Source organism: Sminthopsis crassicaudata, chromosome 1, assembly GCF_048593235.1.
Source record: "Sminthopsis crassicaudata isolate SCR6 chromosome 1, ASM4859323v1, whole genome shotgun sequence".
NCBI classification, from domain to species: domain Eukaryota; kingdom Metazoa; phylum Chordata; class Mammalia; order Dasyuromorphia; family Dasyuridae; genus Sminthopsis; species Sminthopsis crassicaudata.
The window spans coordinates 495,100,524-495,172,612 of NC_133617.1; the positions used below are offsets into that span (position 1 = coordinate 495,100,524).

The 72,089-nt window shown below is 32.2% G+C and overlaps 1 protein-coding gene across 2 annotated transcripts; it reads left to right on the plus strand.

Annotated features, from left to right (window-relative positions):
• The first annotated feature begins 10,654 nt into the window (after positions 1–10,654).
• On the plus strand, positions 10,655–53,093 carry LOC141550611 (aldehyde dehydrogenase 1A1-like). Of its 2 annotated transcripts, none has more exons than XM_074281431.1 (14): positions 10,655–10,689; positions 14,151–14,250; positions 20,362–20,466; positions 23,623–23,763; positions 28,945–29,074; positions 33,054–33,115; positions 34,103–34,231; positions 36,161–36,274; positions 38,544–38,646; positions 40,198–40,382; positions 43,889–44,053; positions 47,768–47,925; positions 50,560–50,634; positions 52,538–53,093. In XM_074281431.1, the coding sequence occupies exons 1-14, from the start codon at positions 10,670–10,672 to the stop codon at positions 52,608–52,610; spliced, it is 1,560 nt and encodes a 519-aa protein (XP_074137532.1). In that variant the 5' UTR covers positions 10,655–10,669; the 3' UTR covers positions 52,611–53,093. The 2 variants fall into 2 exon arrangements, with proteins under 2 accessions (XP_074137532.1, XP_074137533.1); XM_074281432.1 differs by lacking the exon at positions 10,655–10,689 and adding an exon at positions 11,033–11,165.
• Positions 53,094–72,089: the final 18,996 nt, after the last annotated feature.

A 72,089-nucleotide genomic window follows, 5' to 3' on the forward strand; every position in this document is an offset into this window, starting at 1 on the left:
CCAACCAGGTGACTTGCTGGGATGTAGTCATTTTCTATTTGCTTCTGATGATATTATAAATAACATTATAACATATAAATTATATAATGTATAAATAAATTACATGATAGATAACATTACATGTAAATGAAGTATAATAATAGATAAAATTTATAGGTTTCATAACAGGTCTCCCACAAGGAAAAACCTTACTACCAATACAGATTAGTACCTGCTCAGCAACTTAGAGACTTCTCTTAGAGATACAGAGTTGCCTGGGGTACTTAGAGGTAAGTAACTTATCTGGGGTCACACAGCCAGTATGTATAAAAAAGGTAAGAACTGAATCTGATTTTCTTGGTTATATTTAGAATCATGTTGGCTAGTGGGTTCCTTGGTTGATTGTTAACATTCATTCTTGAAGAGGATCCAAGTGACATTATGTGAGAGTAAAGTTTCATTATGTCTGATTATAGCTGATCAGATCAATACAAGCTTGATCACAGGTCAAGGACAAATAGTCCATGTGAACATTTGAGGTGGACTCTAAATTTGGACATTTCTTGCTTCCTTTGAGCTACTTCAATTCTGCTTTACTCAGAGAGTATAACACATTCTCCAATGAGGGCCATGTAATTTAGAGCTTAAGGAGACTTGGGGTTCAATTAATTGGATACCCTAAATGTGATAGACAAGAAACTTGAGTTACAGAAAAGGTAAATGGCATACTGAAGTCACAGAAAAAGAACAGAACCAGAATATCAACTGTAGTCTCCTGACTCTAAATTCAGTTTTTTTCCCCCTAGTTCAGTACTTCAGTGTGATTAATGTCTTTGTTCTATTTCTTATAGGATTAGCCTGTTCTCAGATTAACAGCTATGTAAAAATTTTTCATTACACAACAAAGATGTTATATATTTCCCCCCCTCCTTCTACCTAATCCCATTCTAAAGATGGTTACCATTAGACACAAATATAGATTCTGTATGTATATGCGTGTATATGTACATATATTTTTCTAATGAATAATGATACAGAACATGTATAAATTGTTTTGATTTCTTCATTGGGAAACTGCCTATTCATACCTTTGACTTTTTATCAATTGAAGAATTCTTATAGATTTAGAAAAAGTTCTTTATATATTTGAGATATGAAACTTTTATTTAAGCAACTGTCTATAAAAACTTTTCTTCCTATTTTCTACTTTTCTTCTTAGCTTGACTATATTGATTTTATTTGGTTTTTTTCCCATTGGTTTTATTTGTACAAAAATTTTTAATTTAATGTATCAAAATTATCCAGTTTATATTTTACAATTTTATCTCTTGTTTGTTCATAAATTATTTGCCTATCCATAAATCTCATAGATAATATGTTCTCTGTTCTTCAAATTTTCTTATATCTCCCTTTAAATCTAGAGGTCATGTATTTATTTTGACTTTTTATTGGTATATAGTGTAAACTATTGGTTTATGCCCAATTTCTGCCAGACTGCTTTCCAGTTTTCCCAACAACTTTTACCAAATAATGAATTCTTGTTCCCAAAAATTTAAATATTTACTCTTGTCAAATACTAGGTTACCATATTCATTTGTTGCTATAAGTTTTATGTCTTCTTTGTCCTACTGATATACCTTTCTATTTCTTAATCAATATTAGACAGTTTTTATAATTACTGCTTTATACTATAGTTTAAGATCTAAACTTCCTTCCTTTACAGTTTTTCTCATCAGTTCCTTTGAAATTCTTGGCCTTTTTGTTCTTCAAAAAAAAAAAACTTTATTATTTTTTCTAGCTCAATAAAAATAATTTTTAGTAATTTAGTTGGGATAGCATTAAATATATAGATTATGTAAATTAAACATAGATATAGATATTTAGCATATCTATATCTATATATATATGTATATATATACATATATATATATATATATATTTGTTTTATTAAGGTCAAGTTATTTTAACCTCTCTGAGCCATACTTGACTCAACTATAAATTGAGGTATTGTACTACATGAAATTTAATGGCCCTTAAATTGCTAAAAATGATGATCCTAGTGTCAAATGTCTCAAATAATTTCTCTGACAAAAGTTGATATATGTTTTCTGTATCTAGAAGAGGGTCCTTAAAGGAAAATCTCATGAGCATGTTGTTACTTTTTAACACCTTTACATATCCTACACATGAACATTTCTTAATTTCTTAGCTGACTAAATTAACTTGACTCCAACATATTTTGTATGGTCACATTTTCCCCTTTTACTAATGAGAACAAACACAAAATGATAGTTGATGATAAAAAAGACAGATTGTATGCCTATCAGATGAAGCAATGTGACATGAATTATCAACTGTATCAATTTCTTAAGTGTCTTATCAGATAAGTTAATAGTATCAAAAAGTTACTATGTCACATTTATTTATCCTTTATGCTTTCCTGAATTTATGCTTTACTGAAAAGAGTAACTATTTTGGTATTTTCAAGAAAACTTTTTCTTTCTCCATCTTTTCTCAACAGTAGTTTATTTTAACAAATAACATGTAAATCTAGTTTTCAACATTCATTTTTGTAAGATTTTGTGTTCCAAATTTTTCCTCCTGTCCTCCCTTACTCCCCTCCTCCCCAAGATAGCAAGCAATCTGATATAGGTTTTATATATATACATATATATATATATAATATTTTAAACATATTTCCAAATCAGCTAACTAATTAATGTCCTGAGAAATTTAGAACTGTAAATTGCAGAGAAGATTTGCTTCAGCAAAACAAAGCTTTGTACTGGGCATTCCCTATCCCAATGAAATCACAGATCTAATGTATAAATCAAATGAGATAATATTTGGACAACTTTTAGAATACAATGCTTGGTTCATTGTGAGCCCTTGATAATAAATTAGTAACTCTAAAATAAATATTCGCTTTTCTTCCCTCTTTTTCCTTCCAAAAAAATTAAGTCAAATACACCTCATACATAGTAGACACTAAACAAATACTGATTTAATTAAATTGAAACGATAGTATAAAATACTCTTATCTTTGCTGAGTGAATTGCAGTGTTTCTGTTTCTCTTCTACCCTCCTTTTTTTCAACATGTCTGGAAATGGACAAGAAATGGTAAGTAATGGTAGCATTGTTGATGTTTGTTATTTAAGATGAAGATTTATCTTCATAATACTAATGGATGTATGCTCAGCAATAAATTCAGAGTTTCTATTCCTTCCTCTTTCCTAGGAACCTATAAACCTAAAACATTGCCTAACTTTGTGGACCTTAGAAAAAAATTTTAATTAATCCTTTTTTACAAAATGACTAATATGGAAATATTATATATGATTGCACATGTATAAACTATATTGAATTGCTTAATTAATATCAAGGAGAGAGGAAGGGAAAGAGGGAAGAAAGGATAGAATTTTGGATTCAAAACTTTAAAAAAAATTTAAAATAGTTTTCAGCATGTAATTGGAGAGGAAATAAAATGATACTATCATTTGGAATATATTGTCTTTTTTTTCTTTTGTTTTTATACTCTTAGACAGACATTTGAAAAATAAGAAATGCAATCTGGGCATTGCCTTCTATCTTTTAATTAACTTTTAAAATTTATCTCAAACTAGAAAAAGAGACAAAATAGAAAAAGAAAAAAAACCAACAGAAACAAAAATAATTGCCATGTACATAGCAGAATATGACAGGATTCAAAATATAAAACAATAAATTTCCAGTTTGAGAGCCTATATAATAATATAATAAATATAATATTTATTACATACATAAAATAATAATAATAAATAAATTAAATAATAAATACAACACAAAGAAGACCTAGGCAAGGTTTGAAGATTGCATGCCCCCATCCCAATTTAAATATTGTACCTGCTGTATGTGATTATACACTGAAGAGTTTGACTTTTCATTTTAACAGTGAATTTGAATTATCCCCAAATCACAAAATAAATAACTATTCTTCACCAGAAGCTGGGTTTTCCTGATATTAAAAAAATAAACATTTGTAAAAATTGCTTTTGAGTATGTCTGTCTCTATTTCCCTTCTCCCACCACATGCCTCTCTTCTACATTACTACTCCCAGTCTTGGCTTTTCATTTAGATATTACTGCCAAACTATTGCCCTATAACCTTCAAATTAGACATTTGTATTTACTGGTTAATCAAAAATAACTGAGTTATATAGATTGTTTTTACATTTTAGTTTCTACATCTAGAAATAAAGGGATTGAACTAGATAAATTTTAATGGTCCTCTCTAGTTCTAAAATGCCATGATTCTAATCTCATCACACATGAGAAATCTGGAAATACTGAAGTCAAATGGTAAATTAGACCAAGGAAATAAATATTAGGATATGATAAAATAATCATTTCAGAAATATACAGTTATACCATTTAGCTAATTCATAATGCCAAGGTACAATGAAATCAAATAACAGATTAAAAAGTACAAAACATTCCAACCCCTAGAACAGCAAGGTCTTTATAAACTAAAAAGTAACATTCAGTAAGTTCTCTCAGAAAGAAAAATCAGAGAGAAAGAAGTTTCAAATGAGATTTTAGGTCAGTGTGCAACACTGTCAACTAAGTTCCTATAAGAGCCAAGTTTGAGAAGTTTAATTGGCAAATTATTTGTGGGAGAATATCGAAAAAGAACGAGATAAATTCATGGCGCTCACACTGGAAAAAAAAAAAAAAAGAACAATTAGTTGGTTCAGACTTCAGACCTAAATTATTTACATATAGTGTTGGGGGAAAAAATCCTACTCTATTTCAACCCACATTTATTGGTTTCATTATTTAATATCTCATCAAAAAAAAGTATAGGAATATTATGAAAAGACTCAAATAGAGTTGTGAACAGGCAAATTAGCACTTTTAAGGGAACAAAATCCCACTTGGAACAATAGACTTTGAGCTAAGTATATTAAGAACACATTTATCTAAAAACAACAAACTTTTCTTAAATGTACTAGAAAGAACCTAGTAGGAAATTGTCCTAATAAATATAAGTCTCTCTTAGGAACCCAATCATTCTATCAACAAATATTTACTATTCATCTGTTAAGCACTGTGCCCTTAGGATGCAAGTACATAGAAGGAAGCTATGTAAATATTTATACAATACACACACACACACACACACACACACACACACACACACACACATTAAATACAAGATAGCTTAAGAAAGGACTCCCAAGGAAGGATTCCATGTAAAAAGTACTTGAAAAGAAAGAGAACTGCTTTCAGAGATACAGGAAAGAAGAGATTGCATTCCAGGCAAATGGAACAACCAGTGGAAAGCTAAGGAAATCAAAGATAGAGAATTGGAAAAAGATCTGTTGGACTAGTTTGAAGAGTAAAGAATAGGGAATGATGTCCAAAGGATTATTTATTCTTATTCCTTTATTAATCTGAACAAGAAAAATAAGTGTCCAGGGCAGTTATAAAGTCTTAGTGAGCCATTAGAGGGGATTGTTTCAGACCAACTTTGATGATTTGGGTGGAGGGGGAATTAAAGATGTTTCTATACAAAGTATTTTTAAGTATGTCTAAGAGGGAGGTAGAAGTATCTGGGAAGGGAGACTTAATTCAGTTCCAGAGAAAAAGCTGGAGTTTTTGTTTGTTCATTTTTAAAAATACTTTGTATAAGACATAACATATAATAAGGTGATTTGTTTGATTTCATAGTATGTTATATATTTGGATATGTAGACATACTCCAAAGTTTAGAGGTAAGCATATATCCTTTAATTTCACCTCAGACAAAAGGATAAACACATTATGGAATATTGTTGACTGATAATAATGTTTAAGCACTTAATTCTTCTTTAATACTTTTCTACTATTTGCTTATTTAGAAGTATTCTTACTTCTTCTGTTCCTCCTACTTTTTCTTCCCTTACCTTATGTGTCTCTCTCCACTTAATGCACAATACTATTATATTATAATGTGGGTATATAATTTTGTTCATTTGTATTTTACAAGATATTTGGGGTTTGGGTGTCAGATTTTTTCAATTTTATTTATTTCAATTTTTTCCAAAAAGCTGAGACAATTTACTTTTTGTCCTATGTAGTTCTCATTAATGATTTCTTGAAATACAGCTTAAAAATAGGCTTTTAAAAAGCTCATTGTAAAAAAAAAAAATTCATCAAAAGGATGCCCATCAATTGGGGAATCCTTAAACATGTTGTGGTTTATGATTGTGATGGAAATGACAGGCAGAGTGATTTAAGAAAACTGTGAAATACTTATATGAACTGATGCAAAGTGGTGTGAACAGAATCAGACACAGTAACAGCAACATTGTTTAATGAAGAACTTTGAATGATTTAGCTATTCTCAGCAATACAATAATCTAAAATAATTCCAAAGAATTAATGATGAAGCATCCTATCCACCTCCAGAGAAAGATAGTATTTGAATAAATAATAAAGCATACTATTTTTCACTTCTTAATTTTTTCATTCTTTTATTTAAAATTATTTATTTTATATATGTCTTCTTGTACAAAATGACTAATGTGGAAATGTTTTATGTGATGCACATGTATAAACCATATCAGATTATATGCCATTTTATAAAGGAAGGGTGTGGGAAACAGAGGGAAGAAGGGATTGAATATGTAATTTAAAACTTTGTTTTAATGTTTGAAAATTGTTTTAACATGTAATTAGGGTTAAAATTAAAATATATTTTTTTAAAAAAAAATTAATCTCACTATTTCAAAATGGAGCTACTTGACTTTAAACCCAAATAACTCTGGCTTTTATTGACTGACCAATAATATCTTCAGTCCAAATATTTATGGCTCATAGCTTTAGGTGACTAGGAATGAGAGTAAATTGCAATTGTTTTCAGTTCTGATCAAAAACCGTGAGCCCAACAAGATATTAGCACTAAGTCTATTAAAGTAATACCTACACCATATGAACAAAACTTTCAAAACTTGCAGTTCCTAAAACAACATGGCTGGAAATGCAAAAAGATCATAACATTTTACATAATTTTATAGAAGAATAATTAGTACATAAAGTACCTTTAATAGTTAATATGATTATTCTTGAAGTTTCTAAAAAGATAAAAAGTTTATGAGGGCATTAATCCTAAGCTTTTGTGGAAGGTCCATAGAAGGAATTTTGTGATTATGGGGAATTCCCCAGGTAAAAAAATACCTACTACTGATACAGATCAGCAAGTAATATTTAATATATTTTCTTTCATATTTGAGACCCTTAAATATTGTCAATTAATGTCTTACCCATGGTGTCACAGATAGCATGAGTCAGAGGAAGAACTTGAATCTTGGTCTTCCTGATTCTAAAACTTCTCCTCTGACCATTATACTAGTCTGTCTTATATCTGTTAATGAATAGCATCAAATTCATACTGAGACATTGACTATTGTATATAGATAATGACTTTTCAAATACAATTTTGGATTTTTCCCTTCTAGAGGAGAATATGATACCTATGAATATATTAAAGTTAAAACTCTCAAAACAAAATTTCTGACAACTCCTAAGAACACCACAGCTTAGCATTTCTTGTCTTAATCCAACATTATTTTTTTCTGATTAGTTACCTTACCAACTAGAATAATAAAGTCTAAAATATGCTTTGTGCTTCTTACTGTCATGTAATCATGGTGAATTTTATTCATATGGGGAGAGAAATTAACCCTAGATCTCTCAAGCAAGAAAAAAAAAAAGAAAGAAAGAAAGAAAAGATCAGTTGTTACTTTACTTTTTGCTTCTGTTAATGGCTAATTAAAACTTACTGTGCATGTTATCTTATCAAATAGATATACTTTGGTCAAAGATGCTATTAAGTTTTCTTCGCTTTTGAAAACAATTCTTCATTTTGGAAATAATGACTGTTTAGTTAGTAATAAGTACTCTGCTTTACTGTAATTTTAACATCAAATTCATTGAAACAATCTTATATAGTACTTGTTGACATTTTAAGAACAGATTTTCATGGTGGAGGTTGTAATTTCATATAGTGTAAGAGATATTTGGTATTGAATTAGCCAGGAATTTTATTTTTTTTTAATCTAAAACATACATTGCTGAGTTTCCTCATGAAGGGCGAGTATGTTGTGTCTTTTTCTTTTTTCTTTTAAATTTCAGTTAAGCCTTTAATTTCACTTAAGCCACATTGAAGAATGTGGGAAGGATAAATATTAAAAAGTGACTGAATTTTTTTTTGATTAGTTATACATCTTCCCTATCTTATCCTATCATCATGATATACCCTTTCTCATGAATCAATGATATCAGTGCCTTCATCCTTAAAACATAAAGATCAAAACATAATAACAAAAGATTTTAAGTAATTGTTTAAATCATTTTTGATGTCTTCAAAAGGATAGGGAGAAATTAGTGTCTTTGGTGGGAAGAAGTCCTAAATTTGAGACCCAGAATAATAATGCAGCCAGGTAGCACAATAGGTAGCATGTCAATCCTGGAGTCAAAAGGAAAAGAGTTCAAATCTGTTCCCAGACACTTACTATGTGACTTCAGACTTCAATTAATCTCTGTTAGCTTTAGTTTAGTGAAACATTAGGGAACAATAGCACCTACCTTCTAGAGTTGTTATGAAAATAAAATGAGATATACACACACATATGGTATACACACATATATAGCATATATATATACATATATACATACACATATATATTTATATAGCAATTAATAGAGTGCCTAGCACAATGTTAGCTGGTATTTATTATTATTGTTATAGCTGGAATTTATATAGAATTTTCAGGTTTGGAAAGTACTTTATATATGTTATCTTTTGAAGAAGAAAAAAAAACCATATGAATTAGGAACTATTATTATATCCATAAAAAATTATAATAATGAAACTAAGAAATGCAAAAAAGAAGTTTAAAAAAGAGAATTAAATGATTTGTCTTAAGTCATATACTAATAAGAATTTGAAATCAAATTTGGCTCATCAGTACTTTGAAAATAAATTTCATTACCAATAATTTGAAAGTAATTATCTCTTTGAATGAGTTTGATGAATGAAAAAGCCCAGAGATTAAGCTTCAATAAACATTTAAAAATATAATAATAATAATACTTTACAAACTGGCAAGGAAAAAAATTCAAGTGCAGAATTTTAAATTTGAGGATTATTCCCTCCCCTCTTACCAAACACAAACCAAACTAGTCTCATTCTCTTGGCAAATGTTTTGAATGATGTATAAAATACATGATTTATTAGTGGGACAAAATAATATCACTAGATTCAATCAGAATTCCCCTCCAAATAATAAAAATAAAAAATAAAACAAAAGACTGACAAAATTAAAACTATTAAACATTTAAAAATAAAAATTTCATATATGAATAAGACACTAAATGATTAATACAGAAAATCTCTCTTTTACATTTACTTCTATTAAACCTGTAGACATGTTTTTGGTCATATGATGCCAAATTTTGCAATTGTGATTAATTCAAGTAGCTGAAATTTAGTACTTTCCAGAAGCTTTGATTTCCAATTTTAGATAAAAATTCTGAAAGAATCTTTTTTGTCCAAATCCACCTATTTGTCTTTTTCCCCACTACCCTTATTGTGATAAGTAGGCTATTAGGATAAAAGATTTATTATTGAAAGGGACTTTCCAGATTCTATAAACTAACTATCTCATTATACAAATGGTAAAACTGAGTCTAAAGAGTTTCACTAAATTGCCCAAGGACTCCCCAATTAGAGAAATATTAATTGCTCGTGAATAAACAAAGTCAGTATAATAAAAATGATAATAAGTCATAAAAATGGGATTTTAATTCAGGTGCTCTCTCCAAATCCAAAATTGTTTCCACTGAGTCACAATGATTCTCCTAATTGTGTCCCTTTTATTTAGATTAATATTAACATTAATAATTTAAAATAACCATCAGAGATTTCTGCAAATTAGTAATAATAAAAAATGTGAAATGAAACTACTCTGAAGTTATTACACCTAGGAAACTGGCAAAGATGACAAAAATAAAGTGAGAATAATCACTCTTACAAGCATTATAAAAAGAAAGGCACAGTAATGGATTATTGATGTAATTGTAAACTAGTCCAACAATTTTGGAAAGCTACTTGCATTCATACTAAGAGCTCATTTCTCAGAAGATAGCATTCGTGGAAGATAAAATTAGAAGGTCACAGAGAAATAAAAATATTTTCTGTTACAACATTTTTGTTACAACATAGACTTACTGATAGAGAAATGTCTTAAATTATGACACATGAATATAAAGAAATATTACTGTTCAAGAAATGCTGTATATGATTAATTGAAATATAGGGACTTATATGAATTATGCAAAGTAATGAAAGTAAATCCAGGAAGACAATATGCACAATGATCATGGAAACAATTACAAAAACATAATAAAAGCTGAACAATGTGTCATTGATTATACTAAACAAGCTTAACTACAAAGAAGAAATATGGTGTGAAAATAAATTTGATAAATTCTTGGCAAAGGCTAGATTTTCTGAATTGCTTTTATCCCCATCATTTGATAAAAATTATATACAGACCACTGTTCTGCTCCTGACATAATATTAACTATTCCTCCTCCCTTTCTGAAACTATTTTCCAGGTGAAGGATCAGCCTATTAAGGAGATTCTGGAAAGAATCCTACCAGCAATGACTGAGAGATTCCTACTGTGAGTGTTGCAAGACAACCTTTGACTTCTGAATAGTTAACATACACCATAGATCTGTGTGTGTGTGTGTGTGTGTGTGTGTGTGTGTGTGTGTGTGTGTTTTGACTGCTATGATAAATAGTCAGGGTTAAGTTAGATGAAGCAGACAAATTTAGGATACCTTTTTTAACACTTTTCTCACTCCAGGAGGTAAACAATGCAATCCTATAAAAAGGTTGTTCAAGAAGGTTTTGCAAAAGTCAGTGTTGAAACATTACCCTTGCATATGTTTTGTAAATAAAAAGCTTTAATAAAAAAAAAATAAAATAAAAAGGTTGTTCAGACATCCAGGGAGCTACTGAATCCCACAGCTACTTCAGTCCAGCGAGCAGATAACTCTGTACTCTGGGCCACCTGTGTACAGAGTTGTGACTATAGCTCCCAAAGTGACTCGTCCTTGCAGCTTTGATATTTACCCATTGCCACAAGATTTCAAGGTATGTAAAAATGATAAAAAGTTATGTGTTATGTTTTTGACTCACACATAAATTAAACTTTAGATATGCAGAGTTGCACCTGGGTATATGAATTAGTAAGGGGAGACATAGCTATTTCTATCCCAAACATGTGAAAGCTTCAACAGTGGAATAGGGAAATGTGAATAATTTATTTTATCAGGCCATGACAGTGATGGAAGTTCTATAGAGTGCTTAGAGCTTGGTTGGATGTCAAAGATGCTAGTATTGTCCACTGTATCCCAAGCCATTGTTTGGTCTTGATTTTTGTCACTACTGGATTCCAATGAAGAATGAGACCAACATGGCCCTGAATACCTCATGCTTAAATTACCTAAATAGCTTTCTGGTCCAAATCCATTACATGTCTCTTCTTATTAAAATCTGACCTCTATTCTGATCAAATAAATCTTTCTAAAGAACTAGTTTGACCTTGTCCCTTCTCTTCAATAATTTCCAGTGACTCCTTGTCTTTCTGAGGATCAAAGATCATATATCCTCTGCTGCTAAAAACCAAGACTCTGTCACTTAGCACAATGCCTGGCATATAGTAGGGGCTTAGTAAATGCTTCTTGATTGACTGCTTTGCCAGCCCTCTTATACTTTAATCATCCACAAATTGGTTGGTTTGCTGATGTCCTTTGTTCTCGAAAAGGACCAAAATGATATCACTGTGTTAGAATTAAATCGATCCTGATTAGACCAATATGAGCTCAGAATGTTCTACCACAAGTTGGGTACAAATAGTCCACATAAATATTTGGGGTGGTCCCTCCAACTGTATATCTCAGGGTTTTTTTGAACTACTGAAATTGTGATTTGCTCATAGAGCATAGCACCTTCTCTGATGAAGGCACAATTTCTCCCAAGTCATGCAATCACTTCTAAAGTTCTTAAGAGAGACCTTGAGAATGTCTTTGTATCATTTTATTCTGAACTACCTCATGAGTGCTTTCCCTGTATGAGTTCTCCATAATATAGGCTTTTTGCCAAGTTGACACTCAAGCAATATAGCCAGCCCAGTAGAGTTTGGATGTTTGGCAGTTTAGTTCAGCGATGGACCTCAGTGTCTGATATTTTGCCAGGTGATTGTCAGAATCTTCTTAAGACAATTCAAAAACAATCAGTTAAGTTTCCTGGCATAGCACTGGTATACTGTCCATATTTCACAGGTGTACAACAATAAGATCAGCTCAATAAGACTCTGTAGACCTTCAGTTTGGTAGTCAGTCTGATAACTCTTCTCTCCCACGGTTTCATTCAGAGTCTCTCAAACACTGAGCTAGTTCTGACAATGCGTATGTCAGCCTCATTATCAGTGTGAACATCCCTGGAACATACACTGCCAAGGTAAGAGAACTTATCCACAGCAATGGTTCCACCAATAGATAATGTGGTGCTAGCTGATGGAGCACCTGTGTTTTCTTGGTATTAATTGCTGGACCAAAATTAGCACAAGCAGCAGAGAATCGATCCATACTTTATTGCATATCAGCTCCAGAGACTGCAAACAAAAAAATCAACACTCCCTCCGTTTTAGTCTTGGCTTGTAGCTTTGTGGCAGCTGGCCTTGATGCCCATGTTTGTCCTCATTGGAGGCATCATGACAAGATGGCTAAAAAAAAATCATGCTAAAAAGCATAAGGGCAAGCACATAGCCTTGTTTCACTCTACTGGTAGTTAGGAAAGCACAAGAGAAGATTGTTCATTATCCAGAACCCAAGCATGCATGCTGTCACAAGATTGACATATAATACTGACATACCTTTTAGGGCAACCAAATTTTAATATAATTTCCTATAATCCCTCATGACTGATAATATCAAAATCCTTGATCAGATTTACAAACATGTACAGACTTCTGTTCTACTCTTGGTATTTCTCCTGGAGCTATGGATCAGCAAACATTAGTGACTGTTCCTCGGCCCCTTCAAGTACCAGTTAAAATCCCATATATTACAGAAAACTTTTATTCATTGCTTAATACTTAAGACTTCCCCCTCTACTGGTTCATCTCTGTGATCCATACACAAAATGTCCCATAAGGGTTAGTTCAGTTAAAGTTATTAAAGTAAAAATTCACCCATTATTTAAAACCACAGTAAACTTACTCTTCCTTCAAAAACGCTTAGTCACAATGAGTAAGGTAGGAAAGAATCATAACTTGTACAATTCTCTCTTGCTCAAAAAAACTAACACATCAGAGATAACAAAACTCTCATGATAGCCAGAGACAATAAAAATCAAGGAGCCCTCAGGTTGAACACTTCAGATACTGTGACCTTAGACAAATCACCAAGCCTCAGTTTTCTTATCTTTAAAATAGGGGTAGCAATAACATTTCCCCCAGAGTTGTTATAAGACTCAGATAAGGAATATGTAAACTATGCTATTAAATAGTCCTTCAACTGAAAAAAAAAAAAAAAAAAAAAGAACACAGATCTCTTCCCCCTCAAATCTCCCAGATATGGGAATACACAAAAACTATACTGCCTTGTTCCCTTTGTTGGCAACTGTCAGAGAAATTAGTTCACACAGTAGTATGAAAACAAAAGGGGTTGGGGGAATGGGGGTGGGGTAGGAGAGATGATCTCAACCTCGATACTCAAAGTAACTATTATTCTTGTCAAAGGTTTCAGTTTATTAAATAAAGAATTCATTTGCATGTAATAAACTATGTTTCCTGACTTGCTACAAGTTTGCAAAATGTTTTCTTTTAAAAATTTAAGTTTAAATCAGGGTCTTTTCTTACCAAAAAAAAAAAAAAAAAAAAAAAAAAAGAGAGAGAGAGAGAGAGAGAGAGACTTTCACTTTCTACCATGTTCTGAATTGGTTTATCCAATCACATTCCAGTATGTAAATGCTCCTCAATCACTTCATATTAAAAGGAACAAATAAAGGGAAGGATTCAGTCAGGATAAGATTGCAGAGCCTGTCAGCTATTTAATTTTCCTTTTGTGTCTCTAGTACCAGTCCAGAAATGTCATCTAAAGAAAAGACCCCAGCCAATTTAGGAGAGGGGAACATACCTGCTCCACTCAACAACTGCAAAATCCAATATACTAAGGTTAGTAGATTCAAACAGCATGTCTGTTACCTAACTTTAAGGAAGTTATTTGAAAAGTGAGAAGGTTCATTTGAGGTAGCTTTATTTAAAGTACACCTTATGAATAAATAATAGCTATGCATGATAGGTATTTGGGTGAAAAATCTTACTAATGCTTATTATTAATAGTATTAATTACTTATAATTAATTACTTGCTAATATTTATTAGCTGGGGTAAATAATCTAATACAAATTTGTTTGGATTCTAATAGTCAACTGTATTAGAAAATCTCATAAGAGCTTGCATAAGTCACTTAAGGAGCATAATTAATACTGTAATTTCTTATATTTGAAGGTGAAGGAGTAGGGAATATTTAAAGATGATTATTTCAGTAAGCATATTTGAGGGGAAAGCAGATGGAAACCCAGAATATTGTATTGTGCATTATGAATATATTAATTTATCTCACTAGGTAAGATTACTGCTATAGAAACAGATGCCTAGTAGCAGAATAGTCAATATTAATAGGAATATAGAATCAATGCAGGTCTCCAGCCTTTCATCTAAGGAGTGAAGGATAAAGTGAAACTAAATTAATTAAATTCCTGCTTGATAAGTCTAAAAATGTTCCTGTGATGTGGACCTGTCCCAAATTGTTATATAAAACCTGAAAACAAATTGCAGGATATATGAAGAAAGACTTTTTGTCCCAGTCAACTCACTTAAGTTATGTTTTGTTATATAATTTGAAACTGACTTTAGCTATACAGCAGAAAATGAGAATGTTTATATCTGAACTTTATAAAAAGCCAATTTTTCATTCTGAGCAAACCAATTCTAATAATAGAGAAAATGAAAGAAGAAAAAAATACTTATTTGCAGCCTTGGAGATCTTAAACATTTTAAAGTTTATCATATTTCTCTGTGTGTGCGTATGGGTATGTGTATGTGTGTACCACATGACATTTTTACAAAAGTAGAGCATGTATTAGAATCCATAAAATTTACAAATAAATATAAAAAGCAGAAATGTTAAACATATCCTTTAGAGACCACATAAATAGTATTGAAGTAAGTCAATTAAGGAATTAAGATAGTACAAGAAAACTATGAAAACCTAAATGGAAATTTAAGAATGAAATCCTAAATAATTATTGGTTAAAGAACAAATTATATTTTTTTAAAATGAGAACTAGATGAACAGCAGTGATAATTACAAATCAAACTACCAGAATTTCTGAAATGTTGCTAAAGAAATCCTGGGAAGAATTGTTACACATTAATAAAAAGAATTTTTCATGAAAAATCATGTAACAAAATTAGAAAGTCAAGAAAATCAAAAAATAAACCAAAAATAAATGCAGAAATATCAAAAATTAGAAAAGGATTAAATAAAACACAGTAGAAGAGAAAAATAAAACTAAATGCCCACTTTAAAAAAAAGACTAATGGGGCAGGTAGGTGGCGCAGTGGCTAGAGCACCAGCTTTGAATTCAGGAGGACCCAAGTTCAAATCTAGTCTCAGACACTTAACACTTCCTAGCTATGTGACCCTGGACAAGTCACTTAACTCCAGCCTGGGGGGTGGGGGGGAAAGACTAATAATTAAGATCCTGAATTCTTAGCAAGAAGTATGATGCATTTTTCCCTGAGTCAATAATTCCTAAGTATATAATCTTATTTATGCAAAAGCTTTTTTTAATGTTATAAGACCAGATTTGTTTATCTCATATTTTTAAATTGGCACCATCCCATTTTTGGTAACAAATTAAATCTCTCTACTTAGCCATGAAAGATATATGATTTTCTTTACTTCAAGTAAGTATTTTTATAGTACATAGGTAGAGGAAATTATTTATACTTATTTTGATGGTATTCTATTGACTTTATTTTTATTTTCATGTTGAACCCTTAGTAGAAACATAATTGTTTCCTTTTTTATTCCTTGTTATTTCCTCCTTTATTCCATATAATTTTCTTTGAGTCTTGTTGCTTGCTTCTCTGGATTTTTCTGGTAGATTTGCTCTCCATAAGAGGAAATGAGTGATAGTAGCAAAAAACAATGGTCATACGAATATTGATTTAAAGTTAAAAGGGCCTCTAGAAGTAATTGTGCATGTCTCTGTGTGTGTGTGTGTGTGTGTGTGTGTATCAGAAGCAAAATCTGAGCATAAGTACTTTGACATATTATGTTGACTTTAGATTCTTCTCTGATAAACAAAAATTTTAATTTGCTTAGTGAGATACAATTGGAATCAAGGGACTTGGGTCCAAATACTGGCTATGTCATTTAATACATATAGGACCTTAAAAAAATAAATTTCTTTCTCTGAATCTCAGTGCTTCATTTCCACAATAAAGGACCCAGGTTAGATGACTTCTAAAGTGCTGTCCAGAACTTAATCTATGATATATAAAGTATGAAAGTTACTAATCATCTAACCTTGCTTTCCTGCATTGTTGATAATGATGTTAACATTAATGATACTTGCTATAATGCTTAATAGTTTATAAAGTGTTTTTGTCACAATAGCGCTGAATAGGGCATTGCACTAAAGCTCCTCTCTAAATCTGTATCTATAAAGTGAGAATGATCATAATATACCCTTCTTGCAATACTAACACATTAAATATAGTGATTATTAATTTGCAAAGTGTTTTCTTCACTATAGTCCTCATAGGGGTGTTAGACTACAAGGCCCCTAAGGATCTTCTCTTCCAGCTCTATCTATAATTCTATACATGCCTGCTGATGTGTTGAGAAGTGAACATCAGAGGTAGGATAATGTAACTGCTCCCTTTGCAAAGTCTGATAATTGTACTCCATCTCTGAAATTGTGCTTCCAAGAGACTTAGACCCTTCCCCATAACAAATACAACCAAACTGAATATGTTTAGCCCTATCTGATAGGAGGTGAGATTTGCTGGTGAGGAGGTGGAGAGAAAGGAGAGAAAAATGGATATATTTTTAAAATCTACTATAAGTTTCTATTCTCCTCCACTCCTTTTGGTTTGGTTTTGCAAGGCAATTGGGTTAAGTGACTTGCCCAAGATCACATAGCTAGTACGTGTTAAATGTCTAAGGTAAAATTTGAACCCAGGTCCTCCTGATTCCAGGGCCAGTGATTTATCCATTGCACCATCTAGCTGCCCCAAAAGTGACATTTATAGAGTTTTCTTAGCTTTAAAAACCATATTACCTGCATTGTCTCTTTCAAACTCTACAATAAACTTTCATGATAGGTGTTTTCATCATAGATACTACAGGTACTATAATTAACTATTTCACAAAGAAGCAAATAGAGATTTAAAGTAAGAGACTTGCTTCTGTGGTATGGCTAAAAATGGAAGAGATCAGATTCCAAGAGGGACTTTCCTGACTCTAAGGTCTAGATTGTTTTTCCCTTATTGCACTTGTCTAAGTTATTGCCTTGCCAGCCTATACCTGCAGAAGTAGAGAGGGCATTGCTTCTGCAATCAATCATCCTGAATTTGAGAACTAGAGACAGGAATACATACATACATAATATATATTTGTATATATACATATATGTATATGTGTTTTGTGTGCATAGTCATTAACTTTGCTACTGAAGAAAAATGTGTAATATGAAAGGGGATAACGAGAGTTTTCTCACCATATGTATATACATATACATATATATATATATATATACATACATATACACAGAGAGAATTTTTTATCTCTCTTTCTCTCTTCCCTCCCCCCTTCTCTCTCTCTCTCTCCCTCTCTCTCCTTCTCTCTCTGTCTCTCTGTCTCTCTGTCTCTTCTCTCTCTCTCTCTCTCTCTCTCTCTCTCTCTCTCTCTCTCTCTCTATATATATATATATATATATATATATATATGTATATATATACACACATATATATTTATATTTATGCATACATATTTATATATATATAAATCTCATCTCTGTCTATAATCCTATGCTATATACATTAAGCTGAATTTAAAACTTCTATATATACCTGTTGATATGTTGAGAGGTGAACATCAAATTTGAGACAAGGTAACTGTACTCCCTTTGCAAAATCTAAGTGCAAGTGAGAATATGTGTGAATGCCTATATATTCTTATATATATACATATGCAAACATACAAACACATACACACACATTTGCCACTGATTGAACATAAGAACAAACTGATTAAATTTGGGTATCATCTGGCATTGTCAGTAGACAAGTTCTGGCTTTCAGAGCTTCAATCAAGTGTATAGTTCATATAATATTCCAACAAAGTATAAGGACTAATACAGTGAAGACAGATACCCATTTTGCCATATCCATAGAATCTTTAAAGGTTAAAGTACAGTTTTTAAAGGATTTGGCAGTCAATAATATAAATATATTAAGAACCATATCCCTATCACTAAATTTCTTTTGTGCATATATAATTTAGAAGACAAAAACAGAAGTATAAAAAATTCAAAGTTTTTGGAAATTAGTGGATAGATAAATGTGAAAAAAAAAACCTAATCCCCTGCCTTCTACACTCACCAAAGCTGCCTTATATTGTAATTTTTGGGCTAGCTTTCTGGAATTAAAGAGTGCAGAAGGCATGAGAGCCACCAGGAGGATGGTCAAAATTGGAATGTCTCATTTCCAGTCCTCTCAGCCCTTAAATACTCTATTACAGCATACTGAATATGTGTAAACTAGAGAACCATTATATCTATCACCTTGCTAAATACTAAGTATATGTATACTAAAGAACCATCATCTCAATAATTCCACTGAGTTAACACATTGTTGTAATTATCTTTGTTTCAAGTATAATGCTCCAGAGTTCCAGCCCTCTACATTATATAGATCAAAGCAAGCTTTTTTTTTCTCCATATATATTTTAGCCTGGAAAATGTGAGCATTATTCTATACTAAGAAAGTGATGGTCAAAAGACCAAGTGTATTTGCCAGCAGAAGTTTGGGTATGTGAACTATATGAACCTTTTTACAATGAATCAACCTTCCTGGCCTCAGATGTAAGTAGAAGACTAAAAAAATCAGATGTTTGGGAATAATATAGCTCCAAAAGCAAGGAAGTTTTGCTAACGATCTCAAGTTCCAGTCATTAAAGGCACTATTCTACAAACAATGGCATATGTACAATGGAATATTAGAGTGGACTACAGTGATTCCCCTAATGGTACCAGAAAACAGATGATTCTACCCAAAGCATATTACTCTGTACCTATAAGTTTCACATTATAACTGAATATATGGGTCAAGAGAGAATCAATAGTCTAGTAAGAAATCATTTTTACTAGTGAGACCTTTCCCATACTATCTTGCTCCTAGAGTGGAGATGAAAACTTGTAGCACTATCATAAGGTTCAGGGAATCAGTAGGAGGACAGATTGTCAGTGGAGATCAAAAACATCCTGAAGATGCTTTGAGGTAAGATGTCTCAGACAGCATAAATTAATAAGGAAGAGAGATTTTTCAGTTGAGAGAAATACCCTAAAGTGAATCAAAAAACTCTTAATATAGTAGAATAAATTTGAAAGCCAAAAATCCATGAACAGAGATATATTATCATCTATGTGCATATATGTATATATAAGATTTTTTTGAATTTTTAAATTATTCAGCAAAGTACCCAGGGCTCTCGTCTAAGATATCCTTCAACCCACTACTACTACCTGCTCACAAACACATGCATATATGTTCATTTATATGTATATGTGAGGACATCTATCTTGTGTTCCTATTCCCAGTATTCTAAAAGCACTCATTCTATGATTAAGAAGACAAAATAAAGTATAATAATATCCAACTATCCATATGACTAAAACTATATAACCTAATCTATGAGAACTGAGTGAAGTCAACATTTTGAGGAACTTCATCATTATTAATCTTGTCTTTATTTTTAAATGATATTTTAAAAAATTATTCTATGGTTCACATTTCTTTGTGCCCAAAATAAACTAACGGGGGAAATGGGAATTGCAAAATTTCACCATCTTTGAGTTAAAAGAGTAAAAAATAGTGCCATTGAGACATGAAAAAAGATGTTTTGAGTATTTCCGGTTCAATCACTGTGGGAAACTTTCTGAGGCTAATGCACTATGATATAATATTGATTGTCTTTTGTATTTCCCAATAGATATTTATAAACAATGAATGGCATGATTCAGTAAGTGGCAAGAAATTCCCAGTCATTAACCCTGCTACTGAAGAAAAAATTTGTGATGTGGAAGAAGGAGATAAAGTAAGTTTTTTCAATATGAGAATTATTAGGAAAATTTGCTTTCTTTCTTTAGTCCAAGTTTCTTGCCAACAAAAAGATAAGGTGAGTTTTCTCATATGATACTTATTAGGAAGCCTTATTTTCTCTCATTCTCTTTTTTAAAAACTATTAATTTATTTTTAATATTTTTTTATTTTGAGATTTTTATTTCTTTCTTTCTATTCAGTCCTATACTAATTATTTGAGAAAGTAAATTATATGACATCATTTGCACATGTAAAATCATGCAAAACATATTTCCATATTAGCCATGTTGCAAAAAAATAAAGTGAAAAATAATACTTCAATTTGTATTCTGAGTTTAGCAGTTCTTTGGAGGTGAATAGTATTTTTCATGATAAGTCCTTCAGAATTGTCTTAAAACATCGTATTAATGAAAGTATCTGTGACTTTCACAGTTGTGTGAAAAAAAGCAATATCTAAACATAAAAATTTGTGATTAAGATATATCTTCATATCATTAATCTTGACTTCAATTTTTAAAAATATCTCTTTATATGTATTAAATTATACTTTGCTATAAATACCAATTGTCCTGCAAAATTTTAGGCAGTTAGATAAGGCTGTTTAATGTTTTATATTTTCTGTGAAAATCTTATCATGGAATCAGCCTCAATTAAATGAACAATTCAATGAAACAATTATTAAGCATCTATTACTTTCAAGTCACTTTGGTAGGCTAGGAATATAAAGTACAGTGCCTGGCATATAGCAAAAACAATAAGTGCTGAGAAAGAAAAACTGTCTGTCCTAGAAACTAGCATTCCAGGGGGTGGGGATGAGGGGGAAATACTTGCCAGGCCTTAAGGGAACAGGCTCTCTTAATGGGTAACGAACATAGTAACAGACAAGAGCAGTGACAATGCATTTCCTTAGATCACACCATCTTGGAAGCACCAATAACTTTTAAAATCCCAGAAATAGGTATAAAAACAGTAGCAAGAAAAACCCTGAAGCTTGAGATAATCCAAGCAGAGCTCCATAAAGTTCAAAGCCAAGAAATATTGTAGAATAATGAGAGAACAACAAAAAAGCATTCTGATTATAAAAAGCTACTATGATAACAGATAAAACAAGAAACAAATTTAGGAGAAAACAAAGTGAAAATAGCTACAAGCAAAGTCTCAAAGACAAATATATTTGGGACACTAGCTCAAAAAAATTTCCTTGAAAAGCTTTTTAAAAAAATTGTAAATCAGAGTAATAAGGAAAAAAAAGTAAGAAATATATATTATATGTAATATAATATATTTAATGTGTATATAGATATATAGACATATATCTAAATAAATACACAAATTTAGAATTAGAATCTATTTAAATTAATGTATTTATTCAGTGCCATACCAATCAAACTACCAAAAAGTTATTTTATAAAGCTAGAAAAAACAGTAACAAAATCCAGAAATTTGTCTTAACAAATACATAGTAATTATAACTAAGAATATGAATGGGATGAACTCACTCATAGAACTGAAGGATGGCAGAATGGATTAGAAACTAGAATTCAATACTGTGGTGGTTACAAGAAATACTCAAAACAGAAAAATAAACATTGAATTAAAATAAGAGTTTGGAGTAGGATCTATAGCTGAGTTTTAAAAAAACAGGGGTAGCAATTATGACCTCAGACAAAGCAAAGGCAAAAAAAAAAAAAAAAGATATAATTAAAAGAAATAATCAGAGAAACTATATTTTGTTTAAAAGATACCAAAGACAATGAAGTCATATCACTACTAAATATATATGAACCAAATGACATAGCATGCAGATTCTTTACAGAAAAGTTGAATGAGGAACAGAAGCTGTACTTCAACATATTAGACAACAAAGATGCACTAATGGAAGACTTCAAATTTCTCTTCTCAGGAGTATATAAACTTAACCATGAAGTAAATAAGAAAAAAAAAGTTATGCAGATGAATAGAATTTTAGAAAAATTAGATATGATAGATATCTAGAGAAAATTGACTGAGAAGTAAAGAATGTACCTTTTTTCCCAGCTGCACATGTGCAGCTACAAGTAGTTTCACAAAAACTGATCATATATTGGGGCATAAAAATCTTACAAACAAATGAAAAAAATGACAGAAATACTAAATGAATTCTTTTCAGACCATAATATAATAAAAATTATATTCAATAAATGACCTTAAAATCATAAATCAAAAATTAATTGAAAACTAAATAATCTAAACCTAAAGAATGAGACAAAGAACACAATATAGAAACAATCAATAATTTCATTAAAGATAATGACAACAGGGGACAGCTAGGTGGTACAGTGGATAGAGCACCAGCCCTGAAGTCAGGAGGACCTGAGTTCAAATCTGATCTCAGACACTTCTCACTTCCTAGCTGTGTGACCCTGGGCAAGTCACTTAACCTCAATTGCCTCAGCAAACAAACAAACAAAAAGAGATAATGACAACAATAAAATCATATACCAAAATGTGTGGAATGCAGCCAACGTGAATCATGTTCCAGTGTTAAAGGAAACTTTGGTGTTCTATTTTATGTAAATAGTAGTTCTGTGGGGGAGAAATTTCAATGCTAAAAACCTTTTGCCCCTAAAATATTAAATATAAAATTATATTTACAAAGAAAAGGTTTTCAAGGGAGGGGTAAATAATGAATATGGCATAAAATAGGAGCTGCATTTGAAATCAGAAAACTTGGATCTAAACCCCAGATGTCCCTTTGTGTGATGTTGGCAAATCCCTTCAGTTCTCTAGACTCCACATTTCTTTCTGATGAGATAAGGAAGTTGGGCTAGCTACTCTTTAAATTCCATTTCAGATTTGTAACATATGAACTTTAGGACACTGACAAATTTTTCATATAAATATAAGCTCAAGATGTTAAAAATTCCATCCCAGCTCAAATTCTATGATTCTCTAGATTGAAAGTATGTAAATCATATGAAAATCAGTGAAAATAGACCTAATGTTTGCTCTTTTTCTATGAAATTTTCTCTAATGCTCTCTTGTCTGAGTGGTGTTCATATTTAACCATCATATAAATTCTATCACTATATGTTGTTCCACAGCTAATTTATATTGGGAAATAATTAAAGTATTATTATACCACTAAACTTAACTTTCTTTATATTTTTAGGAGGATGTGGACAAGGCAGTGAAAGCAGCAAGGAAGGCTTTTCAGATTGGGTCTCCATGGCGGACAATGGATGCTTCAGAGAGGGGACGACTCCTGAACAAACTGGCTGATTTAATGGAAAGGGACTATCTGCTTTTGGCTGTAAGTATGCACCAGATAAAAGAAAGAGTTGGTAGAGTTCTCAATTATGTTCATTATCATGTGCTGGTTTTGTCTGCAATTAATCTTGCATATATAAATATACATTTATATATGTGCATATATATGTCATTTTCTAGATTATAAGGAATGCCTTTTGAGAATGTATTTTTCTTATCTCCCTCTGTTGAAAGAAATATTATTGACAGTTCCTTTAGAGGGAGTAGTACTACAGGTACTAGTACTAGTAGTAGTAGTAGTAGTAGTAGTAGTAGTAGTAGTAGTAGTAGTGCTGATGGTGGTAATGTAACAGTGATCATGATGGTAATGATAGTACTAATAATAGTATTAGTACTAATCTAGTAATTAATAATAACTCAACATTTATATGATACCTTTAAAAGGTTACAAAGCACCTAAACCCAGAAGTGGAATAAATCTGGAGAGTGTTTAGTTTAACTCTTCCACAACTTACCAAAAAAAAAATGTCATCTAGCTTTTGCTAGAAGACCTCCAGTAAGGGGGAAATCGCTACTTACAAGGCAGTCCATTCCATACTTGGCTAACTTTAATTTCCCAAGGAAGATTACATCTTTATATGAAATCTAAAATTGCCTTATTGAAACTTCTGCTGAAACATCCTACTGAAAGGTTACAGATCTTGTTCAAAAGAACCAATGTCTAACTCTTTTAATCTCTTCATACCTTTTATCTGTGAAGCTGATTCTTTGAATCATTGTCTACAACAACATTGTTTCTGTTTCTGCTTGATATAGGAGTATTCGCTTAGTAAGCAGTTTTATCCCTCCTTTCTTTTCAATCATAAAAAAAACTTGATTACATATGCAAGATTACAGGAAAACTCATTTTTACCAACCCTTTTTGTGTATATGCCCTATTTAGCCAACCCCTTCTATATTGTCATTTCTATTTGTAGAAATATTGCCTATATTGTATATTTTTATATTGTCATGATCCAGATATATATTTACTTAATCCAGGGGTTTTTTTGTTTGTTTGTTTTTTGGTGGGTGGGGGAAATTTCAACAAATTGTTTACTTACCTTCCAATGAACATGTGAGGTTGGTATTAATTTAAATCAGTGGACCCCAAACTTTTTAAATAGGGGGCCAGTTCACTGTCCCTCAGACTGTTGGAGGGCCAGACTATAGTAAAAACAAAAACTCACACTCTGTCTCCGCCCCTCAGCCCATTTGCCATAACCCATCAGGCCACATAAACGTCCTCAGAGGGCCGCATCTGGCCTGCGGGCCATAGTTTAAGAACCCCTGAAAATTATCCACATTTTGTGGATGAAGATACTCGGGTTCAATGAGATTGTGACATGTCTAAAGTATATAGCATTATCATATTTTAATACTGGAAAGAATATTAGCAATTGTATAGGCCCAAGCATCCTTACCTTACACATAAAATGACTTAAAAATAGCTTGTCTAAGTTCACCTAGATGGAAGTACTATAGGCAGAATTCAATGCAGGTGTCCCAACTCTAACACTAGGATTCTTTAAACACAGAGGTATCCAACACCCATTCCTATTAAAAACACTAGAGAGTATAGGAATAAATGGACTTTTCCTTAAAATAGTCAGTAGCATCTATTTACAACCATCAATAAGCAACATATGTAATGGGGATAAACTGGAACCTTTCCCAGTAAGATCAGGAGTAAAACAAGATTGCCCACTATCACCATTACTATTTAATATTGTATTAGAAATGCTAACTCCAGCAATAAGAGGTGAAAAGAGATTAAAGGAATTAGAGTAGGTAATGAGGAAACCAAATTATCACTCTGCAGATCATAGGATAGTATACTTAGAGAACCCCAGAGAATCACCTAAAAAGCTATTAGAAATAATCCACAACTTTAGCAAAGTTGTAGGATATAAAATAAATCCACATAAATCATCAGCATTTGTATACATCATTAACAAAATCCAACAGCAAGAGATTCCATTTAAAATAACTGTTGATAGTATAAAATATTTGGGAATCTATCTGCTAAGGGAAAGTCAGGAACAATATGAGCAAAATTACAAAACACTTTCCACACAAATAAAGTCAGAGCTAAACAATTGGGAAAATATCAAGTGCTCTTGTGGATAGATTGAGCAAATATAATGAATATAATAAAGATGACAATACTACCTAACTAATCTATTTATTTAGTGCTATACCAAACTCCCAAGAAACTATTTTAGTGACCTAGAAAAAATAACAACAAAATTCATCTGGAAGAACAAAGGTCAAGGTAACTAATGAAAAAAAAATCAAATGAAAGTGGCCTAGCTGTACCAGATCTAAAAACCATATTATAAAGTAGCAGTCATCAAAACCATTTGGTACTGGCTAAGAAAGAGAGTAATCAATCATTGGAATAAGTTAGATCGACAGGACAAAATAATCAATAATTATAGCAATCTAGTGTTTTACAAACTCAAAGACCCAGTGTTTGGGATAAGAATTCACTATTTGACAAAAAGTGCTGGAAAAATTGGAAACTAGTATGGCAGAAACTAGGCATTGGCCCACACTTAACACCATATACCAAGATAAAACCAAAATGGGTTCAAGATCTAGACATAAAGAATTATATTATAAATAAATGAAAGAACATAGGATAGTTTACCTTTCAGATCTGTGGAGGAGGAAGGAATTTCTGACCAAAGAAGAACTAGAGATCATTAGAGATCACAAAATAGATAATTTTGATTATATTAAGTTAAAAAGTTTTCGTACAAACAAAACTAATGCAGACAAGATTAGAAGGGAAGAATAAACCGGGAAAACATTTTTACATTCAAAGGTTCTGATAAAGGCCTCATTTCCCAAAGTGGTCAAAGGATATGAACAGACAATTTTCAGACAAAGAAATTTCTACTCATATGAAAGGGTGTTCCAAATCACTATTGATCAGAGAAATACAAATTAAGACAACTCTGAGATACCACTACACAGCTTTCAGATTGGCTAAGATGACAGGAAATGATAATGACCAATGTTGGAGGGGATGTGGGAAAACTGGGACACTGATCCATTGTTGGTGGAATTGTGAATGGATCCAACCATTCTGGAGAGTAGTTTGGAACTATGCTCAAAAAGTTATCAAACTGTGCATACCCTTTGATCCAGCAGTATTCCTACTGGGCTTATATCCCAAAGAGATCTTAAAGGAGGGAAAGAGACCTGTATGTGAAAAAATGTTTATGGAAGCCCTTTTTGTAGTGGCTAGAAACTAGAAACTTAGGGTATGCCCATCAATTAGAGAATGGCTGAATAAATTGTGGTATATGGTTGTTATGGAGTATTATTGTTCTATAAGAAATGACCAACAGGATGATTTCAGAGAAGCCGGAAAAGATTTACATGAATTGATGCTAAGTGGAATGAGCAGAACCAGGAGATCATTATACATGGCAACAATAAGATTGTGTGATGATCAATTCTGATGGACGTGGCTCTCTTCAACAATAAGATGATTCAAACTGGTTCCATTTGTTCAGTAATGAACAGAGTCATCTATACCCAGAGAGAGAACTATCTGAGTGTGGATCACAACATAGCATTTTCACTCTTTCTGTTATTGTTTGCTTGCATTTTTCTTTTCCTTCTCAGGTTTTTTTTCTTTCTAAATCCGATTTTTCTTGTGTAGCAAGATAAGTGTATAAATATGTATACATATATTGGAGTTAACATACATATTAACATATTTAACATGTATTGAATTACCTGTCATCTAGGGGAAAGGGTGGGGGGAAAGGGGAAAATTTGGAACAGAAGGTTTTGCAAGGATCAAAGTTGAAAAAAATACCCATGCATATGTTTTATAAATAAAAAGCTATAATAATTTTTTAAAATAAACACAGAGTAATAAAAGTCGGGTCATATTATATTTATTTAATCAAAGCAGCATATAATTTATCAGATTTCTGGCAAATTCTTCTACACCTAGACTGGCAAAGTGTACTGTTCCTAAAGGTAATAAGAAAAAGAAATAGATAGCATATATGTGTGTGTGTGTGTGTGTGTGTGTGTGTGTGTGTATAAATTCGTTATGTGAGTATAAGTTTTAATGCTTATATCATTCTTACATCTATTGTATCTCTTGGAATACACTGAACATTTTAGTAATTTATATGGCAGTTCATCAGTTAGGGGATATGATCCCCAAAAGCCAAATTCATGAAAGTCCTAGAAACTTAGATCTGAAAATTATCTAGAAGACATATAATTAATAAAGGAATTAATAAGCTAAAAAGTCTTTTGTAAATAATATCAGTATTATTCACATCGTCCACAAGAATGACTGGCCACAAAGAGCTGAGCCCAACATTTTACATAAAATTGCAAAGCTAGCTAGGTTTAAAACATCATCATTTAGAAAATTATGAATCTTCAGAATATAAATTTTTGATTCTATTATGTGATATATTGTCAGCGTATTACTGATTAGTGTCTATTAAGTCCAAAGCAAGCTTGGTAGGAGAAAAATACAATAATATTATAATTAAGACATGGTTCCTTTTATATTAAGTTTCTAGTTCCCTACTAGAAGTTGGGTAGGTAGGGGAGGAATATGCCATATATATTAATCTTCCTTACAGAGAGATCTGTTCATGTTCATTAAATTCCTTACTGATTCCTATTGCTCACCAATTACCCTTAGCCTCGAATTCTGAGATCCCACAAAGTGGTCCCACCCCAACCTCCATCACAGTCCAATACTGTTCTGTTCTAAGAATTCTCCTTTCAATCTCTGAAGAGTAAAAGATTACCTGAGGATACTTTAGCAGTAATGTCTCTCTCAAAACATGAGCTAAACCTAAAGTTACATTTTCAGGAGTAATCACAACAAAATATGTGATTTCTTCGATGGGAGGAGCTTCTGGTTTGCTAACTCCTAATATCCTACATAAAGTAACTTATTTTGGAGATAGGCCTTAGGGTGTTGCCATAAGCACATAGAGCTTAGTGATATGGCCAGGGTTACCTTATTAGTAGGTATCAAAATAAACAGTGAAGCCTGAGTACAAACTTACCTATTACTTTTCCCTTCTTCGTTATAACAAGATTGTTGTCTGAAATACAATTAATCTAATACTTACTTTTAATAGTAGTTGAAACTCAATGTGGGGCCTGACCTTTTTTTTTTTTTTTTCAGACAATAGAATCAATGAATGGTGGAAAAGTCTTTTGCCATGCCTATCAACTAGATTTAAGTTTCTCTGTGAAAACTCTTCGCTACTGTGCAAGCTGGGCTGATAAGATTCAAGGTCGTACAATCCCAATTGGTAAGTAAGTTTGAGAAGCACTTTTTAAAAGTGCATATTAGCACTTGGTGCTAGAATTATTTTTAATATTCTCTACCGCTTTTTCCTCCTTTCTCCTAGTCTTTCTTCCTTTGCTTTAGTCTCTGACAGACTTCAGAATCTCCTTGCCAAGGCCAACTCTTCCTCTTATACATAAGATCCTATTCCCTCCTATCATCTCCAATAGATTGCATTCTACAATTATCCCACCTCTATCTTGAATCTTTGTTTTTAAAAAAGCTCTAATCTCCTTTATCTTTAATACACTCACATCCTACCATCCCCTCAAGTTATTACCCTTACTCTCTCAACTTTTCAGCCAAAGTCTTGGAAAAATAAAACTTCATGTTACTTCCCTCAAATTGTTCCCCTTTTCCTTCTCAGCCATTTGCAATCTTTTTACCCTCTTCATTAAACTGCTAATTTCTAATTGACAAATCTGATGTTCTTTCCTCAGCCTAATCCTTCTCAACTCATTTGCTGAGTTTCACATCATTAAACATCTTTTCCTCCTGGATACTTTCTCCCCTCTAAGTTTTTTCTGACACTACTCTTTCCTGCTTTGATTCCCATCCAATTAATTTTATTTTTCTTATTTTTTATTTTTTAATTTAAATTATTTTCTTCTTTTTAATGTAAATTAGTATTTTATTTTTCCAAATACATATAAAGATAATTTTCAACATTCATGTTTAAGAGGAATTTGAATTCCAAATTTCCTCCATCCCTCCATTTTTTTTCATACTCCCCAAGACAGCAAGCAATATTATATATATATATATATATATATATATATATATATATATATATATATATATATATATATATATATATATATATATATATATATATATATATATATATATATATATATATATATATATATATATATATATATATACACACACACACACATATATATATATATATATACATATATAAATATATATATATATATACACATATATAGGTTACATGTGTGCAATGATGAAAAACATAATTCCATATAATGATTGTTTTTTCTCAGTCTTCTTTGCTAATTTATCCAATGTCACATTTTCTAATCCTTAAGGTTCTTTCAAATGCTTCTCTTCTTCTGCATTCCCTTTTAGTAACTTTATCAGCTTCTATGGGTTACATCCTGTCTCTAAAAAGATAATCCCCCCTTTCACATATCTAACCATAATCTATATTTTGAACTTCAATTTCACATTCTTGATTATGTGGACATTTCACAATGTTATTTGTGGATATTTCAAACTATATATTATAGATATTTGATTTATATTATATTTTATTATATATTTTATTATATATTTATTATATATTTTATTTATATTATAAAGATATCTAAAAATCAACTTGTCTAAAATTGAACTTAATCTTTGTCACTAAACTTTTTCATTTCCAGATTTCAGTGTACCATCCTCCTTCCATTACATCATATTAACTTAAATTCCTCACCCCACATACCTTATCTGGGTAAAATATTGCCATATCTATTTTCATAACAACCTTCCCATCCAACACCTTCTTTCCATTCATACAAATACTGACTTAGTTTAGACTCTCATCACCTCTTGGCAAGATTATGAAAACAGTCTTTTAATTGGTCTCTCTCTCCAATATTTTCTCCAATCTATGCTATCCATTACTGCCAAAGTGATTTTCTTTAAGTACAAATCTGACCATGTAACTCCTCCATTCAACTAGTTCCAATGGCTTACTAGTGCATTAAGGATCAAATATAAATTCGCCAATTTAACATTTAAAGTCACAGGTTAAACATATCTTTCCAATTACATTGGACACTAATACCCCTCCTATATTCTTTATTACAAATGAATTGGTCTCTCTTACTCACACATGACAGTCTATACCCCTCTCCATGCCTTTATAATGACTGTCTCCTATTGCTGTAATTCACTCCCTTATCTTTTTTTCCTACAGAAAATACAGTTCTTTTAAATACAGTTCAAACTTCTATATGAAGCCTTTCTTAGGCTCCCCAATTTTGTGTTTTGCCCTCCAAATTTATCTTTTATTTAACTATTTTATATACATCTTTATTATTATATATCAAATATGATACATAATAAAAAATTTGTGATGATTGGTTGATTAATAAATAATTAATAATTTCTGTTGCAAAAGTTTATTAATACTTATTATATGTCTTTGAAGAACTCAGCAAAATTATGTCATTAACAGACTTGGAAATATTTTAAAATTAAATATAATATGAAATATACTAACGTACAATAATTATTGAAAAGAATAAAATTTAAAACATACAACCCATTTATAGGGTCTGACTTTTCAAAACCTACATTAGTGTATGTCTCATTTTTTTTGGCTTAGTTTGATTTTAATCAGCAATGAGATGTTTTTCTCATACATCAAGCAGTAGTCATCTGGCACATTTTCCATAATTTGATAACATATAGACACAACCATTTGCCCTTAACCTTGCTTTGTACTACTGATGTCAAATTCTGCTTAAGTTGACTCATAAAAAGATAAAAATGAGTGTGTAACCTCAAGTCTCAGATTGGAGATGTGAAAGAATGCATATTTTGGTTTGTTCCGGGGTTTTTTGTTGTTTGGGGGCAGTGCAGTTAATGTTATGGAATGATAAATAGATATCTAGAAGCAAGAATTATTAGTATAATTCAGCTCAATTAGAATTCAGAAAAGTTGAAATAACATACTTGTCTAAAATTACTCACTAAGTGAAGGAGAGGCAGAGTTTGAACATAAAGATTGGGAGATCAGCTGAATGTTAGTCTAAAACCTGCTTCTAAAGAACAAATGGAAAAAGTTGTCCTCAAGACATGCTCTACTTCCAGCATACAGAACTAACTTCACTCTTCAGTTTAATGAGCCTGATAGTTGAAGATTTGATGGAAATTATCTTTAAGTTTCCCTAAGGATTTAAAATAACCTAGCAACACTGAAACTACCTAAAAACTAATAAAGAAGATCAACCAAGGTGAACCACAGATAAGAGATGGGGATTGGGCAGGTCAGAGGCAGTGAAACGCAGAATAAGAATGACAAAAAAGTAAGGAAATAGTACTATACAGACATAGGCTTATTTGGTGGGTCTAGTTCCTAATTTGTATGAAGTGTGAGAATAAAATGTATAAATACATTGAAAAGCCACAAATGTTTATTAAACACTAACTATGTTACAACCTTTGTTAGGTTCTTGGGAAATATAAACAGGAATTTTTTTTTATTAGCAGAAAGGACAAAATTGGATATTATTCAAGTGGAAAAAAGTCAGATTCAGATTCAGATCAGAAGGTTTTGGACAGGGAAAAGAGAGAAAAAGAGGAGGGAATGTTTGTGGCTTCTGTTTTCATTATTTAAATCATTTAGGGCAGGCCATTGATGGAGAATTTATCACCAACAAAGGAAATAAAGCATGAATATTTTAGGAATCCTGAATTCTCTTTTGTTGATAAATCATCTATCTATATATGTTACAATTCCAGAATGGCATTATGCTCTGCTCTCTGTCTACCCACCGTTTCCATATACATGCCATTCTCTGTTATTTTCCCATTGATTTTCTGGAAACCTTTATAAATATGTTTCAGAATGTTTGAGAGATTGGATTATACCACCTTCTGAATCCCTTCTAACAACTATCTTTGTACAGCCAACTCTGTATGATTTGAGTCAGATCAAATGTCATACTATATAATAAAGGTCACTTAAATTAAAAAAAAATACACACACATTTGTAGTAGTAATAAGAATTTAAATGTTCTATTGATAAAATATAATATATTTATATACATTTGTTTATATACATATATATGTGATAATATCATACATTAGTATATAATGCAATATTATAAAATCCCTTCTTCTACATAGAAAATATTTGCTTTGGCTATTTCAGAAACATATTTGTCTAATAATAATTTAAGGATTTGTTTGTTTATTTCAGATGGAAAGTTTTTCTCATATACAAGACATGAACCTATTGGTGTTTGTGGCCAAATCATTCCTGTAAGTTGCTTCCACATATAAGACTTTGAAAACTTTTTGAAAAAAAAATACATTTTTAAAAATTCCTTTAAGCCAAGAGTCATCCTTGTTAAGATTTCCTTTAAAGCCAAAGAAAGGTTATCTGGATCTTAAAAGATTTGTACTTTCTAGTATGTTATTTAGATAGATGAAAGATAGATAAATAGATAGATAGATAGATAGATAGATAGATAGATAGATAGATAGATGAATAATGAATGGATGAATAAATACAGATTAATATAATGCCATATATACTTTTCTGAGCTTTATATCTCCAACAAACTAGTTGATCTGCAAGATGGTTTCAAATATTAGATCACTAAATCATCAATATGATAATTTGAAAAAAATTAAAAATGGCTAAGAGAATAAGATGCATTTCAGTTTTTAATTGTCCAATTGAGCATATGGTTCCTACTCCATGAAACTTTGCTCTGTGGGAAGAAAATCATTCATAAGGACTCAAATTAAAGGGCTAAACTTGCCACTCCTTCCCTACACACACATAGCAATTATTATTTCTAAAAATTCTTTTTAAAATATATGGGAGTTGCCATCAAACCTGTAATCATTAAAATTTAAAAGATCACAAGTTGAGTTGGTACTACTACAATTATTATTTAATGTTTGGTAAATGTTGAATGTAGGGGAAATTGTGAGTGAGATTCAGTTCATTATTTAAATACTACAATTTGTTATTTCTATTATTTAATTAACGTGAGTTCTCCTAAGAGTTGGTAGCCATTCTTCTGATTAGCCTCTCCAAAAATAACTATTTTGGTCTTCAGATGACATAATTTATCACTTCCTCTAAAATTAAAAGGCTGTTACCTCAATAACACCTTTTAGAATTTTCATTCCACTGCTCAGTCACCCCATACCACCATGAGACATCAGGGTATGGTTTTGATGGAAAATACAAGTCAGTATTGATGAAGAACTCAATGTTTGTCTGTTGCTTTATAGTGGAATTTCCCCCTGGTTTCGCTAGTTTGGAAAATTGGACCTGCCCTTTGCTGTGGAAACACTGTGGTTGTTAAACCAGCAGAGCAGACTCCACTCACTGCTCTTTATGTAGCATCACTAATCAAAGAGGTAAGTTTGCTAAGTCACAATATGCTCTCTAACAATCTACTACATGAAAAACTGGAGTGCTGTCCTCACTAAAGCATCCTGATGACCCATTTTTTTCACTTTGTATTATGTAAAACTACTTCTTTACCTAACTGCAGTTAGAAAGTCCAATGGACCCTATCTAAACATGAGGAAACTTTAAAATCTTTGACACTGACTTTAGAAAATCCACATAAATATATCCCACCGTATAAATATTTGCAAAAAATTATGTAGTATGAGGTGAGTAGAACCAAGAGATCATTATGTATAGTAACAGCGATATTGTTTTTAAAATGACTTTGAACAACTAAGTTATTTGGACTACTATAAAATAACTCAAATTAAAAATGAAGACTATATGAAGAAAGATACCATCTGCATCTAGAGATAGATATATAGAATAATTTTATAGATGTATGTGTACTGTGTAACAGTAGCTACCTCTAGAACAGAAGGAAGAGAAAAAGGGGGAAAAAAAGGAAATTTATGGGATAATTGTGGCATGTGGGGGGATAACTAGCTGTACATGGTAGATTTTCAATTTCTTATGCATTCATCTTTTTTATTATGTTGTGCTATGAAAATTTTTATTTTGTTCCATGAATTGAAAATAAAATAAATTTGTTATACAAATATATACATATGTGTATAAATATATCTATAGATATATGCACAGATGTGTATATGCATATACATATATACCTCTCTATGTGCATGTGTGTGTGTATGTATCCCAGAATAAGGAAGGGTCAAAAACAAAGTTGTCTATGCTTAAATGCCTTTGAAATATATATTTAATTCCTTGTGCTGCTTATTTTCCTGTTTAAAAAAATTAGGTATATTATCAATTTAACATTATCAATACACTTTATGTTTTCAGTTTGTTTAGATTACATGTGGTTTTGAATAACCCTCAATGGTTATCATCATCCCCAAACATAGACCCTATTATATTATTCTGCAACATTTCAAGAATGTGATTTTCTTGGTGTATATGCTCTCTCCACTGATGTATGCATACAACACAAATTAGTTGAAGGTTTTGAGAGTTGCTGTGGCTGAAAATTATGATACTCTATAACCCAAAAGTCCAACTTAGGCTGATTCTTAGATAGTAGATACAGATTTTATTAGTGATCTGATTTCAAAGCTATCTCAGTAGGATGGATCTTCCAGGTCTTGTCCTGTGAGCTCAATAATAAAACTCAGGGTCTCCTCTAAAGTCATACTCTAGTACCTCAACATGGGAATGTTTCTTTCTCCTAAAAATTCTTAAGATTTGAATCTGACTCTCCAATGGCCATTCTTAATGTTGTAATCTAAAAGGATTATAGGAATTAAATGTTGCATCATAATGAGTCATTAAGAAAAAAACCAAGGGGAAATATTGGTAGTTAGATAGACAGAAGGAATATGTACATACCATTCATAAGTCCTAATTCATTCTAGCATGGTTACTACTATCTTAACTCTGTCCCTTCCTGGTAAAGGGAAGTGAAGAAACATAAAACATTTTATCAAGAATATCTTCAGAATACACCAACAACATATTCCTGTTATGAATAAATGAAATGAAACCATGCCAGGACAAAGAGTGATTTTTTTTTAACTTTCTGATCTTCTTCCTCTAGAAACATTCCTCTTTCCTCAAGAAACATTAATCTCCAGAAATGTATTTCATTCCTAGATCAACATAAAGGTTCTTTTTGAAAGATATTTATTTACTATTGAAAGATAAAACAAATAATAAAAATTAACAAATGAAAGAAGATTTCCTAATTTGTATAGTAATCTTCTAACTAGATTCTGAAGTTCCTGATAATTATGATAATAAGAAAGGCATTCTATTCATTGTAGTTTTAGAGCTTTGTTTTCTCTGGGATTAATTTATGACTCTCTATTCTTTAGGCAGGATTTCCTCCAGGAGTAGTGAATATTGTGCCTGGTTATGGACCCACAGCTGGAGCAGCCATTTCTTCTCACATGGATGTAGATAAAGTGTCTTTCACAGGGTCCACAGAGGTAAAATAAGTTTAAAATTAAGGTATTACCAATGATTAGTTTGTGTAGCCATTTTGGGGTCAAGTTCCATTTAAATTACATTTTTATCTAATGTCTTCAAACATGGTTGATAGGGAAAAAAATTAGGGAGAGAAGAGTCTCCAATTTAATTCAACCAGTATTCATTCTTTAAGTACCTTCTATTTGCAAGACACTGTGTTAGGTCTGAGAAATATAAGCCTCCCTAAAAGAATTCTCTCTCTTTTGCTTTTTTTATGGTATGTAGCAGAAACATTAGCAAAGAGTAAACATTTAATTAAAACTGCCTGATTGATGGAAGCACTACTACTTCCACTCCCAGAATTCATCAGAGTGATCTTCCTTCTTATGTTTGTCACACATAGAAAGGCATCCTAATAAACCTGAATTCTGTGCACACACAAGAGCTAACAGGAAGGAAGGCCAAGATGGGTCCCATTGATGAGTCACAAGTAGATGTATAAGAATTGATAAGCAAGACTAGGTCATGGACATGAAATCAGTATTTACATGTAGGGGTTACAATGAATGTAGTGATGGATATGTGAAAGAAACACAAACAAAGCCTTTGTGATTTTAAATGACTACTCTTTATTTAAGGTATTATTTCATAGGATCAATGCTAAATGGTATGGTAGGGTTACTAAGGTCCTACATGCCTATGTGCTTTAGAGAGATTACAAAGTACTTTTTTTTTTTTAATCACAGCCCTGTGAAGAACAGCAAAAACCTTGAAATCAGAAATTTTGGATCTGAGATTTTGTCATTAAATAACTGTACATATTCAACAAATCACAACTTCCTCTGTATAATAAAAGGGTTGGATTAGATAAACTTTAAAGCCCCTTCCAATTCTAATAGTTTATGAGCTGGGTAGGAAAAGTTGAGGGAGAAAGAAAGGGAAAGATCAAAATCTATACATAAATACATATGTTAAGAAAAAGATATCACAAATATATACCATATCCATTTATATTCACCACAATAATGTATCTTTCTAAATGGTTTTTAATTATAATAACTATCTAGATAGGCTTCACACCAGAAAATTTTTTTCTAGATTCCTTGAAGATAGTCGAATTAAAATAAACCAGTTTTAATATAACTTAAAAACATACAAGGAGATTTAAATACTACATGGTAATCTATGGTAGCAATCAGCAAGTTATACACTTTCATTGATCCATTATTTTATTAGTATTAGTGATTCCTTGGTTAATACAATACATAACTGCTCTGTGCCTTCTCATTCTATACAATTCTTATCCATTTTTCTCATTGAAGATGTTCAAAAAGTACTGGAGGACTGTCATTTATTAATTTAGTATCTTCTGGGTACATATATGAAAGGGACATTTTAGCTATCATTTCTAATTTTTGTTACTATCACCTCCTTTTCTGATTATACATAATCTCAGTTTAATCTTTCATATCTCTGAGAGATAGTCATTGATGTTCTACAGCACACTTACATAACTTAATGTCTTTTTACTGTTCTTTGTATTATTTGTAATTATAATTCTTTTGAGAGTATTGGTAATCAACAGATTATTTCAGGAGCAACATATTTGGGGTTGCCAAGAGCACTATGTATTTTTCCAATTACAACCTAGCCTTATTTTTCCTACTATTCAATTCTATGATTAATCCATTGTCCATTTACAGTGATTACTAAAGTTATAATGGTCAGACTTATTTGATAGACTATTCATCCAACTGTATGACATCACTTGGTCAACATACTTTTTTCATTCACTTTGGTTTTCTTAGTATTAATGTAGGAATAATTATGCAAAATAAAAACTAAGAGTTTATATTATCAACTGGCATTTTAGGAATTCTCTTTATTTTCCAAAGTTTAGTTTGGAAAACTAAATATTGATAAATATTAGGTATAATAAGGGACATTGATTTGCTGGATTGTTTTACAGTAAAATAAAACACATCGCCATATCCAAATACAAGCAAAAGTCATCTCCAAATGCTTCCTTCCAATTTTCTTTTCTATTAATGTGTTAAGTCAAAAGGTGATTGAGAGAGTGAATACAGAAGATTATAGAATCATATAATTTTCAAATTGGAAATGATAAAATTATTTCTTTCAGTTTTCCATCTGAGTAAATACAAATCAAACAAACAATATAAATGAGGAAACATGAGAAATTCAGGACATAAAAATCCAAGAGCCATGGATGTCAGCCCATCAACTTTCATTATTAGGAAACAACTTCCTCATTTTGTTCTCTTTCAGGTTGGCCTGTTAATCAAACAGGCTGCTGGGAAAAGCAACCTGAAGAGGGTTACACTGGAACTGGGAGGAAAGAGTCCTTGTATTGTATTTGCTGATGCTGACTGTTAGTATAATTTACACTTTGTCTCTTACTTTTATCATGTTAGAGAGCAATAGGATGAGGCATTTTTAAATCAACAATTACTCTTCTAAGCCTTTTCTGTTTGAAAAGCACTTTGTTCCCTTCTAGAGATAGAAAAGACAAAAACCAAAACAATAGTTCCCTTCCAGGTGCTCACATTTTACTTGATTTTGTTTTAGAATAAAACAAACAAATTACCTCGTTGTCTTTATTTTTGGAAGATGATCCATAAACTAAAAAGCCCTGAATTATACTTCACTGTCTTTTATTCCAGTCTTTTCAAACCAGCAGGAGGGCTAAGCTCTGGTGTATAAAGGACATAATGTATCTCTGATGTGTATTGTACCATCTACTTCCTGAAATTTTAACTGCATAGTTTTTTAGATACTGTCCTTGCATTTTTTGTACCACCTTGAAAGATGCTTCCTTTTAAAAGCCTTTGTTAATCACAAGGTAGTTCAAAAGGATTTTAAGACAGGGAGAAAATTTCATCATGTTAATGGAACTGAGTATGTAGGTTGTTTTAATTAAGATGATAATGACAAAAATAACAATAAAACCTAGCATATATATATATATACATATATATATAAACATACATATATGTAGAAAAATGATTTACAAATAAATTATTTCACTTGACTGTCACAATAATTCTGGGAAATAGATGCCATTATTAATCCCTTTTTACACTTGAGGAAATTGAGTTTAACTGAACTGCCCAAGGTCACACAGTGTTAGAGGCTAAATTTGAACTCAAGTTTTCTTGATTTTTAGCCTAATACTTTACCCACTGTGACTTTTATTTTTATTTATTTATTTGTTTTGCTGAGGCAATTGGGGTTAAGTGACTTGTCCAAGATCACACAGCTAGGAAGTATTAAGCATCTGAGATCACATTTGAACTCAGGTCTTCCTCACTTCAGGGCTGGTGCTCTATCCACTGTGCCACCTAGCTGCCTCTCCACTGTGACTGTTAGTGGATTCTGACTTAACAAAGGGTAATATAGAAAGGTTCCTAAATTGATTGAATTAACCTTTCAGCCAAGAAATAAATTGATCTTGACAATATGCAAAGTTTAAAAAAATTATACATAATTCCCAAGCTAAGCTTCTGGGATATTATTACATTAAAATGATGATAATTTCTTCTAATATAGGCTTAACTGCAAAACAACAACCCACAAACAAAAAAAAAACAAAAACTTTTAGCTATATTCCAGGGATACTTTTTACCAAAACTAGAGAGTAATTAGTCTTTTTAAAGTAGTATTTTAATGCAATTGAGCACAAAAGATTTATACAATCATTTCAAGTTTTCCCCATTATCCAGTTTTATTGCAGTTTCCATTCACAAATATTCAGTGACAATGAAGTTCAAAGAGTCATAGAACATATATTCAAAGTCACTTCTCTGGACATGTGCGCATGTACGTGTGCATAACTATATGTGTATACATGTATATGTGTCATCTTTTGGAAATGTGTTTTTGACTTTGGATAACCTATGGATTGATGATGTTTCTTTTACAGTGGATAATGCTGTGGAATTTGCACACCAGGGTGTGTTCTTCCACCAGGGCCAGTGCTGCATCGCTGCTTCAAGGCTTTTTGTGGAAGAGTCTATCTACGATGAGTTTGTGAAGAGGAGTGTAGAACGTGCCAAGAAATACACACTGGGGAATCCTCTGCACCCAGGAGTACAGCAAGGCCCTCAGGTTGGTAATAAAGGAATACACACCATAGGAAACAGATCAATAGAGGGGAGGAAGTTTGGCTCTATTTTCTTTCTCTTGATCCAGAATGAAATGAGGGTGATGCTGACCTTGCTTGTTTTCCTAAGATAGAATAGATTGAAAAGATGTGTAGTCAGGATTTCCCAACTTGGAACAGGGAACAAAACTTCCTCAGACTGGAATCAGGAAGAACTAAGTTGAAATCTCCCCAGACACTAACCTATGTGACCAAGGGCAAGGCTCTTATCCTGCTCCCTCATCTGTAAAATGGAAATAACATTAGCACATACCTTATAGAAGTTTAAATGAGAAAATATACAAATAGTACTAGGTAAACTTCAAAGTAATATATAAATGCTATTATTATTAATCATTATTTTTTAAAAATTAAGCACAGCCCTATTTTCTTCCTCTGTAACCAGGGAGTAAATTATCATATAGCTATCCTCACATGTCCTCTTGCCTGGTATAGAAAAGAGGAATCTTGTGTCCCTCAAATGAAGGACAGACTAATTCCTTTGACTAAAATTGGTATTTTTTACACCTTTTCACTAATTCATAGGGGATGCAAGACCTAGAAATGAATGGAGTGAGGGCTTACATCTCAATATAAAATTCAAACTTTCATTTTATTGCTTCCCTGAATTCAAAACTCAAAATAAGGTCACAGAAAGTTGAACAAAACTGAAAACAGCTGAACAATGACAAAGCATATGAGATTGAAACCTCATCCTATTCAAATCCCTCACTTTATTTATTAGGAAACAGAAGAATAGGTAAAGTACCTTACCCAGAATTAAAGAAACATGATAAAATTTAAACTTAGATCCTTTGACTCCAAATCAATGTTCTTTTCTACTTCTTGTCCTAGGAACTCAAGGAACTCTATCTATTTCAGTAAAGGGAGCAATAATAGGATGGTTAATAGCTCTATTCATATTATAAGAGAGATGATAAATGGTATTTATCGTGTGCACATTAGCAAAGAGATGGTACATTTTTGGGGTGTAATAAGAAATCGTCAGGTAGGATGAGATCTAATTAGAAATGGATTTGAAAGCCAAGACATAGACTTGATGAAGTAGATTTCAAAGATAATGAAAATGGTATTTTATAAAGATGAGGTTTAAAAGTTTCTTATTTTCAGAATGGATCAGAAAGGAGAGCACTGAAATCAGAACCATAGGTAGGCCACTGCATAATATTAGTAGCAGAGAGGGAAAAAAACATTTTAAAAGATGATAATAACAGATGTGAAATGGAATATAGGGGGGGGGGAGAAAAGTCAAAGATGTCCCAAATGTTTCTAGCTTGGCAACCTAAAAGTATAATGACAGCGAAATTGGGAAGAAAAAGGGCAGCTAGGTGGCGCAGTGGATAGAGTACCAGCCCTGAAGTCAGGAGGACCTAAGTTCAAGTCTGGCCTCAGACACTTAACACTGCCTAGCTGTGTGACCCTGAGCAAGTCACTTAACCCCAATTGCCTCAGGAAAAAAAAGGGGGGAGGGGGGAAGGAGAATCAGTCTAGGAAATGGAGGAAGAGAAAAATAATGGCAGTTTAAAAGGTCAATATATAGTTTGTAGGGATCAGTTTCTATTTGAGTTTGATGGCACTGGAGAACTCCCTAGTGAGGAAACTCCCTCTTATCAATACAGATCAGCACCTTCTCTGTAATTTAAAGAATTGCCTAAACTGACCACTGATATTTTAAATCACTTAGCGTCACCAAGCCTACACAGACAGGTCTAGAACCCAGGTCTTTTTTAAATTTCCTTTTATCCTCAATAATATTTTATTATTCCAGATGCATTTAAAGATAGTTTTCAACATTCATTTTTGTAAGATTTTGTGTTCCAATTTTCTTTCACTCCTCTCTTATCTTCCCCTTCCCCAAGATAACAAACAATTTGATATAGGCTAAATGTGTATTATCTTTTTAAACATTTTCCCATATTTGTCATGTTGTGTAAAAAAAAAAAAAAATCAGATTAAAAGAGGAAAAAACACTACAAAGAAAAAAACACAATTTTTTTAAAAAGATGAAAATAGTATGATTCAATCCATATTCAATCTCCATAATTCTATCTCTGGATACAAATGGCATTTTCTTTCCCAAGTCAATTGGAATTGTCTTCAATCACTGCATTGTTGGGAAGAGCCAAGTTCATTTCAGTTGATCATCACATAGTCTTGCTATTACTGTGTACTATATAGAAAACAGAACTTCTTGACTTAAACTATTATGCTAAACTATTAGTGACATATAGTAAGTGCTTGTTGATATATAGATTGATTGATGTGATAAGGTGGCCCCCTTGGAAATTTTCAATATCTCATTTATGTAATACTTTGGAACTTAAAAGCACTTTTCTAATAACAGCCCTTTGAGCTAAGCAATGCAAATGTTGTTATCCCATTTTAAGGATGAGGAAATTAAGACTCATTAAGGTTGAGTCATCTTACAATCACTTAATTGAGTATTAGAGCTAGAATTTTGCCTGAGTTTTCTGACTCCAAATCCAATCTTCTTTCTCCTACACCATACTTTCTTTTCTTTGTCAGCCTTCTCCTCCTCAAAAAATATATATATGAGGAATTAGAAACTTTAAAACCACTCTCTTCCTTTGATAATTTTTTATGTTTTTTTCTTTGCATAATAATAAATGTTAAAATACTTAACAAAGAAACTGAGTATCTACTAAATTTTTCTTACTTAGGATAACCTCAATGGCATTCAATAGTGCCAAGAGATAGTTACCATGAGAAAATGCTAATAGGCAGTAATTATGTGTGTATTGTGCTGTTCATTACTAAGTAACTGGCTTGGAAATGCTAGCCTCCCAGTTTAAGCTACCATTTTAAACATCTCTTGATGAGTTTTGCCATAAGCTTTATTGATTTCAGGGGAGAGTGTGAACTCATTGGGAACAAATATCCCTTCTAAATCGTAGGCCCAGTTCTTAATGACTCTAATTATTTTTATGAAAAAAAGGTAAACTAAGATTAACTGGAATATATTTTCTTGATTTTAAAATCCTATTAGAAGTGGACTTTGATTGAATTATAATTAAACAAAATTTTATTCTTTCATTTTTCCAAGGATCTTAATACAAGATGATTCTAAATCTGTAACTTTACATTGAGACCTTCTGGAATAATTTAAGAGCAGGCATTTAAAAGTGATTCTTTTCCCCTTTCTTTTAGCCACATGTCAAAAGCTCAATTAGCTAGCCATAAAATATCTCAACACACATTTTTAAGACTAACAATAGTCTTAATTTGCACTTAGATAATACTTTACCAAAAAAAAGATTAAAAAAAAACAACTAATTTGCAGGCCAGAAAAGCAATTTAGATATATCTGCAACATTTAACCATTTTCTCTTTTTTCTTAATTACAAGTTCAAAGAATCACTGTCATTCTAAGTTTATTTTTTTGGTCCTTTTTGTTATCCTTACCTCTCCTGCCCCTCATATTTTCATGTAGATTGATAAAGAGCAGTACAACAAAATACTTGACCTCATTAAGAGTGGGATAAAGCAAGGAGCTCAACTGGAATGTGGAGGAGGACCATGGGGAGACAAAGGTTACTTCATCCAACCCACAGTTTTCTCCAATGTTACTGATGAGATGCGCATTGCCAAAGAAGAGGTAAAGGATGTCATTCCATACTGTTTCTTCAGTTACTTTCTTTTTTGTTTATATACTTTTATACAAAGTATCCATTTTCAATATACACCTGGTTGAATAACTTATTCAGTAGAATCTAATCTTCCTCTCTATTTTACCTTAGTTGCCTTGTCTTATTTATTGATTGAATTATAGCTATTGTCATCTAGATGAGGAAACATTGAACTAACAAAAAATACTAAATATCATATGGCAGCTTCAAGCTATATTATACTTATATTACTTTACAGATAACTAAACTACCCAGAACAAATATTGTAACTACTTCTAGAGAGATAAAGACTTCATTGTATCTACTAATATTCTCATTACTACATGAAGTTTTTTCACTCCTATTCAATTCAACTTTTGGCTTCCCTTTTCATCTAATTCCTTTATCCCTTTAAATAACAACAGTAATGATAAATGTTAACTTTTAGATAGCATTCCAAAGATTACCGAGCATCTTATAAATATTATTTAATAACAAAGTTTGTGAAATTTTAAAAGTTAGAGAAACATAATTTCCGGGTAGTTAGTCATTAATTAATTATTATTAATTAATTAATAATGATAGCATATTACCAGTAAAATGAATCAGCAACTCTTAATTATGATAATCTTGGAGTTACTCCTTAATCTTCTCTTTTTCACATCAAGCACATTCCTTTTACATCTCCTTATTCCAACAGACCTATTGTTTCATCTACTTTAATAATGGAAATCATACTTTTAGTATCATAATCTTATAGAAAGGGCTAGAAGAGACCTCAGAAGACTTTAACACTCCTTTATTTACCAGATTAAAAAAAAAAAAACTGAAGCTTTGGTAGAGTAAATCACACAAGATCACACAAAATAGTCAGCATTCGATGGAGATGTGAACCCATATCCTTTGATTCCAAAGTCAATGAATGCCATTTCATCTGAACTGCTCTGACCCCTCTCCAGTTCCTTAATATCTTTATATATGGCAGAGATCAAAAGGAAAAAAAAGTCACTATATCTGAACATGAGAATCTCATTAAAAGATAATGTATTTTTTAAAATATTGCTCTTCAGCCACAGAATAGCGTTTTTGATAGTAGTGTCTTTCAGGGTATGCTCTGAGCTGTTCTACTCCAACATCAAATTTTACAAATTAAGATGTGATTTGTTATTTTGTTGGCTTACTAGATTTGAGAAAGTAATGAAGGAAATGTTAATAATGTAGATCAAAAGTAAATCTGAATTCTCATTTTTGAACAGCCGATTGTAAACATTTCCTAGAATACCCATGTGTACTATTCTCATTTGTTGTTGTTGCGGCTATTGTTTAGTTATTTCAATCATGCCCAACACTTAATGACTCCATTTGAAGTTTTTGTGGCAAAGACATTGAAGTAGTTTCCCATTTCCTTCTCCAGTTCATTTCATAGATAAGGAAACTGAGGTAAACATAGTTAAGTGATTTCCCGAGGGTCACACAGCTTTCCTCTTAATACCTATTTAACTTTTCAGATAGTGCTAGAATTTCTGATCTCATTGTCATTACATTGTTACTCACACATAAAGATAACAATATTATGAATAGCTCTTAGGCTCCTAATTGTACTAGTTTTGAATCTTGCTTCTGACACAATACCCATGTGGACATATCACTTAACATCCTAGTGATTTAGCCACTCCTCAGGACTTACCTACTAATTCATAATGTGATGATGCCCTGATTTTGTCGAAGGGAATTCCCAACTCCCATAAAAATCAAAGATCCTTTACATATTTAATTACTTCACTCCCTGGTAGTATTGTCCTTTTGACAGGTAAGATAACTGAGGCTTAATGATAGCAAAATGACTTGCTTCAAAAGTATGGGAACAGTATTCCAGTTCTCCTTTATTTTTATCTGCAAAGTTATTTATTTTGTGGATCATTAGTCTAGTCTTTTCATAATGCTTGTTGGTCAGACCTGAACTTAAATGGAAAGTTTATAGCATAAAATTAATACCTAAGAACATAATATCTTACATTGTTTATCCACATTTGATATTTTTTAAAAACTTATCAATGCTTTTTTTTAATAACACAGATATTGCCCAATAAACTCTTTTTTCCATTGACTCTCCATTATTAAAAAAAAAAAAAAAAATCAGGTAGAACTGATTGACAATGTGAACAAGTATATAGCGTATGCAATATTCTGCTTCTGTAGTCCCATTTTTTTTTTAACAAAAAGAAAAGTGCCTGGGGCTTAGATATTTTACAACTTCTGTCAATCCTCGGAAAAAAAAAATCAAATACCTGGCCATTGATTTGGATATCATAAGTATAGATATTGTTTTTATACTTGGATGGGATCTTTGGTGTCATTTAATATAACTCCCTCCTTTTAACCATAAGAAAAATAAGGTAATCAAAAAAAATAAATTGATTTGCCTAAGGTGCAAGAGTTACATTACATTTTTTTTCATCAGCAGCAAAGTAGCAATTTCAAAACACAATGGGTAGTCAAAATAAGTGTAAGGTTTAAAAATACAGTTAATTCATAAAAGGCAATTATTTCCAGAAGACATTTTCTGTGTGGAAGAGCAAATTTAAAATTGATGATGTCTTAGATTCTATACTTTTGTCAACTAGAGGATTAACTTCTATTTCAAATCAGAGATTTTCCTTATTCCAATCTCTGAGTTATTCCCTGATAGCTAAATAGATATATTGACCTTTTAAGACCATTTAAAGTGGCATGTAATTCTTTACAATAGGAATATGTGTGTGTGCAATAAGAATAGGATACATGTATATCATGTATATATGTGTGCATATATACACAAATGTATATGTATGGGGCATGGGGTTCAGAGCAAATAAATAATATCTTTTGTTCAGTGTTAGTTCAGAAAAGAAAAGCAAGCTCTTGTTATCCATCCCCTTTCATAACAAACTAGAGAAAGTAAACAGAAAAACATACTCAAGGTTGGGAGATAAAGTTATGGAAAACATGCCAACCCAAATGGAAGGCATTACAAAAAGGAGCATTATTTGAAGTTCACAAATATTTGAAAAGCTTTCTATTTCTTTTTCAATGAAATGGTCCCATTTCTTGGCTCCAGTAGGACAGAAGTGGGAAATAGATATGTTATTTCAGAATTGCTATAGTATGTCTGGAAGAAAAATATCAAGGAAAACCCAAAATCTGCAGTTGATTACAAATATTTAAATACTTCTTCTGCCCATTGCCAGAATAAATGACTTTTTAGTTCTAAGAGACAGGTTGGAATCATTTCTTCAAACATTTGAAAGTCACAAAGAATTTTTGATTAACATTTATTGATTGCATTTGCTAATGTTAACATCTACTATGTGCAAGGTACTATGCTAGTCACTGGGAATACAAAAACAAATCTAAAGCCAATTTCTGATTTTGAGGAACTTGTGGTTTATTTTATAAAAAATTATTTGCCATGGATATAGTTCTAACCCAAGTATGGTGACGATTAACCCCAAAATGATTGCATGTCATTTTAGGAAAACCTCCACAAAAGCTTGTTGTACTGAAATTCATGTCCCAAACCAAAAAACAAACAATAACAAGTTGTCCGTATAACAAAAAACTAGTCAGTTTGATTTGATTCATATTTGTGTACTTTTCCCCTCTCACCTTTTTTTCCTCTCTCTCATTCCTTCTACTTCTTTTTCTCTCTCCTTTCTCTGGAGCAGATTTTTGGGCCAGTCCAACAAATCATGAAGTTTAAAACTATTGATGAAGTGATCAAGAGGGCCAATAATACCCACTATGGCTTAGCAGCAGGCATTTTTACCAAAGATCTTGATAAAGCGTTAACAATTTCCTCTGCCCTTCAAGCTGGAACAGTCTGGTAAGTCAAACATTATCAATGAGGTCTTTTTAGGAAATTTCATCACATCTCAAAATCATTAAAAGAAAAACCTTGAGCGATTGTACAAGTATATAGGATTTCTTGCTGTCTTGGGGAAGGAGGGAAAGGGAGAGAGGGGAAAAAAAGTTTGAAATTCTAAATCTTACAAAAATAAATGTTAAAGACTATCTTTGTGTGTAATTGGAAAAATCAAATATTATTGAGAAAAACTTAGGGATCTACTCAACACAGCAGTAATTCTTATTCCTCCACAATGGTTACCTATGTTCCCAACTCTCATGATGAAGGGATACACAATCCTGATTGTGGTACCACTTCCAACATGGGAAAATGAAACAACAAAAATCTTCCAACATGGGAAAATGAAACAACAAAAATCTTCCAACATGGGAAAATGAAGATCATTGTTAATAGCAAGGAGCTCAACAAGAATATCAATCCTGATGATAAGCTGTTGCTTATTGTGCAGCTTTCCATAGTGATAAATCTGAAAATGTGTAGGACTTGCTGCTATTTCCTTGAAATTGAAACTGCTGGTGGAGTTATGACAGTTATAAACAAACATAAAAGCACCTTCCCCACCAAGCTGACCAGATCTTTACTAATAATTTGGACAACTTGCTGGGCTCATTTGCCTTGTGGGTTCTCGTCATAAGTTGCCTTACTCCATCAAGGGAAATAATAGTAGATAATAGTAGAAACTGTGCCGGTGAAATTGCAGGTTCATGCTTAGCACTGCACTGATTGATATAGAAGACACAGTGTTGTATGTTTACATTATATATTCTTAATTAGGGCTATGATATCATTTAGACCTGTGATGTCATTAGGTTAGGGATCTCCCTGTGAGGAAAACTCCCCTACCAATACAAATTAGCACCTGCTCTGAAGAATACACACACACACACACACACACACACACACACACACACACACACACACACACACAAATTGCACTTGACATAAGCAGTTCAGATAGATTCCCTTCCTCTTTAGAGTTCTAACTTTCAGTCCAAGAAGTACTACTATTCTAAGGAATTCTTGGAACCAAAAATTTTTTCTCACCTTAATAATTTGCCAATAGTTCCATTAAGTGCTCTGTAGGAAGTTCTAAGCATTTTCTATGGTTTTATCTTTAAAAATATGTTTTATTGGTAGTTCCCAGGACAAAAAGATGACACTAGCTATAGGCCTAGGTTACGAATTACCTAAAGAATTACCTAACTCATGCTCTCTAGACAGGTTTTTATAAGTGTATGCCTCTGCCCCACTAAGTGTTTTGTGAAATATTATGAAATAACTAGTTCAGTAGATAGAGCACTGAGCCTGTAATCACAAAAACCTGATTTTAAATGTAGCCTTATATATTGCTAGCTGTGTGATACTGGACAAATCACTTAATCCATATTTGCCTCAGTTTCCTCTTCTATGAAATAGGTATAATAGTGCCTACTTCTTACAGTTATTATGGGGCTATTTGATCAAATAATGATTATAAAGTGCTTAGCACAGTACTTGGCACATGGTGTTATATAAATATTAGTTATAATTATTATTATTTGTAGATTATAATCTGTTGTATTATTTAGCACTTGCTTCAATACATCATTATCAGCAATGTTGTTAGTTTCTTTCTTTTTTTCTTTTTGCCTTATCATTAAGTAAATAATTTCATTTAACATCTGATTATGAGTGGCTGGTTTACAAAAATGGAAATATATAAGTTGGTACTCAAGAGTTAACATGGTGAATATGCTAAGTGTAGATCTCCCAAAACATGTTTAATCCAAGGAACTAACTTAAAAGAATTTTAATGTAATCACATAGTGGCAGTCAATATTGACATACCTATAAGATAGATGTGAAATATTAAGTATGAATGACTACCTTTACTTGTTATACTAATAACATCAGTTAATATAGTTTAGGTATTCATAGTATGACATCAATAATAAAAGACTCTCTTGTAATAAAATCCACTAAAATGTAATGAAAATTGGTTCTTGAGTGTCACACAGGTTTTGAAATAGATGAATGGGCCTATTTCCTTCCAAAAGAGGAAGTGCTCACATTGATGAGATGACAATGCTATTGAATTATTGAAGTAAATTTATAAATGACTCTAGAGCTAATAAAGTCAAATGCTTTCACTTTTTAGTTCCTCTAAACCTAAAAAAATTTGTGTTGATTGCTTACAATGAGAGATAGTTTCTACTATTTTAGATAAAGAAATGCTTCAAAATCTTAAAATCCTTGATTGAAAGCCTGCCTCTGTCCCATACTGGTCCACAGCTCTGGACAAGTCATTTAACCATAAATTTAACTTAAATTAGGACTGTAAATTGCAAAGAAGATTGAAATTTGCTTTGGTAGAGAAACATTTTTCACTGGGAGTTCTGCATTCCAATGAAATTATAGATCTAATCCAAAAGTTAAGAGATAATATCTGCAAAGCATTTAACATAATGCCTGGCTCATAGTATGCCCTTAATTAATGCCTCTTCCTTTCCTCTCTAAAAATAAAATCCAAAGAACCTCAAACACAGTAGGCACTAAACAAATACTGATTGAATTAAACTGAAATACCAGTAAAAATTACCCTTGTCTTTATAGGGTGAATTGCTATACTGTGACTTCTCCTCAAGCCCCTTTTGGTGGATTCAAGATGTCTGGAAATGGGCGAGAAATGTAAGTAAGGCCTTTTGGCATTTTATATGTTATATCTATGTTATTTAAGATTTGTCTTCATTGATACCAGTTGATATTTCGTATATGCTCAAGAATTAATTGTCTTTTTTTTTATCATATGTCTTTCTTCCTCTTTCTTAGGAACCTATAAACCCAAATAACTCATTGAATTTTAAGTTCCACAGATTAATGTAAAAAGAAGTATGTAAAAAAGATAAAAATACATCCTTACAGTTATATGGATAAAAGTTGTTTCTGGACAAAAAAGATAAGAATCAGGGTAGCTAGGTGACATAATGGAGAGAATACTGCCTCTGGAATCAGGAGGATGAGTTCAAACCCCCACTCAGACATTTGGTACTTAATAGCTGTGTGACCATAGATTTAATCCCTTAATCACTTAATCCCAACTGCCTCACCCCAAAAAAAAAAAGAAGAGAAGAATCAAAATAGAATCATAGTCAATTAAAGAGTTATGGAATTTATTTTTCTTTTAGATTTCTCATTTTAAGTAAAGGTACTAATTTTTCCATTTTTAAACTACATAGGAGCTATGTTAGCTTCTGAGTTTTAAGTCAAGGTTCTTCCATTTCATCCCAGCTAGTAGGATAAACATATTACAGCATGTTGTTGGCTAATAATAAATACTTGAATTTTTAATTCCTTTACAATATTTTATAGTATTTGCTTATTTAGAAATATTGCTTTCTTCTTGTTTTGCTGTAACTATTTTGTGGTTTTTGAATAACTATTAGTTACTCTTAATGGTAAATTTGTCTTTTGAATGGTCACCTTTAATCTCACAATAATTCAATAATATTTTAATGATCAATATAAAATGATTTTTGAATAGTGAAAAGATTCAGATTCCCTCTGTTTAGTGGTGACCTAGAAAAATATATACACTACTCACTTGTATTTTAGAATACCACTCACCTAGAGACATAATTAGGGAAAAGTGGTAAGGACTTTGCATTGTCAATCTGGAAAGAAAAGAGTATTTACTCTTCCCCTGTTATAATTATTGCCGTATTCTCTGCCTTACTAGCTGCCAGCCTGCACTTCCTCAGGAGTTTGGAGGTAGGATATGGATTCTGAGAGATGGAGCAGGGTCACAGCTCTTAGCAGATTTGACAGGGAGGAGACCACCTATTTATCCACTAAAACTGCACATAGAATAACATTCTCTCTATAGACATATTGGTCACTCTCCCTATCCAATTGTCCCCTATATTGTGTTGCTATCTCACTCCACTCCTTACCCTACCTCCACCACTAGTTGCTCACAAAGATATTCCCTTGCAATTAGTTTTGAAAACATTCCTAGGATGTCAGCCCTATATCTGATGGATTACATGTATTACTTAACTATAATAACAACATTCACTTTTAAAACTTCCAATTTCTAAAGCAATGTAGCTGGGCATCCAAAAAAGCCATAATATTTATGTGATTTTATAGGAAAAGAATCAAAGGCACAAAAAGTGCCTCTATTAATGTTGTTTCTATTCTTAATATTTCTAAAAAGATAAAATGTTTCTGAGGGCATTAATCCTAAAGTTTAATCCATAAATGAGACTTTGTGAACATTAGAAATTATCCATGTTGAAATATCTTCTACTGGTAAAGATCAATAATAGCTTTAATTTGTATTCTTTGAGATCTGAGGCCCTTAGACATTGAGTGGTTTACCTATGGTCATATAACTAGCATGAGTCAGAGAAAGGAATTAACACTGGCCTTACTAACTCCAAGACTTTTCCTACACCACCCTGTCTTTTATCTGTATTAATGCAAAAGCCAAATTCCTATTGAGACATTGATTATATAGTGTATATATATATGTATATATATATTTACATATTCAATATTTCAAATACAATTTTGAATTTTTCCTCTCCAGGGGAGAATATGTTCTCCATGAATACCTCGAAGTCAAGACTGTCACAATCAAAATTTCTGAGAAGAACTCCTAAGAATGGCACAAGATATGGACCTCCATATCTTGAATGGATGACCCTAAAACATCAAAGATATCACTGCTGCCATTTTCCCTGATTATTTATATTAGCAGAATAAAAAAAAGTTATATTTAGAACATGTCATTTGCTCTTACTCTCATATAAACATGGTGAATCCTATTCTTCCTGAAATTTGGAAATCTTTCAAGTACTATAACTGTCATGAGTTTTTCTTAGTAAATAATTCTTACAGAATTTAAATCATTAGAAAAATTAAGAGGGCCATTTATTATTTTAGTTTTTCTTTCTATTAATGGTTAATTGAAATAGCACATGTGTTATATTACAAAATAGATGTACTCTGTTGACTGAAGCTATTAAGTTGTCTTCAAGTTTGGAAACAAATCTTCACTATGAAAACAATGGCAATGTCCAATAAAGTTATAACTATTATTCTTAATTACAACTTCAATATCAGATTCATTAAAATGATCTTATTGATCACACTGTGTACATGTGACTGTTTTAAAAATAGATCTTCGTTATATACTTCAACAACAGTACTATATGATGATCAATTCTGATGGATGTGGCCATTTTCAACAATGAGATGAACCAAATCAGTTCCAATAGAGCAGTAATGAACTAAACCATCTACACCCAGTGAAAGAACTCTGGGAGATGACTATGAACCACTACATAGAATTCCCAGTCCCTCCATTTTTGTCTATCTGCATTTTGGATTTCCTTCACAGGCTAATTGTACACTATTTCAAAGTCCGATTCTTTTTGTACAGCAAAACAACTGTTTGGACGTGTATACATATATTGTGTTTGATGTATACTTTAACATGTTTAGCCTATATTGGTCAGCCTGCCATGGGTGGGGGGGAAGGAGGGGAAAGGTGGAGCAGGGAGTTTGGCAATTGTCAATGTTGTAAAATTACCCATGCATATATCTGGTAAATAAAAACTATTAAAAAAAAGAATAGATCTTCATTAATATAATGTAAAATGTATTTGGTATTGAGTTGGTCACACTTCTTATTCTTTACAGTATAAGTCCCTGAACTTTTCCTCATGAAAGAAGTATGTCATGTTTTGAGGGTTTTTTTTTTTAATTTCCTTTAGGCTTATGATTTCTATATTGAAAAATGTGGAGGGAAATTGGTGAGTAGGAGGAATATCAAGGGAGATGCTGACAGTACAAGTCATCAAATTTACATTCCCTAAGTTGTTACATATTTGAGTTATCTATTTGAAAAGTAATTCAGAAGTCATTTACTTCATTTTGCATATAGAGAAACAAGTTAAATAGTGACCTTTAGATCATACTTATGACAAATAACTGAGCTGGAATTTGAACCCAAGCACTTTGGCTCTAAATTCAACACTCATTCTCATTGTACCATGCCTAAAATGTGTAAGAAAAAGGGAAGATAGTTGTCAGATGCTTTAGATATCAACTCAAGCAAAACTTCAAAATCAACTTACTGATCATGATGGAATTATTGGGAAGCTCTGGTCTAATCAGCGATAATGAGAATATTCTTTACTTGTCATCAACACTCCTGCCCATCCTCAGTTTTCTACAAACACTCACATCTTCCTACTGCTATAACTTCCTTTTTCAAGTGTCCAACTTTAAAGAGCTCATGAACTTGTCCTCTAAGAAACCTGAAAGTAGCTGAATTCAAAGAATCATAGATTTAGAACTGGAAAAAAAAAATCAGAGATTATTTACTTTAGTCCCCTCGTTCTATAACTAGAGCAGAATGTGGCCAGGATCACAGAAATGATGAGTATCAGAGCTGTTATTAAAAGTCAGATGTTCTGACTTTAAAAGCAAAATCTTTTCCATTATACTATGCTGTCTCTCTTCCCGTTCATAAAATTAAAATTAGACACTGCTACTTTTCCTTGAATCATGTTGCTTAAGAAACCCAAACTTTTTTTCTTGAACTTCATATTGTTATTTAATCAGACAATTAAACCAAGGGAGAAAAATCAACATAATCATTTTGACTAGGTGAACCATCTTTGCTTATCAAGTAAATTTATGTTCCATTGCTCATATAAAAACTGGCTAAAGTCTTCTGAATTATATGGCAAGAAGAGATTATCCCCCCTTCTGGGGAATTCAAGGGTGCTTCCATTTTCCTTTACTTTGCAGAAATCAAAAATAACTCTCTCTTAGACATTGCTGGCAAGATTCTTGCCATTCTGTATTAATAGCCTGATCTCTCATCTGGAAGATGGCCATTTATGCAAGAACCAATGTGGCTTCAGAAAGGAACAGGGAATAGTTGACAAGTTGACATGGTATTCGCTGGCCAACAACTCCAGGAGAAATGCCAAAAGCTGAATAGTAGTTTGTATGCAACATTCATCAGTCCAATTAAAGCCTTTGATACAATCTATCATCAGGACTGGTAGAAGATCATGGGAAAATTTGTTTGCTAGGAGTTCATCAGTATTGAACTCTACTTACATGATGGTATGTTTGTACAGATTCTAGATAATGGACAATGCTTTTGCAATTTTCAGTCACCAATGGAGTGAAACAGGGCTGTGTACTTGTTCCCATGCTTTTTATATGATGATCAGATGCTTTCAACAAAAATAATATAAAGTTAACAACTGCACTGGTGGTTAGTTATTTAACTGGAAAAGGATACAAGTCAAAACTAAAGTGGAGGGGGGCAGCTAGGTGCCAGTTAGATGAATAGAGCAACAGCCCTGAAGTCAGGAGGACCTGAGTTCAAATATGACCCCAGACACTTAACACTTCCTAGATGTGTGATCCTGGGCAAGTCACTTAACCACAATTGCCTCAGCAAACAAACAAACAAACCTAAAGTGGAAGGAGAATTGATACGAAAGGTTTTGTTTTCAGATGATTGTATACTCAATGCATCCTTTGAGGCTAAAATGCAACATAATATGTATCACTATAAATTGTACTAATTTTGGTCTGACACCAAGGACATAGAAGTTCTCCAGTAGCCAACCCTGCACCATACATATATGGAACCTTTGGTTATAGCAAATGGAGAAATTTTGAATCCCGAGAATGAGTTCATTTACCTTGGCAGTATAATTACCAGAGAAGTGCACACATAGATAATGAATTAGCTCATGAATTGCCAGAGCTAGCTCATTGTATGGTAGGCTCTGAAGGAATATGTAGGAGATAAGATATATCAGGTTGCCTACCAAAAATGAAGATCTGCAGAGCCATTTTGCTGACCTCATTGCTGTGTATTCCTCTGAAACTAGAGAGTATAACAGTGCCATTCCTGGAAATTGAATTGCTTCCCTTTGAATTGCCTTAAGAAGATTCTGAAGATCACCTTGCAAGATAAGGTACTAGACACTGGGGTCCTTTCTTAAACTGAACTGCCAAGCATTCAAACACTATTCAGAGAGTGCAACTCCAATGGGATGGCCACAATGTTCAAATCCAAACATACATTTGCCTAAAAGACTATTTTATGGAGAATCCATATAAAGAAAGCACTGACATGAATGTCAGAAGTGATAGAAGGACCCTCTGAAGAACCTTGGAATTGATTATGAGACTGGCAAAAGACTACCCAGTATGGCATACCTATATCAAAACAGGAGCCAGGCTACAGAAACAAATCATAATTGCAGTAGCTCAAAAGACATGTGAGATGTATTTGAAATGTTCATATAGACTTTATGCTTACCCTGTGGTAGAGCCTTCTGAGCTCATATTAGTCTGATCAGTCATAGTTAGACACACAGTAAATTGAACCTAACAATTTAATATCACTTTGATCTTCTTTAATTATGAAGGATAACAGACATACACAAAAATGTGATCAATCCATTTTTGAGTGAAAACAAGCAGGAGACACTCACCAACATTTCAGCTATTACGAAGAATATTTCAGTAATACTAATAAACTGGGCAAGGACTTCATCCACTAATTTCTTGTCAAAGACCCCAAGAAAAGGAAGACCACTGACTAGAGTCCGCAGCATTTATGGATTAAAGGTGATTGAGAATAGAATTGCTCCAAATCAGGACAGCAACAAGAATCCAGAGAGTCGACAGCTGTAGATAACTCATCTCTAAAAATACACTACCAAATCCCACTCACACATGCTGCCAAATACCATCTATATCAACTTTAAGCACTTTTCTAAGGTTCTGGAAGAGGTGACAGTAACTGAGTTGAGCCTTGCAGGAACTGGAGAAAAGTAAGAAGCTTTTCCTTTAGAACTTTTCACCTTCTCTGAGATGCTGACTTCTATCTAAGAGGAAGAGAAGTGGTACACAGAAGAGAGTAAAAGCATTAGTCAGTGCCTAAGACTGCTTCATCAAGAGATGTACCAAAGAGAAACACTGACATGGCAGGCCCAAGAGGAGATCAAGAAGGCTGTGCTGGGAGCTTCAGTCACTTGAAGAACCACTTTGAGTCCCTGGATAGATAGGTATAATCAGAGATAAGATTTGTTAAGGACCAGTTTTGTGCTATGGACAAGGAGAAATTGAAGGATGGGAGCTACCAGTGTGCATTAGAACTCTTCAGACTGAAGGAGCGAAGTGTCAAGAGTAAATAGAGAAGCAGATTTAAAGTCCAATGGTACCCAGATGAAGATAGAGCATACTCTTCTGTACCCCTATCTAGCAAAAATTGGAGATATTGCTGACGTTCCTTCATTTTATCCTTCCTGGAAGGCTCTGATTTATTTCTAGATTAGAAGGAAAAGAGACAGGGACTGGCAAAAATGGAATGTCAGTATGAAATAAAAATTAACATACTAAATATATACATATATACATATATATATATATATATATATATATATATATTGGATTTAACATGTATTTTAACATATTTGACATGTATTGGACTACCTGCCAGCTAAGGGTGAGGATGGGAGGAAAGAGGGGAAAATTTTGAACAAAAGGTTTTGCAAGGATCAATGTTGAAAAAATTACCCATGAATATGTTTTGTAAATTTAAAGTTTTAATTTTAAAAAAAAAGAATTAACACACTGAAAAACATCAATTTTCACAACATTGCTTCTTCACTTGGGTTAATCACAGTTTGGATTGGGTAAATTTGAAAGATATCAACTTGTTTTATTTTGTAATGGGCCTAAAGAATTCTCCTATATTCATGCCACTGAAAGACATTGTAGGATTAAGGGTCACAGCTGTAGTCACCACCACCCCCTCTCCTGGTAAAACAGAAAAAGTATAAATGTTACTTATGCTGCAGGACAGATAGCTGATTGTCTTCTGGGAGGACTCTGGTGGACTCTGCCATCAGTGCTCTGAATTGAAAGCACCAGGAAGAGTATTTGTAATATGTATCTAGAGAAATTATGAACAGAATCCTTAAATCTTGAACTAATCTTATTTGAGAAAATGCCACCATTAGCTAGGGCTTTCAGAGGCACAGACTACTTGTAGCTGTAATACATAAAGTAGCTACATGAGAATAAAAGAGGACATCCTCAAAAAAAACCAAAACAAAATAAAAAAAAAAAAAAAAACAACTGGGAAATTTAATTTAAAATAGCTTCTTAAATTATCTTATATAAATAAAAAGTAGTCATGCATAATGGGGATTTTATGAAGAATCTTACTAATTGAAATCTATTAAATGAGAAAAAATAACCTTACATAACTTTAGTTGGATTCTAATAATCAATCTATTCCATCAACAAGCCTTCTTATAAAAACTAGTACAAGTCATTTGTTAGTTAGAGTTAATTACTATATAGTCTTATGTGTATGGATGTGGGGGAGTAGAGAATATTTAAGGATAATTATTTCAGTGATCAAATTTGAAGGGAAAAAGCTGAAGGAAACCATGCATATGATAGTATACATAATGAATATATTAATTTATCTTACTAGGCAATATTATTGCTATTAAGATGGATGCTCAGGAGCAGTTTAGTAGCAGACGAGTCAACATTTCTAATAATGTTATTAGAAACATAGAGCCAAAGCAAGTTCTCTTGCTTTCCCATTTAAATTAAAGTGAAAATAAAATATGACTCCAACTTTAAGTCTTGCATGTTCCTGTGATGTATGCTAATTCTACATTGTACATAAAAACCTGCAAATCAAATCACAAAATCTATGAAGAAAGATTTCCTCCCCCTATCAACTCTAAAATTGATTTTGTTATATAATTTGAAACTTTCTTTAACTGAAATTCAGAGTAGAGGATGAAAATGTATCTAATCTCTAGAAAGTCCATTTTACTTTCTGAACAAAGAAACTGGGAAAAAAGATATGAAGACTCTTATTTGCAGACTTAGCTTAAAAATATTTAAATTTTGCATATTTGTTTTCATAAAACTAAGTGTAATAGCCTTTTGAGGGAAAGCATCAAAATCTCTAACCATTCCTTGTAGAAATACTTTATTTGGCAGTATAATTTTTTTAAATTGTATTGCAAATCAGATTTATTTTGTGACTTATAGAGTCACTGAATTCTATAAAGCTGTTTAATAACTAAAACAACTTCAGTACTTCTTGTTGTTATTCAGTAGTTTTTGAGTTGTGTCTGACTCTTTGTGACTTCAATTGGGATTTTCTGGGCAAAGATGCTGGAGTGATTTGACATTTCTCCAGCTCATTTTACAAACTGAAACAAACAGGGTTAAATGACTTGCACATAGTCACAGAGCAATATCTGAGACTGGATATGAACTCAGGTTTTCTTGACTTCAAGCCCAGCATTCTATCCACTGTACCATGTAGCTGTCCCCATATTCCTATTCTTTTTATATTCTGTATTCTTATTAATTGTCAACTACAAAGCTATCGCACATTAGAGACAACTCCTCTCTCTCCCCCCAAAGTAGATACCTTAAAGTAACATTTTAACAGGTGTAATTAACATGGTGAATTAATATATCATAATATAGTAATTACCAGTGAAATCAGGTAAATGACAACCCCTTTGGTCCTCAATTCCCTTACTGTTGACACAGAGTTGAAATGTTATTTGTTCTTTTTAACTCTAATGCTGTGACAATGTCTGATCTACCTTTTTTGCCCTTGTGCTATGCTTTAGTAAAGGCATATCTCCCTTACCCAAACAAATAATTATAAGACCCAACCTCCTTAATTTGTGTGGGTAAGAGTGTGGAGATGAGGAAACTTTATTTGTGGTTATTAAGAAATCTTTCATTGATTAAAAACATTTTTCCAATTGTTTTGCTTGTTTTGGCATATGAGAATTCAAAAAATCTTTTTCATCTTGATAGAGTATCTCAAGAAAAATGTAATGTTTCATCAAAATTTCTAAACCAGAGATAAAACAATCTTCAGGAGAAAATCTATAACATCAATGCTGCATTTATTAATAAAGTAGAAAGAAAGCATGTAAGTAAATTAGACAGCCAATAAATAAACCAAAAATAAGCATAGGAGAAAAATCTTTAAAATTAGAGGAGAAATAGAATAAGTTGGAATCCCAAAAATATCAGATAAACAAAACCAATTCTAGTTTTTGAAAAAATATTAATATAAAACACTGAAATCATAACTAAGAAGTGTGATACCTTTTTCTCTAGTTAACCATTCCTAAATGTATACTTTTATTTCAGCAAAATTTTTTTAATTTCACATGACCAAATTTATTTCATATTTTGTAATTGTCATCATCCCTAGTTTGATTAAATAGTAAACTTTTTTGGAATTTAGCCTAAGTAATTATATACCTAAAAACATGAATAGTTGAAAAGAAACACTAAAAAAATTTAAAACCTGAAAAATAAACAAACCCTCCAGTAAGTACACACAAAAAACCTCTGAATGATAAAGGAGAATTATATTTAATCAAAAACCCAAAACAAGTTAGCTAGAGCATGTTTTAACTACTATATAATAAGTTTCAGGTATGTGAGACTTAAGCTATTCAGCCTGAAATTATAATTCTTTCTATATTCTAAACAGCTAAGTAGATGAGTATTTGGGCTTGTCATTTGCCTGTTACTAATTGTATATTTATGTATAAGATAAGGTCTTCCAAATATCTCATAGTGGTATGGAAATAACTAGACACTAATGTAAGAATTTTGTGAATTTAGGATATTATTCTACTGTTTGTAAAGTTAACTCAGAAACATTGTCTTCAGTTTTTTAGAGAAAGTAGCTTTTGAATTATCTTGTATTGTCCCAAGAGGAAATCCAATTCTATTTAGATTTATTAGATATATTATTTAATGTGGAATTAACATATGTATAGAGCATGCACTGATATGCAAGCAAATTATACAAGGATTTAAAAAGAATTTGTGAGCTTTGTTCTATGTGGCTATATTATCTCTTTCATTTGAAATTGGTAAAACTGTATATGTTTGACTGTAAACAACTCATTTGATACAACATGGAATTACTTACTTATACCCCATTATAGCTTTCTGTTATAATTGGAATAAAGTAACCATCTCTTAGATAAATTCATTTTTGTGGTCATAAATTTAGGCCTAAGTCACCTACCCACAAAGGGTACTGTTACTTATGTGCCCCTATATAAGATTAGATTCCTAGGACCATCTCATCCTTCCAATGAATGAGCAGCTAGATTAAATAAGAAGAGTAAATAAATTAAAAGCCAGGGTGAACTTTTTTTGAGAAAATAACAAGATCAGATTATTATACATATCAAGAATAAATGTTTCTAACGGAATACAAAGGCCTTGGTCATGTTCTAATAAGAAGTCTTAAGAATTTAATTCAGAACTTTATATATGCAACTATATTGTTCACCCTCTCATAAATCATGCCATTTAAGAGGGCTGGTTGTTATTTGAATTTCCTAAATATAGAATATAACAAATTGCTAACTTACATCACAAAGCAGTAATAGGTAATAAACTGAAGTTTCTTCCCTTTATGGGACTTGAATTTGAGGTGAAGAATAAAATATACAAAAACCAGATATGAAATGTTTAATTTAAGAGGCACTTTTAGCCTCAGCTTGCATAACTTCATTGATTAAAAAAACAAAATTTAACCAGAAGAGCTCATTTTATAAGTCACATCCTCGTAAATTCTTTCAGTAGTTCAAATCAAGTATCTGATTTAGATAAGGATAGGAACAGTTAAGTTAGGAACAATCATGAAGGTCGGGGGAAGAATGAAAATTTCAAGTGGTGATCAGTGATTTTTTTTTAATATTACTACTTTCTACTCTTGTTCTAACTCGTAAGGATTATTTTAATTATTTCTTGTATTATTGTTTCCAGATACTTATTTTGCTCCTAGCTTTCAAGTAGTCCAATTATTCTGCTGTTTTCTCTTCTTAATCAGTTTTCCAAATTTGTTTGTCTTATGAGATGTCTTACATCCTGTCTTTTCATTCTTTATTTTTGGTTTTATTATTTATTGGTCTCATAATTTCACTGGCTTCTCATTTTCCAATTCTATTTTTCAAAGAATCATTTTTCTCTTAAGACTCTAGATCTCCTTTTCTTTCTTTTTTATTTATTTACTTTTTTATTTTTTATTAATTTTATAATTATAACATTTTTGACAGTACATATGCATAGGTAATTTTTTTTTACAACATTATCCTTTGTACTTCCTTCTGTTCCGAATTTTTCCCCTCCTTCCCTCCACCTCCTCCCCTAGATGGCAGGCATTCCCATACATATTAAATATCTTATAGTATATCCTAGGTACAACATATATGTGCAAAATCGAATTTTGTTGTTGTTGTTGTTGCAAAGGAAGAATTGTATTCAGAAGGTAAAAATAATCTGGGAAGAAAAACAAAAACAAAAAATGCTCACAGTTTACACTCATTTCCCAGTGTTCCTTCTCTGGGTGTAGCTGATTCTGTCCATCATGGATCAATTGGAATTGGATTAGCTCTTCTCTATGTTGAAGATTAGATCTCCTATTCTAATAGGCTGACTTTCTTTTTATAATGTTCTTATTTTTCTTGGATTGTTCTTTTTTATTTTTTTTATTTTTCCTCAGCTCTCTCATTAGATTTTTAAAATATTTTTTTGAGTTCTTCTATGGATTCTTTTGAGGCAAATGACTATTTTATGTTCTTCTTTTGGGTAAGAGAGGCTTTTTTACTTTAATATCCACAGTCTTCCCTATTCCCACTGTAACTTTCTATGTTTGGGTTCTTTCTCCTTTGTCTATTCATTAAAAAAAAAAAAATCTTCTTAATTAATCACTTTTCATCCTGAGGGTTGGGTATGCCTCTAGCCTCAGGTTCTTCTTCAGTTCTCCCCTCTGGCCTGGAACCCAAAACCAAGAATTTCACCTTCCTGTAAGTGCCCAGAGTAAACAGCATTCCTGCCCTGTTGCTTCTGCACTCACTCACCAGGTAAGTGTTAGTTCCTTCTAGCAGGTAACTCAGCAGCCCAGCTGAACCTGGCATTTTCTATCAGCAGAGCTTCCCTGTATCTTCCCCAACTCAGATTCCTGGCTCCTATTTATTTTTAGCTGCTCGACATTCACCTTTTGTCTTGTTTGTGTGAGAAATCTGGAGAGCTTGGAATTCTCTGACCTACTCTGCCCTCTCTGATCTGAATAATGGGCATACTTCCTGTTTTTCTTGCTCAACACCTCCACTCAGTCATTTTTCTCAAAACTTGACTTTCCCATATTTAAAATTTCTATTTGCTTGAATAAGCCATTGCCTAGCATTGCCCTGATTATGTGACATCAGAATGGAAACCAACTAGATATGCTTTAGTAGGAACCCACTATTTCCTCCTTATAAAAACTATGACCTTTGGCAGACTTGATGAACTGCCTTGAGACAAAAGCAATTAAATGCAGGTGTTCTAAGCACTAAGCAAATACAGCATTCCTAATATGAAAATATCCAAGGGAGAATTCTCTGAAGAATCATTATTAATCTCCTTCTTCTTCCTTTTTTCTATCTTTTTATCTTTAGGTTTTTTTTCTATTTCATATTTCTTTTAAATAAATAAATTTTAAAAGGTTCCTAATTTGATAGTCTTTATATAATTCTATTATTAATAGGATTAGAGCCATAAAGTTTGAAGTAGTTTCTATCACATCTTATTAACAAAGCAAAATTAAAGTGACTGTATTAAACTGTATTGAGATCTATTTTGCAAGAGATTTTATTTTTTTATTATAGCTTTTTATTTACAAGTTATATGCATGGGTAATTTTACAGCACTGACAATCACCAAACCTTTTGTTCCAATTTTTTCCCTCCTTCCCTCTACTCCCTCCCCCAGACAGCAGGTTGACCAACACATGTTAAATATGCTGAAGTATAAATTAAATACAATATATGTATATATGTCCAAACAGTTATTTTGCTGTACAAAAAGAATCGGACTTTGAAATAGTGTACAATTAGCCTGTGAAGGAAATCAAAAATGCAAATGGACAAAGGTAGAGGGATTGGGAATTCTGTGTAATGGTTCATAGTCATCTCCCAGAGTTCTTTCGCTGGGTGTAGCTGGTTCAGTTCCTTACTGCTCTACTGGAACTGATTTCCTTCATCTCATTGTTGAAGAAGGCCACGTCCATCAGAATTGATCATCATACAGTATTGCTGTTGAAGTATATAATGATCTCCTGATTCTGCTCATTTCACTCAGCATCAGTTCATGTAAGTCTCTCCAGGCCTTTCTGAAATCATCCTGTTGGTCATTTCTTACAGAACAATCATATTCCATAATATTCATATACCATAATTTATTCAGCCATTCTCCAATTGATGGGCATCCACTCAGTTTCCAGTTTCTGGCCACTACAAAGAGGGCTGTCACAAGCATTCTTTGCAAAGATTTTAATAAGGGATTCTCTACAAGTGACCTGAACCAGAAGAGTAGATCTATTAGAAGAAGTCACTCTGAAAATCAATCTATTCCCGAACACCTAAGAGGAGAATTTCCACAGGATCATACATAGGAGATGCTCTCAGAAATCAAGATAGCTATCTGAGCTCTAAAGATATGATGGACTGATGAAATGGATGAGGGGAGTGAATTACTCTTCTCTTTTACTCCTTCCCCATGCACTGTAATTCTTTGTAAGGTCTTCTTGCCAAAGGAGATTGCCCTCCTCTCCCCCCACCCCCGCCCCCAACAGCTCCTGTCAACATATCAATCAATGGACCAATTGATCTCACTGTTTAAAGAGAAAGGTTCTTTTAGTGAATCAGAGAAGAGACTAAGTTGCCCTGATTTATCCTATTTTTTTTTCTGGAAGCTTTACAGACATTTTGAGTTTTCAAACTCTGGGCATTCAAATACTATGCTGTCTCTGTGTGTTTATTTGTATTTCATTAATATGCAGTTGAGCAAGCACTTTAGTAAAACAAAATGTCTTTTATTAAAAACAGGTTTTTTAACAGTAATAAGCACAAAAAAAGTATTACAAATTTGTGTTGTTAGAAAGGCAGAGAAGTAAAAAAAAAAAAAAGAAAGAAAGAAAGAAAGGCAGAGAAGTATGTGTAGGAAGAACATTTTGTTTCATAATAGAACATTCAACTAGAATTTGTTTTATTACTATCCGATGGTTTTTGTTATTTTTTGTTGTTTTATTTTTTGTTTTAAAGCACATTTATATGATTTTAACCTTTTTTTTACCTTTTAAATATTGTCTTAACTATATCACTATTATGGTATTTTTAGGTAAACTGTATTTTCATACTAAATGTGACGTAGGTCAGATCCAGCCTTAATGAGTGCTATTCTAGATTATTTTCTGCTACTGGAAACAGGGGTCAGCAGCACAGGGAATTTCCCAAAGCCTCCATTGAAAAGTGTTGGAATTCATCTTGATCTAAAGAATGAACTTATGAATGCAGCTAGCTATGAGCTGACCTAGCTGGGCCCTAGAGCCAAGAACTGTCTGAAGAACAAACTGCCTGAGAAACTTTTCCTTTCTTTGTACACTTCTTGTTGCTATGCTTGAGAACTACTGTTCAGAGGCTATTTTATCCCTGCAACTGCACTATTCCAAAAACCATTCCCCACCCTGGTATTCTATAAGAATGCCCTGTTCATCCCCCTCCTCAAGTACTCCAGGAGCCCCAACCTGCAATGCTCTTGCCTCTATTAAAGATTTTAGTTTTTGCTACTTTGGTTGATTTCTTTATTTCAGGTTGACATTTTTAAAGCACCTTACCTCATTTCTGTTCTCATGACAACCCTGGGAGATAGGTCTTACTATTATTATATTACAGATTAGGAAACTAAAATACAAAGTGGTTAATTGACTTGCCCAGAGTCACACAGGGATTTAAGTACTTTAGGCAAGATTTGTCTTCACATCTAAGTGACTCCAAATCCCATGATCTATCTAGTGTGTTTCCAAGTTGCTTTTCATGAAAGATTTCCTGAATCAGCAGCACTGTGCTTACATATAGGGTAAGGTAAGACCCTAAGGCTTTCCCAAACTCCAGGTGAACTCCCTCAACACCACTGAATTTGCCTCAGGATTTAGACATTAATTAATTTTAATTTTAATTTTACTTCAATACCTAGAAGTCAACTGGCACACAAAATCAAGTTCTTTGGATCACCTTCCAATTAAATTTCTCAAGGCATTCAACTGTTCACTTAACATTCAGAGCTCTTCTTGTAGTTTTCATGCTTCAGGGAAAATCTAACAACTCATTTAGAAAAAAACAAATGGTTGCTTTTGGGCACAAAGGTTTGCCTTCTGTCCAACTGTTTTTCAGACAAATGTGCAATGATAACTTTTATTATCCACATTCTAGTTTGCCTACTGAAATATGTCAATTTGATGAATGACAGTCATTAAAAATCAAATATTCTGGAAGTGACTCTTTAGATAATGTGCCAACAAGTTTTAGGAATTTAATTTGCATGTAGAGTAAGTTCACAAAAGCCAATATACTTGTCACTCAAAGTCTGTTTTGTTTCTAAAGTAGCTGGGAGAATGGTGGAAATAATAAAGCATAAACCCAGATGTAGGTAGAAACATCTTTTCAGTTCAGTGCTTCCTTCAGGTTATATTGACTAATCCTGAAGACAGCTTATAATAACACTGTATGACTCCTCTTTCTTAACTCATGATCATCAAAATTTAAAGTGAATACTCATTAAAAAATAAGTACCCATTAAAAAGTAAATGCTTGATAGCATTTTCACCTTTTTTGTTTGTGTGCTTTTTTTCTTTCTCTAGGTTTTTTTTTTATCTTATTTTTCTTGCACAACATGACAAATATAGAAAATATTTAAAAGGATTGCAAATGTTTAACCTATATCAGATTGTTTTTTGTGTTGGAGAGGGGAGAGGTAAAGGAGGAAGGGGAAAAAAATTTAGAACACAAAATCTCATAAAAATGAATTCTGAAATACTATTGAAAAAAAGAAAATAAATGCTTGTATCAGGTGCAAAAGAAGTGAGTAAATGTGGATCCAAACCTGATTCTTGTAAGTGTCCATATTTATTTCAATTTTATATGATTTGAGAATTATTTTTAATGATATCTTAGTGGTTTGACATTTATTTCTTCAATGCTAGCACATTGGAGCTTCATAGATGTCTTATTTCTCAGTTCTAAATGAAAACAAAAAATAATATTGAAAACCACATGCAATGTGGCTGATATAAGAAAATATTACAAATCAAGATTAATAAGAGATAAATTACTATAGTGATGTAGAAAGAAAACTAAACTGAATTAAATGAGATGGAGCAAATTACTTAACTTATAGAGCATATGTATCCCTATTTTAAAACTAGAGTAATGCACATTAACCTCCCATAATTATTTTATAGGTAAATAAGATAGTAGATGTGAATATGCTCAGGAAATATGAAAAACATTCTATAAATGTAATTTATATTGATGCATAGGGTTTGATTTTGTCAACCTTCTCTACCCTTAACTCAGTAAACTCCAGTGATTCCATATCTTCCCCAGGATCAATTATAAAATCCCAACTTTGGTGTTCTAAGCCTATATTTTGAATATGAAAGTCCTTCCAGGCTTCTAATATCTTACACTTTGCCATCTACTCTGATTTCCAATGATACTGACCTCTTTGTTTTTCTTTTTAAAAAAGACTCCATCAGAAGATTAACGAATTGGGCTTACAACTTAAAAGGCTAGAAAAAGACCAAATTATAAACCCCCAACCAAAAATTAAACTCGAAATACAAAAATTAAAAGGAGAAATCAATAAAATTGAAAGTAAAAAAACTATTGAATTAATAAATAAAACCAAGAGTTGGTTTTATGAAAAAGCCAATAAAATAGATAAACCTTTGGTAAATTTGATCAAAAAAAAGAAAGAGGAAAATCAAATTGATAGTCTTACAAATGAAAAGGGGGATCTTTCCACCAATGAAGAGGAAATTAGAGAAATAATAAGGAGTTACTTTGCCCAACTTTATGCCAATAAATTTGATAACTTAAGTGAAATGGATGACTTTCTCCAAAAATATAGGCTCCCTAGATTAACAGAGGAGGAGATAAATTGCTTAAATAGTCCCATTTCAGAAAAAGAAATAGAACAAGCTATTAATCAACTCCCCAGGAAAAAATCCCCAGGGCCAGATGGATTCACATGTGAATTCTACCAAACATTTAAAGAACAATTAGCCCCAATGTTATATAAATTATTTGAAAAAATAGGGGTGAAGGAGTCCTACCAAACTCCTTTTATGACACAGACATGGTACTGATACCCAAACCTGGTAGATCGAAAACTGAGAAAGAAAATTATAGACCAATCTCCTTAATGAATATTGATGCTAAAATCTTAAATAAGATATTAGCAAAAAGACTTCAGAAAATCATCTCCAAGATAATACACTATGATCAAGTAGGATTTATTCCAGGAATGCAGGGCTGGTTTAATATTAGGAAAACTATTAATATAATTGACCATATTAATAATCAAATTAATAAGAACCATATGATCATCTCAATAGATGCAGAAAAAGCATTTGACAAAATCCAACATCCATTCCTACTAAAAACTCTTGAGAGTATAGGAATAAATGGATTATTCCTTAGAATAATCAGGAGTATATATTTAAGACCGTCAGTAAGCATAATATGCAATAGAAATAAACTGCAACCTTTCCCAGTAAGATCAGGAGTGAAACAAGGTTGCCCACTATCACCATTACTATTCAATATAGTACTAGAAACGCTAGCCTCGGCAATAAGAGCCGAGAAAGAGATTCAAGGAATTAGAGTAGGAAATGAGGAAATTAAACTATCACTTTTTGCAGATGACATGATGGTATACTTAAAGAACCCCAAAGACTCTGCTAAAAAGCTACTAGAAATAATTCAAAATTTCAGCAAAGTGGCAGGATACAAAATAAATCCACATAAATCCTCGGCATTTTTATATATCACTAACAAAATGCAACAGCAAGAGATACAAAGAGAAATTCCATTCCAAACAAATGTTGAGAGTATAAAATATTTGGGAATCCATCTACCAAAGAAAAGTCAGGAATTATATGAGAAAAATTACAAAACACTTGCCACAAAAATAAAATCAGATTTAAATAATTGGAAAGACATTCAGTGCTCTTGGATAGGCCGAGCGAATATAATAAAGATGACAATACTCCCCAAACTAATCTATTTATTTAGTGCTATACCAATCAGACTCCCAAGAAACTATTTTAATGACCTAGAAAAAATAACAACAAAATTCATATGGAAGAATAAAAGGTCAAGAATTGCAAGGGAACTAATGAAAAAAAACTCAGAGGAAGGTGGTCTAAGTGTACCTGATCTAAAGCTATATTATATAGCAGCAGTCACCAAAACCATTTGGTATTGGCTACGAAATAGACCGGTAGATCAGTGGAACAGATTAGATACAAAGGACAAAAAAGGGTACATCTATAGCAATCTAATCTTTGACAAACCCAAAGATTCCAACATTAGGGATAAAAATTCATTATTCGGAAAAAACTGTTGGGAAAACTGGAAATTAGTATGGCAGAAATTAGATATGGATCCACACTTAACACCATATACCAAGATAAGATCAAAATGGGTCCATGATTTAGGCATAAAGAGGGAGATAATAAATAGATTAGAGGAACAGAGGATAATCTACCTCTCAGACTTGTGGAGGAGGAAGGAATTTATGACCAGAGGAGAACTAGAGATCATTATTGATCACAAAATAGAAGATTTTGATTACATCAAACTAAAAAGTTTCTGTACAAATAATACTAATGCAAACAAGATTAGAAGGGAAGTAACAAATTGGGAAAATATTTTTAAAAACAAAGGTTCTGACAAAGGTCTCATTTCCAAAATATATAGAGAACTGACCATAATTTATAAGAAACCGAACCATTCTCCAATTGATAAATGGTCAAAGGATATGAACAGACAATTCTCAGAGGAAGAAATTGAAACCATATCCACTCACATGAAAGAGTGTTCCAAATCACTACTGATCAGAGAAATGCAAATTAAGACCACTCTGAGATACCACTACACACCTGTCAGATTGGCTAAGATGACAGGAACAAATAATGACAAATGTTGGAGGGGATGTGGGGAAATTGGGACACTAATACATTGCTGGTGGAGTTGTGAAAGAATCCAGCCATTCTGGAGAGCAATCTGGAATTATGCCCAAAAAGTTATCAAACTGTGCATACCCTTTGACCCAGCAGCGCTACTACTGGGCTTATATCCCAAAGAAATACTAAAGAGCGGAAAGAGACATATATGTGCCAAAATGTTTGTGGCAGCTCTTTTTGTTGTAGCTAGAAACTGGAAGATGAATGGATGTCCATCAGTTGGAGAATGGTTGGGTAAATTGTGGTATATGAAGGTTATGGAATATTATTGCTCGGTAAGAAATGACCAGCAGGAGGAATATAGAGAGGCCTGGAGAGACTTAAATCAACTGATGCTGAGTGAAATGAGCAGAACCAGAAGATCACTATACATTTCAACAACAATACTGTATGGGGATGTATTCTGATGGAAGTGGAAATCTTCAACATAAAGAAGATCCAACTCACTTCCAGTTGATCAATGATGGACAGAGGTAGCTACACCCAGAGAAGAAACACTGGGAGGGGAATGAAAATTGTTAGCACTAATATCTGTCTGCCCAGGTTGCATATACCTTCGGATTCTAATGTTTATTGTGCAACAAGAAAGTGATATTCACACACATGTATTGTACCTAGACTATATTGTAACACATGTAAAATGTATGGTATTGCCTGTCGTCGGGGGAAGGGAATAGAGGGAGGGGGAGTAATTTGGAAAAATGAATACAAGGGATAATATTATAAAATATATATATATATATATATATATATATATATATATAATAAAAAAAAAGACTCCATCTTCAAATTCTTCTCCCAGACTTTTTTTAAAATGTGTATTCCTAGTCCCTAGAATTATCCTTTATAATATGATACTTAATTTAAAAAATTTTAGAGTGGTTAGTTAATAATGAAGAATTTCTGTTGTTATAATCTATTAATATTACACATGCCTTTGGAAAATTCAGCAAAATTATATCAGCAGGCTTAGTGATATTTTAATAGATATTAAATATAACAAAAGATAAAATATACTAAAATTACAATAATTTTAGAAAAGAGTAAAATCGAGTGCAAACATATGTACCTATGTATGTCAGACTTTTAAAAGTTGACATTAAACCTTATATCTCCATTTTGTTTTGTTTTGTTTTTAATCTACAATGATATGTTATATTCATGTATCAAGGAGTTGCATCAAGCTACCAGTCTTTCCATGCTCTAATAATATGTAGATACAATCATATGCTCCTGGTCTTGCTTTATACTGTTGATTTAAATTATTGACTCAGAAAAAGAAAAAAAAATACTCTGTACCCTCAAGTCTCAGATTGAAGATGGAAAAGAATGAATCTTTTCAGTTTTTGTTTTGTTTGGGGCTGTTTCTTTTTTAATGGGCCATGTAGGTAACCTCATAGAATAATAGTTAGAAATCTGAATAACAAGAATTGCCAGTGTAATTCAGCTCAGCTAGAATCCAGAAGAGAAGAATCTTAATGTCATACTATCTAAAATTACTTATTAAGTGAAGGAGAGGCAGAATTTGACCATAAAGGTTAGGAGATTATTAGTCTAAAACCTCCTTCTAAAGAGCAAATAGAGGAAAGTTGTCCTCAAGACATGCTCTATTTCTGACATAGATAACTTCAGTCTCCAGTTTAATGAGCCTGATAGTTGAAGACTTGATAGAAATTATCTTTAAATTCCCCCAATGATTTAAAATAACCCTAGCAACATTGAAACTATTTAACAACTAATAAAGGAACCCAACCAAGATGAACTACGATATGAGTAAGGAAATAGTATTGTATAGAATAGAGCTTATTTAGGGGATCTACTTTCTATTTTGATATAGTACAAGAAGGAATAAAATGTACCAATGGATTGCAATGAATGTAAATTAAAAAGCAACAAACATTTTTAAGTGGCAAATATGTATAAGATCATAATTCTTCTA

Coding starts and splice junctions, on each gene's coding strand:
- LOC141550611 (XM_074281431.1), top strand. CDS start 10,670: ATGACTGAGAGATTCCTACT. Junction 33,116..34,102: donor TTTGTGGCCAAATCATTCCT/GTAAGTTGCTTC, acceptor GTTGCTTTATAG/TGGAATTTCCCCCTGGTTTC. Junction 44,054..47,767: donor TGCGCATTGCCAAAGAAGAG/GTAAAGGATGTC, acceptor TCTCTGGAGCAG/ATTTTTGGGCCAGTCCAACA.